We start from the raw sequence: 67874 nt of genomic DNA, 5'->3' as shown, positions 1-67874 counted from the left end.
ATATACCAGACATACACAGTGACAACATTCCTTCTGAAATAGATTTTTGCAGTGTGATGCAAGGGAAAGGAGGGGGAGGAGATCTGTCCTGCTTTCATCTGTTTCTGCCTCCCTTTGGATGGGCTAATTAATTCCCATCAGCCACAGATGAGAGTTTTGATTATATTTATTTGACCATTTTAAAACAATACAACTACACATGTGGATATGGCACTATGCCATTAAAATAATCGAGGATGACATAAAACATTAAACAAATACTTATTTTCATTGTGCCCCTCATGTAAATACATGAAAACAAAATATATAGAAGATTATAACATGAAAACAAAATACATCTCGTCAATAGGGAGGAAACCGTAAAACAAATAAAATAGATTACCAAGTAACGTTCTGGAAACAATTATACTTTATTTAAGCCTGTGCAGTTTGAAAGCATATTGCCCATAAACCATTTTCTTAAGCTTTATCTTAAAACTCCCCATTGTAGGGATGGCTTTTATATGGTTTGGTACACCATTCCATTCCTCTCCACCAGTGTTAAGTAAATAGCTTTTTCCAGCCATGCTCCTATAGCGCAGGAGTCTGATATGAGCAACACTGGCTCTGGTGTGATGGCTATGAGAGTCTAATGAAATTAAAATAACCAGACAGGTAACTGCAGGCAAAGTCATATAAAACATCAACAGTTTGATTTGCACCACCCGGAGATCAACTGGAAGCCAGTTCAGTTCCTTGAAATTATTAGGACCAATGTCCGTCCTAGGGCTGAGCATGAGCATAATTCTCATTAGTTTGATTAGGGCCATTTACATTTGTACTTAACATTTTTTGTTATGCCTCTGAAACATGCGATACAAGCATAGTCATAGTGGCCTGTATCAGAGATATTGCCAGGGTCCTCATAGTCTCTGTATCCAGAAACTTGGCTACCCTTGCTTGAAACGTTTTCCTGGAGTGAACCTTCCCAATGACCTTCAGAGCCATGAGTTCACCTGTCATGTGTTGGTCCAGTTCACATCCAAAGTATGTAGCAGAGCATTTTTCCTTCAGCTCTACACCATTACACTTGACCAAGAAGTTGGAAGAGTTTCTCACTTTGTGTTGAGAACCAAAAGGGATACATTCTGTCTTTCCTAAATGCAGAGACAGTTTGCTGTTGGATAATCACTTACTGACTTTAGTCAGTTTGATGCCTAGGGTCTTTTCAACAATATCCTTTTTCTTATGTAAAACCAAGAGGGCAGAATCATCCCAGAACAGAGGGCATGAACAGGCAGAGTCCATATAATTTATGTAGAGCAAAGAAAACAAAGGCTCCAAAATGCTCCCCTGGGCTATACCACCGTTTATCTCCTTAGCATCAGACAGTGTCCAGCCCACATCCACCCTTTGGACCCTATCAATTAAGTATGACCACCCATAACAGGGAGTCGGTGCAAAACCAATTGCTCTCAGTTTGTACAACAAAATATTATGGTTCACAGTATCAAATGCTTTTTGTAGGTCAAGCATGACAATACCACTGAAGTTGCCCGTGTCAATTACTTGCTTGATAAAATCTGTCATTTATATTAAACAAGTATCAGTAGAATAGGATTGTCTAAAACTGGACTGAAGGTCATATAAAATGTTATGGTCATCAATGTACTTTATGATCTGTTCATGGAGTGCTCTTTCTAAAACCTTTAACAACAAACTCAAGATTGACACTGGTCTGTAGTTCCCTTGTTCAACTTTGCTTCCTTTCTTGTATAAAGGAACAACTCTTGCATGTTTCAACTCTGGTGGTACCTTTCCATGTTGAATGGAAAGATTGATGATGTGTGTTACATAAGGTCCAAAATGATCAGCAGCGTCACTGAGGAATCTAGCTGGGAATCTATCCAGTCCTGTGGTTTTCTGTTTGTCTAGATCTTTAAGCATCTGAAGTTGAAACCTGGGAAAACGCAAACTGTCCTTCGGAGATGCCCTTAGCTGAATAACAGGTTTTTATATGATGGTTTCCAAAGGTGCCAGAGCATTCTGAGAGTTTGTCAACAAGGTTGCTGGCAATAGTGGGGAAAAACTCATTAAATGATCACTCACCTGTGCTCTGTCAAAGGTTACAGTACCCTTGATGTTCAGTCCAATGCTGTTTGACTTTGTTTTGGGCTTGTTGCTACTGCCTAGGTCGTTGAAAGTCTTCCAGAGGTCCCTGGGGTCGTTTTTATTGTCCTGGGCCCTCATTTATCAATGTTGCGTACGAACACGTAAACCATGCGAGCGATCATTTCTTAGCAAAGTGTGGGATTTATCGATTTGTACTTATACTTGAGAATGTGTGTAAATTGAAGCACACCTCGGACCATGCGTACGCACAGCACCTTGTGGTAGAAAAGTCTAACTGCTTATGAAATACCACCCACCAAATGGAAAAAGGATTGACATACTGGACCAAATCATAAACTATGACGATAAAAGATAATACATGAATAGTTTATTAATGTATTTCTTTTATAGACTCTTAAGCTACAAATAGTTTTCTCAGGGTGCTATCGAATTCATAAACATGAAGCCATTTATGCCTAATTGAATAATAAAGTCAATTAAAAAGAGAGTGGAATGTAAAGGTTGGAGTCAATTTTGTTAAACCAGTTAAATAATATAAAAGGCAACACTGAGGCATTGTGACTTGTCAAAAATGGCAAATCTTGCATTGCTGGAGGACCTGGCACAAGCTGCATTAAGCCGGGAGCGTGTTTTCAATGAGCTTGCAGATTTTTTTGCTGAGAGCGACAGTAGATTAGTAGATTTCGTTTTCCAAGGCATATTTTATTGTATCTCTGCAACCAACTCTCTCCAGTATTAGAAAGGGAGACGAATCGCACCAATACCATCCCAGTGCATATCCAAGTCCTCTCCACCCTGGGATTTTTGTCCACTGGAACATTCCAAAGGGAGATTGCGGATCAGTCTGGCATTTCACAACCAACCATGAGCTGAATATTGCCTGCAGTCCTTCATGGCATGATTTAATTGACCCCACAATACATGCAGTTTCCGTACACTAATGTGCAACAGGCCAGAGTGAAAAGGGATTTCCATACCATAGCTGGATTTCCCAATGTCATTGGAGCAATTGACTGCACCCACATCTCAATAAAAACACCATCATTGAACGAATTCAACGTCGTCGACAGAAAAGGTTTCCATTCTGTCAATGTGCAGGTCATCTGTGATTCACATTTGGATTTGTTGAATTTAGTGGCCAAATGGCCAGGTTGGACACATGAATAATTCATTGTGCAGAACAGTTCAGTCGGCCTTAACCTCCAGGAAGGAGCAGTTGAGGATGGACGGCTTATTGGTAAGTGACTTATGTTTTATTTGCAAGATTTTATTTGCCTCGTTAGACCTCTACTGCGAAACAATATCTGAATGTTTTCTTCACAACCGCAGGAGACCGGGGCTACCCATTAAAAACATGGCTAATGACTCCCCTCACAAACCCCTCAAACCAACAAGTGGCCAGGTACAACCAAGACCACGCACGCACAAGAACAACAGCAGGGCGCACCATAGGCCTGCTGAAAGGGCTTTGGCTGTGCTTGTCTGGGACAGGAGGCACACTGCAATACCAGCCTAGCAAGGTTTGCCTCTGAAATGACATTCCTTCAAATGCCATTACGTGAATGTAATAGAATGTACCATTTCCTTTTTAGGTTTGCTACATTGTCAAGGCTTGCAGTGCGCTCCACAACATTGCAATCAAAAACAGCATTCCACTGAATGATCCACCCAGACCCGATGAGCCCATGCCTGACAGGGATTGTTTCCCACCACCCATAGCTCTGGCACTGAGGACAATAGTCAATATCAGTTTTAGGTATCTGTTCTTCCAAATATTGTAATCAAATCGACAAGGAAAACACATTTACATTGCACCAGAACTTATTGTCTCAAATGTTTGACACAATCAAGATCTTTCAATGATTGATTTATCCCTCTCAGGCCATTGCATACATCCTCAAGAGTACGTTTTGTTCTCTTCTTGTTGTTTCAGGACTGATTCAGTCCTGAAGCGCTCACCAAAGAGGACACCGTTCTGGTAGGCCTGGGGATGAGGGGGTCAGGCAAATCACCCACATCTGTCAAGATTTAATGTCTAAATATGGTTGCGAAAATAAATCTTGACTTATTATCATTTGGTGTATCTGGTATTCAGTGTCTGGGAGAGGGTCCTCAGTATCACCATCACAAATGATGCCAGACACTGGGATCTATCCAATTATCCTGCCAATGCGCTGGTTCATAGCAGACAGTGAAGAGTCACTCTACCCTCCTCCTGTTGCACTTAACAGCAAGCAAATCTCATATTTTTTGGGCAGTAGACTGCATACATTAAGATTTAAACAATGCACATTTCTGGGCGTGAGTGTCTTGAAAGAGACTACCTCAGGAAGATCCGTTTGGGGCACATGGTTGTGTTCCCCCTCTTGAGTTCTCCCCTTCACCAAGGAAGGCTGCTGAACCATTGAATGAACCTCTGTCCGCTCTCCCACAAAGGGTTCAACTCTGTCATCTTCATGCAGCACTGAACCTCTGCCTCGGATGGTGGAGCGACCACACCCTCCACCTGTCACCTGCCGGCGTTGGTCGCAGCGAGTCTCTTTAGCCTGTGCCTCACTCCCCGTATTCTCCCTGGCTTCCTGGGATGTCCTGTCCAAACATGGGCTTGCTGGTGTGGCTTGACTATGTTCAGCATCTCATCCAGTCCTGGTGCAGAGTAGAATTGAGGTCTAAGACGAAACAGGCTATCCCATGTGCGCCGGTGTCTAGTTGTGTCTCTAGTTTCCATGGTTACCACAGGTGAAAAGCACATCAAAAGCAGCAAAAATGCAGCTGAAAGTCTTCTGATGGCAAAACCCCTCCATCCATCAGTTGAAGCAACCATTCCAACGCAATGTACAGAAAACTGCACACACGAAAATCACAATTGTCCTTGGCTCCAGAAGATGAAATGATCTAGCTAGTCAAAACAACTAGCTAGTTGATTGCCAGGAGTACTGTAGTTTGGAGAAGTTCTCAAATGTCCAAACCAATTCAATATTTATGGTGATAAAAAAAAGATGTACAGTTGAAGTCGGAAGTTTACATACACCTAGGTTGGATTCATTAAAACTCGTTTTTTAACCACTCCGCACATTTCTTGTTCACAAACTATAGTTTTGGCAAGCCGGTTAGGGCATCTACTTTGTTCATGACACAAGTCATCTTTCCAACAATTGTTTACAGACAGATTATTTCACTGTATCACAATTCCAGTGGGTCAGAAGTTTACATACACTAAGTTGACTGTGCCTTTAAACAGCTTGGAAAATTCCAGAATTTTTTGTCATGGCTTTAGAAGGTTCTGATAGGCTAATTGACATCATTTGAGTCAATTGGAGGTGTACCTGTGGATGTATTTCATGGCCTACCTTCAAACTCTGTGCCTCTTTGCTTGACATCATGGGAAAATCAAAATAAATCAGCCAAGACATCCATAAGTCTGGTTCATCTTTGGGAGCAATTTCCAAATGCCTGATGGTACTATGTTCATCTGTACAAGCAATAGTAGGAGGGACTGGTGCACTTCACAAACTAGATGGCATCATGAGGAAGTAAAATTATGTGGATTTTATTGAAGCAACATCTCAAGACATCAGTCTCGGTCGCAAATGGGTCTTCCAAATGGACAATGACCCCAAGCATACTTCCAAAGTTGTGGCAAAATGGCTTAAGGACAACAAATTCAAGGTATTGTAGTGGCCATCACAAAGCCCTGACCTCAATCCTATAGAAAATGTGTGGGCAGAACTGAAAAAGCATGTGCGAGCAAGGAAGCCTACAAACCTGACTCAGTTACACCAGCTCTGCCAAAATTCACCCAACCAATTGTGGGAAGCTTGTGGAAGGCTACCCGAAACATTTGACCCAAGTTAAACAATTTAAAGGAAATGCTACCAAATACTAATTGAGTGTATGTAAACTTCTGACCCACTGGGAATGTGATGAAAGAAAGAAAAGCTGAAATAAATCATTATCTTTTCTATTATTCTGACATTTCACATTCTTAAGGTTAGGAAAAGAGTTAGGGTCAGGGTTATAGCTAAAAATGAAACAATTTTAAAAAAACTTTTGATGTAATTTGACAAAAGCTGGATCCCTTCTAGTCATGGCCCACCCCGTGTTGGCTGTAAAAACTATGCGTGTCACACAGAGTTGTGTGCTAGCTAGCTGTCTGCATCGTGTCACTGAGGGACTATGGTAACAGCACATAATGATTAATCTGACAATTTATTACATTCTCAGCAATGTCATCAGCAGCCATCTAGGTTTATACAAATGTTTATGATAACCTGACAGTGTGAAAATTGGGCATCATGTGATCACAAAGAGATGAACTGCCCTGTGGTTAACAGTGAGAACAGTCTAGCAGAGATATGATTGGCGGTTCATTCGACAAAAATGGCGGATTTCCTATCCTGGCCTTAACCACCAGGAAAAACATTTTAATGTGTGGTTTTGTTCAAATTGAAGTGTTTTATTTTTTTGTAAATATTTTTTTTGTTCATTGTTTTACCCCTTTTTCTCCCCATTTTCATGGTATCCAATTGGTAGTTAGTCTTGTCCCATCGCTGCAACTCCTGTACAGACCCGGGAGAGACGAAGGTCGAAAGCCGTGCATCCTCCGAAACACAACCCAGCCAAGCAGCACTGCTTCTTGACACAATGCCCAGTTAACCCGGAAGCCAGTCGCACCAACGTCTTGGAGGAAACACCGTACACCTGGCGACAGTGTCATAGTGCATTGTGCCCTGCCTGCCATAAGGGGGTTGGTAGTGCGCAATGGGACAAGAACATCCCTGCCGGCCAAACCCTCCCCTAACCCAAACGACGCTGGGCCCAATGCGTGCCACCCCATCGGTCTCCCAGCTGTGACAGAGACTGGACTTGACCCAGGATCTCTAGTGGCACAGCTAGCACTGCACTGAAGTGCAAAACACTGAAGTGTTTTATTGTTAATAAAACATATGTAAGACAGATAAATTGCCAACCATTTTTACAAATATATATTGAAGAACATGGTCAGTAGCATGAAATTGGGTTGTCCCTTGGGTCATGAGTCAAGGTTAAGTGACATATTTTGAGTAAAACAATATATTTTTGTTCACATTTTAAATGTCATTATGCAAAATAAAGTATTAACTTTGCATAGTTGACAACTTAAAAAACTAAAATATCAACCAAATATGAACAATCTTTTACAGGGAATAACTGTCCTTCCACTCCATGTCACTAGTGTTACCCTTCATAAAAACCAGTGCTATCCGTGATCCTTAGGACGCCTCTACCCGAAACCATAAACGCTTTACATTACAACGAGGTAGTTCAATTTAGTAGAGTACAGTAGAGTATAGTTTAATTCAGTACAATACACTTTACTGTTCTCTACTTTGCACTGTAATGTACATACCTGGCTGAGACCTCATCTAGAGGGCAGTGCAGACCTGTGTAATGTCCTTCGATCCAGTATGTGGCAGAGTCGAAGTGAGTGTTCCTTCCTCTTTATAATTCATATCATCAGAGCAGCACTGTGTGAAGTTTCACTGCATGGAAGGAGAAAGAGAGAGAGAGAGAGAGAGAGAGAGAGAGAGAGTCCTCTTCATTTCCTCAACTTACTGCACATAGGCTGTGTTACTTCCAGATATTCAGTAAGGAGGAGTCCCTTGTCTTCCGGTCTTTGCCTCCACTGAGAGATTGTTCGCTGCTCAGCACCGTGTATTATTTAACACTTGTCTGTGTCTCAAATGGCACCCTATTCCCTATATAGTGCACTACTTTTGACCAGGACCCATAAGACTCTGGTCTAAAGCAGGGCACTATGTAGGGAATAGAGTGCCATTTGGGACGTCCGGGGCAGTTGGCTGCTGTTAGAGCTGGTCTTGGATTAGTGGTAGGGGTGGGCTGTCCTGCAGGAGGGAGGGGTTAATGGTCAGGTCTCTGTTGAGTTTGCATCCCAATATTACACTTTATATACATCACAGAAGATTGAAATATAACAAAACAGTTTGCATAGAAACACAGAACTTTCTTAGAAAATTAAACTACAAGTCTTTATTAATTATGACATTTTGAATAATATTAATAACATTCTAACCATGAGATCAGAGGGCGCTTTTGGTCTGCAGGAAAGGGCTACAGAAGCTAAAGAATTGCTGATCAATCATTCTCCACTCTCTCCTCAACAAAGGAAAGGCTATCAAATTCTAGTCAGCAAACTGTTTTTGTGTTTATGGTCAGATGTGCTGTGCTGTTATTTTGCTGCCAGGACTACACTAAGGTAAATCAATACCTTTCTCATAATAGAGGTATAAATGCAAGAAAACAATAATGATCATAATTCTTTCCCCTTTCACAATTTCATATTACATTAACTACAGGAGGATCGTTCTATTGAGTCTAGAGAATGATAAAGCACATTGCAGTGGGTGGCAGTGAAAGGTTGTTGTTCTACTTGTTGTCCTTGCCCAAGGCCAGAGAAGACATGAGGGGTCAAGAGCTGTGGAGAGTGTCTGGAGTCTGGACCACACTGTGCCTGGTGTAAGGAGGAGGTACTGTAAGCTCTTGTAACAGAGGGTTCAGTCATCTGGCCTACTTGAATTACATTTGCTACTTAAATTATTGGAGTACATTAGTCTTAGAAAATATTAGTTTTCTTCATATAATGTCCAAATAGCATGATACTTTGTTTAACTGTTCTTCCATGATGTGTAGACTTTCATAGAACCAGGTAAGCATACGTGGGAGCATTGTGACACCTCCAGGGCTCTGCTGGAGAGAGGCTGCCTGGTGGAGCACCTCGAGAACCCCAGAGGTTCCACAGGCCTCCTGGAGAACCACAAGTTCACCTCCAGACCCCAGGACCAGAAACACCAGCCCAGGCTGGACCCCAACCACATTACCCAGCAATAGCCCCAGAGAGTCCTGCTGCACCTGTGCCCTGGTAGGGCGTGTGTATATATAAATTGTATATATAAGTCATTGGTCATTATAGTGACATAGAATTAATACTGTATGTCAGCAGAGGGGACATATAACTACAATGGTTAAATGCCATTATTTTGAACCATTCTGACGAGACCATGAGGGGGGCATCGAAACTCCGGAAACCTTGACTCACCAGAGGGGGCCTGGATGCCTTGATGCAGGCCGCCATGTGTGAAATAAAGTGAGGTCGGATACACACCCAGTAGGGGGTAGAGCTGCTGTGTTGGATTGTTATGTTGTTTTGTCTGGGTTAGTGTGTTTGTGTTACCTTAACTCCTTTTGGGATCATTTTTAGACCAATTGGCTGTGCGTATTAATGGGCCTCTCTCTTTGTCCTTCTCTCTTTCTTTCTCTTTCTTTGACTCTCTTTTCTCTCCCAGGAGGATATTGGCTGGAGGAACGTCACCCGTTTGCTGGTGTTCTCCACTGATGCTGGCTTCCACTTTGCTGGAGACAGTGAACCTGGGAGCGATCGTTCTGCCCAACGTTCTGCTCACCTGGAAAACAATGTGTACACCAGAGGTAACCTCCAGGTACAGCTATGCTCTATCCAGAACCCCTCAACAAACACAATAGGATTTGCAAGTATCACAGAGTTCCTTGAGCTAATTCTAAGGCTAAAACTCAGTGGGATAACACAGCCTTGTGGAGTGCATGCAGGAAACCCTGGTTTGTATCCCATTGGTCACACTAGTATGTCTCTAACGGAAGACTAAATAGTGGTATCTTCCTTTATATTCTTACAGTAGCTAGTGTGAGAGGATATTAGGGAGTGCCAGTAAATCCATGCAGTACAGACTGCAGAAGTAGCCGACAGACAGAAGTCAACGGCAGTGATTTAAAGGTCAATATCATTTGTAAAGAGGATACTGACAGGCACTTCCTGATTTGAAACAGCCGGGGTCACCATGGAATAATCCTGACAGAGCCTTTTAGCTCCTAAGTCTGTGTGTTTGTGTCTATGTGTGTGTGTGTGTGTGTGTTTTATCGAGCCTCCCTCCACACTGTGCTACTGAGTGTGTTACAGACCATTTCTGTTTGGATAAGTACCCACCCAGGGTGGGGAATGGACATGTGAAATATGGATCCCCACACTCCTTCTAAATTGGATTTATTTATCCCTTCTCAGAGAAGGAAATTGAATGTTTGTCTGATAGAGAGGGGGTAGAGATAGAAATAGAGATAATGTACTGTCTGTCTTCCTGTTAGGACTATCCCTCTGTGGCTCACCTTGCTGAGAAACTGAGAGAAAAAAATATATCCAGATCATCTTTGCTGTGACCGAGGACGTCACACACCTGTTCGAGGTAGAAACCCATCTTTGTCTCCTCCTCCTCATCCATTCCTCCCTCCCTCCCTCCCTCCAACCACAACATTACACTAAATATCTTTGACAGCACAATACAGTATATATAGTTTAACAGTAACTCTTCTGTATTTTATCAAGATGGATGTAGTGTTGTTTTATTCTTCTGGCAGATCCTGAAGAGCACCTTCTCAAAAAGTGCTGTCGGAACGCTCTCCAACAACTCCCAAAACATCCCGCGTATAATAGGCATATAACGTAAGTGCAGCAAAAAAACTCCCTTCCTACACAGGTCATTATTTCTGTGTGTATGAGGCTGCTGACGAACTGCTGACACCTCCTCAGCTACAGAGGTTAACTGTCACACACACACACATGCACACACACGCACACAGACCCACACATACACACACTCCTCCTCAGCTAAAAAGGTTAACTCTGTTATTGACCCCAGGACCTGACCTCTGAGGTTGTTATGGAGAAGAGATAGCTGCCTGCAGGCTTCCAGATATCATACAGCTCCCACTGTAAGAACAATGATGAAGAGCTGCTGGAGAGAGAGGACCAGGGAAGGTGGTGCTCCAATATATCCATTGGTGATGAGGTGTGTGTGTGTGAGAGAGATACATACAGTTGAAGTTATATACACCTCAGCCAAATACATTTAAACTCAGTTTTTCACAATTCCTGACATTTCATCCTAGAAAAATATTCCCTGTCTTAGGTCAGTTAGGATCACCACTTTATTTTAAGAATGTGAAATGTCAGAATAACAGTAGAGAGAATGATTCATTTCAACTTTTATTTCTTACATCACATTCCCAGTGGGTCAGAAGTTTACATACACTCAATTAGTATTTGGTAGCACTGCCGTTAAAATGTTTAACTTGGGTTTAAGGGTTGCCTTCCACAAGCTTCCCACAAAAATATGGGTGAATTTTGGCCCATTCCTCCTGACAGACCTGGTGTAACTGAGTCAGGTTTGTAGGCCTCCTTGCTCGCACACGCTTTTTCAGTTCTGCCCACAAATCTTCTATAGGATTGAGATCAGGGCTTTGTGATGGCCACTCCAATACCATGACTTTGTTGTCCTTAAGCCATTTTGCCACAACTTTGGAAGTATGCTTGGGGTCATTGTCCATTTGGAAGACCCATTTGCGACCAAGCTTTAACTTCCTGACTGATGTCTTGAGATGTTGCTTCAATATATCCACCATCCACAGAAAAGCATCCCCACAACATGATGCTGCCACCCCCGTTCTTTACGGTTGGGATGGTGTTCTTCGGCTTGCAAGCCTCCCCTTTTTCCTCCAAACATAACAATAGTCATTAAGTTATATTTTTGTTTCATCAGACCAGAGAACATATCTCCAAAAAGTACGATCTTTGTCCCCATGTGCAGTTGCAAACCGTAGTCTGGCTTTTTTTATGGCGGTTTTGGAGAAGTGGCTTCTTCCTTGCTGAGTGGCCTTTCAGGTTATTTCGATATAGGACTCGTTTTACTGTGGAGATAGATACTTTTGTACCTGTTTCCTCCAGCATCTTCACAAGTCTTCACCAAAGTACGTTCATCTCTAGGAGACAGAAAGCGTCTCCTTCCTGAGAGGTATGACGGCTGCGTGGTCCCATGGTGTTTATACTTGCGTACTATTGTTTGTACAGATGAACGTGATACCTTCAGGCGTTTGGAAATTGCTCCCAAGGAGGAACCAGACTTCAAAAAAAAAATTCTGAGGTCTTGGCTGATTTATTTTGATCTTCCCATGATGTCAAGCAGAGGCACTGAGTTTGAAGTTAGGCCTTGAAACAGGTACACCTCCAATTGACTCAAATGATGTCAATTAGCCTATCAGAAGCTTCTAAAGCCATGACATAATTTTCGGGAATTTCCCAAGCTGTTTAAAGGCACAGTCAACTTAGTGTATGTAAACTTCTGACCCACTGGAATTGTGATACAGTGAATTTTAAGTGAAATAATCTGTCTGTACACAATTGTTGGAAAAATTACTTGTGCCAAAACTATAGTTTGTTAACAAGAAATTTGTGGAGTGGTTGAAAAACAAGTTTTAATGACTCCAACATAAGTGTATGTAAACCTCTGACTTCAGATGTATTTCAGGGCTACATAACTACAGTGGGGCAAAAAAGTATTTAGTCAGCCACCAATTGTGCAACTTCTTCCACTTAAAAAGATGAGAGAGGCCTGTAATTTTCATCATGGGTACACTTCTACTATGACAGACAAAATGAGAAGAAAACATTTCTAGAAAATCACATTGTAGGATTTTTAATGAATTTATTTGCAAATTATGGTGGAAAATAAGTATTTGGTCACCTACAAACAAGCCAGATTTCTGGCTCTCACAGACCTGTAACTTCTACTTTAAGAGGCTCCTCTGTCCTCCACTCGTTACCTGTATTCATGGCACCTGTTTGAACTTGTTATCAGTATAAAAGACACCTGCCCACAACCTCAAACAGTCACACTCCAAACTCCACTATGGCCAAGACCAAAGAGCTGTCAAAGGACACCAGAAACAAAATTGTAGAGCTGCACCAGGCTGGGAAGACTGAATCTGCAATAGGTAAGCAGCTTGGTTTGAAGAAATCAACTGTGGGAGCAATTATTAGGAAATGGAAGACATACAAGGCCACTGATAATCTCCCTCGATCTGGGGCTCCACGCAAGATCTCACCCCGTGGGGTCAAAATGATCACAAGAACGGTGAGCAAAAATCCCAGAACCACATGGGGGGAACTAGTGAATGACCTGCAGAGAGCTGGGACCAAAGTAACAAAGCCTACCATCAGTAACTACACTACGCCGCCAGGGACTCAAATCCTGTAGTGCCAGATGTGTCCCCCTGCTTAAGCCAGTACATGTCCAGGCCCGTCTGAAGTTTGCTAGAGATAATTTGGATGATCCAGAAGAAGATTGGGAGAATGTCATATGGTCAGATGAAACCAAAATATAACTTTTTGGTAAAAACTCAACTTGTCCTGTTTGGAGGACAAAGAATGCTGAGTTGCATCCAAAGAACACCATACCTACTGTGAAGCATGGGGGTGGAAACATCATGCTTTGGGGCTGTCTTTTCTGCAAATGGACCAGGACGACTGATCCGTGTAAAGGAAAGAATGAATGGGGCCATGTATCGTGAGATTTTGAGTGAAAACCTCCTTCCATCAGCAAGGGCATTGAAGATGAAACGTGGCTGGGTCTTTCAGCATGACAATGATCCCAAACACACCGCCCGGGCAACGAAGGAGTGGCTTCGTAAGAAGCATTTCAAGGTCCTGGAGTGGCCTAGCCAGTCTCCAGATCTCAACCCCATAGAAAATCTTTGGAGGGAGTTGAAAGTCCGTGTTGCCCAGCAACAGCTCCAAAACATCACTGCTCTAGAGGAGATCTGCATGGAGGAATGGGCCAAAATACCAGCAACAGTGTGTGAAAACCTTGTGAAGACTTACAGAAAACGTTTGACCTCTGTCATTGCCAACAAAGGGTATATAACAAAGTATTGAGATAAACTTTTGTTATTGACCAAATACTTATTTTCCACCATAATTTGCAAATAAATTAATTAAAAATCCTACAATGTGATTTTCTGGATTTTTTTTCTCGTTTTCTCTGTCATAGTTGAAGTATACCTATGATGAAAATTACAGGCCTCTCTCATCTTTTTAAGTGGGAGAACTTGCACAATTGGTGGCTGACTAAATACTTTTTTGCCCCACTGTATATTCAGGCTATATTCACATCTCCCGTCTAGGTAAAGTTTAATGGAACCACTGCCCCTCCATGTCTGTCTGGTACCAGTATGGGACAGTTGTGTGGGGTCATCAAGCCCCAGGGGTCATAAATCCCCAGGGGTATAGTGAGGAGCTGGAGATTTTGCTGAAGCCCATATGTGACTGTCCATGTCAGAGGGACAGGGTTCCACACTGCCCTGCCTGTAGCCATGGTAACAGTGCCCTCGAGTGTGGAGTGTGCAGGTAAGAATCTGTGTCCCAAATGGCATCATATTCTGTATATAGTGCTAGTTGCAAATCCTACCCCATTGAATATGAATGACGATGTCATCTTGTCTCTTACACTTGTAGGGAGGGGTGTGTCGGAACGTTGTGTGAGAAAGTAAAGCCGGGCAAAGGGGATCATGGGAGACACCTGTGTTGCCATGACAATGCCTCAGAAGAGTGCAGTGGGTATGGGGAGTATGTTTGTGGAAAGTGTTTGTGCCATGAAAGCCACAAAAATCCCACATTTCATGCTTACTATGTGCAGTTCTGTGAGTGCAGTGACTTCCCCTGTGACCAGTACCGGGGCTTACCATGTGGAGGTAGGTATGTGCTCTCTCTCACATCTGACATACAGTTGTTTTCTACTGCTTTTACATAGGCAGGTCAACTGTAACGTTGTCTTTGTAATAGTCAGTGTGTGTGTGCACGTTCGTCTCGTCTCTGTGATTCCGTGCTGAGTGCCCACTGTTTGTCCCATAGCAGCCTGTGCAGGGAGGGGCGTCTGCAGCTGTGGTGCCTGTCTTTGCCAGGACGGACGTTACCCAGGGCCCTGCCTGTGACCTCTGCCCCACCTGCCCTAGGGTATGCACCGCACACAGGTACGGAGTGGCAGCCAAGGGAACATTTATATCTAACACTTGTAAGAACAAGTGCATACATTGGAATTTGACTGCAAGGAGAGCTCTACACTCAGACTTGACTCTTTCCTACAAGCACCGACATTGCTGATAGCTACTTTATTGAGGACAATGTTACTTACAATAGCTAGGTTTCCATCCAATTGGCGACAGATGTTCATGTGAGTATTATAAAATCCTCATAAAAACAATATGGGCATTTCCCCACCAGAGATGTGTTTCCATCACATTGACTTGTGTAAATAAAAGGCTTTGCTTGATGACAATTCCCATGTACTGAATAAAAAGTTGGGGTTGGGGTTCCATCACATTTTCAACTCAACTGATGGTTTTCTCACAAAAATTGTTGCGTCACATAGCGAGTGTGCCCACTCTGGTATTGGCACCGTGCACTCTAGCCAACAGCTTGCAGATACAGCACGGGTATAGCCTACACGATGAGATCATTATGGACTAAAGAGCGAGATTATTTTTATTTGCCAAACCGCAGCCAAGCATAGATGATCATGTCACCAGAATAAGCCCATTGACATTTATTGGAAAGGAGCATCAAGCTCATCACCTTGCACTTTCACCACCTGCCAAGGGATGACGCTGGAGAGGTGAAGCAGGTACAGGGAGTCAAACATTTAATATGGAGCGGACCTAGAACGAGACAGGAACAGTGTAACACACCGTTTAACACAGACAAATAACGATCAATGCAGCAGCCGGGGAACAGAGCTAGGGAACTGACAAATATAGGGGAGGGAATAAACAGGTGATGTGAGTGAGTCCAAAATCGCTGATGCGTGTGATGAGGGTAGGCAGGTGTGCGTAATTGATGATGGCAGGAGTGCGTAATGCAGGGCAAGCCTGGGGGGGGGGGGGAGAGCGGGAGCAGGTGTGACACCACCCTGTGAAATTCATCATCATTTATTTCATCTGTAGCCTAATAAACTGCATGCTTTCCACACAACATGGACCACACAACATGTCATCGCGTGACTCCAAGTTGACTTTGTTATGATGGTTATTATATCAATATTTGCGCACAGACATTTCTCGCATAATTCATTTTACCGACACGAAAAGAACCCACCTTGTCTAGCTTATTTTGTTTTGTCGACATTTGGAAAGTTTACCAACAAATGTTCTGTTTCCATCAGGCCTGTTGTGACATTTTTATCCGACATGTACTTTACTAGCATGAAAAGGTTGGATGGAAACCTAGTTTATGGCTTAGCTATTTGGTTGTCTCACCTGGCTATCATAAGATGAATGTACTAACTGTAAGTCGCTCAGTATAAGAGCGTCTCCTAAATGACAAAAATGTTAAATGTTTACATACAAGTATTCATGAAAGAGAGACACATCAAACGTTATACATATAATCACATAGCAATACAGAAAGAGAAAACGTAAGTGAAGTTCCTCAGTCAGGTCAACCATCGTGCTTTTCAACTTTGCATCGATCCTACTTTCCTCCCTCCACAGGGATTGCATCCTGTGTCTGGCCTTTTACCAGGGTCTGTCAGAGGAGATGTGCCCACCTGAACCTTACCCTGGTGGGAAGCAACCTGGTCAGCTACCCCTTGCCTCTGAGCACCACCACCCCTCCAACAGTTTCCACAGATGTAACGAGAGGGACACGGACGGGTGCTTGGTTCTCTTCTTGTATCTGGCCAGACAGAGACAGGGCTTTGCCCACATTCACGCAGCCCTAAAGAGAGGTACTAAAACCTATATTGTCAAAGATAATAATCGTTTGGCACTCATGAATGTTCACTCATTTGATTGTGGTTAATTTCTCCAGCCCAATACCTCAGTTGTTCACCAAAAAATCTGTTTAAATCCCAGATTTAAAGCCACACTCTGTCATAATTCCTGCTGTTCGAAGGTAATTTGAATTAATGACACACCAATTGCTTCTTCAAAGTGGCAAAGTGAGGTTATTGAAATCAAATCAAATTCAAATTTTATTTATTTGTCACATACACATGGTTAGCAGATGTTAATGCGAGTGTAGCGAAATGCTTGTGCTTCTAGTTCCGACAATGCAGTAATAACCAACAAGTAATCTAACTAACAATTCCAAAACTACTGTCTTATACACAGTGTAAGGGGATAAAGAATATGTACATAAGGATATATGAATGAGTGATGGTGTGTCTTTAATGAGGTTGTGTCTTTAATGTTTGATGTTATTTTCTGCCTGTCAGGTGCTGATGTAGTTCAGCTGACTGCAGTGGTGTCTGGGTCCAAACTTTGATTTTATTTATGTTTTCCTCTCCGCATAGCCTTTTCCTAGAACGTTTTGGATTTGAAATAAAGTTCTCTCTGTACTGCTCTGGTAACGACTCACCTCCATCCACGACCATCGAGAGTTCGCCCGCTTCCACAAAGACCTGGGAGGGATGACCTGGCTAATTGCGAGTCCTGCCCTCCCTGCTATACCCTCTGACCGCAGGCCCAGGCTCCGTTCCAAATGGCACCCTATTCCCTATATAGTGCACTACTTTTGGCCAGGCCCCCTAGCACTATATAGAGAATGGGGTGTCATTTGGGACGTAGGCCTATTCTCAGTGTCTGGCTTGCCCTGGTGTGGCTGTAGACACCATGGAAGCTACAGGTCAGACGTATCAGGGAAAGTGTTTCACCAGACTCACAAGAATATACAGTACATGAGCTGTTTTGTCTCTTCACAGTCTGTGAATGAGGATTGTGGAGGGAGAAATCCTTGGGGATCATATGCGTACCGATAGTGTTCCCCTATACCATTACAGGGTGAGAAACCAATCTACAAGAGTGCCATCATATCTCTTGTCAATCCAAAGGAGAAATGATGGATGTGTTTAAACCAACTCAAGAAGTCTACTCACTCTTACACCCTTGAGCCTGTGATGGGAAAGATAATTCAACACCAAGGGACAATAGAAGAACACACATTAGTGCCTCTCATCATTTCCATTAAGGATGCATTCATTCAGCCATGCCACAGGGTGCTCACCTTGTGGACAAATAATACAGATCATTATATATCATCAAAACATGGTGATGAAGAATGTTAATTTGATTAAAAACGTTTGTTACATTAACTTGTTGGAGTAATATACAGTTTATTTCACCTTACGTCAGAATGAGAAAAAGGATGCAGACACTAAGAAAACAAACATGCAGGTGGCAGGCAGATTAGATTTCATATTTATATTTACAACCATTCACTGGGGTAAAGAGGTGGTGTAGTGAGGCCTTTCCACACAAATAGGCTAGATGTTACATCTGACTCCATCATTGAACCAGCATCAGTGATAAGGACCCATTTTCCTCTATAGGTTTTACTGTCTCCTCTCCTCTCCAAAGTGGAAACTAGCCAAGTAAGTCAGACAGCAAGTCGGAATCCCTCATGGCACCCTATTCCCCTTATAGTGCACTGGAACCATAGGGCTCTGGTCAAAAGTAGTGCACAATATAGGGAATAGAGTGCCATTAAGCACATACCCCAAGTCATCTTCAACTGAGAACATGAATCACCAAGATTAATACAAAACACAAAAAAATCATGAATATAATTTGTGATAATGCCAGATGAAATGGAGCAATTATTCTTCCCATCCTATTTGCATTTTGATGCACTTTCAAACTTTGATTTAATTTTTGTTTTCCTCTTTCCGCATAGCTTTTTCCTAGAACGTTTTGGATTTGAAATAAAGTTTTCAGGTACTCAATTTAAATATTGATGATAGTTTATTACACTATTACAGAGCTGGGTGTTTCAAGAGGTAGCGTACCACTGCCTGTCAAGCCTCATCCCGCAGAGTTTCACTCATACTTATTTACTTAACACTTTATTTTCCTGAAAGAAAATAGGGCCTGTACTAGAGTTTCACTTATACGACACCTTAAAAATGATCTGATGTTTAGCCTATTCTTTAAGGCAAAGTCTGATCATCTCTGCTGGGGTTGGAGATGGTACTGTCTTAGGAAAAGCCTCAGTCTGTGTGGCGTGTTTGTGAGCAACCAAGTGTTGAGGTAGCCTGAGCGGGATCAGAGTGTAAAGCTGAGCATGGGTCTGTAACTAAGACAGAGTGGCAGCAACAGAACAGGCTAAAGCTTTCAGCCTGACCTACAGACACCACTGGTCAAAAGTAATGCACTAAATAGGGAATAGAGTGCCATTTGGGAGACACGCCGATGTCTGCAGCAGCAAGACAGCAGACTTAGCCTGAACAGCTGTTGTGCTGCTGATGTTAGCCTGACTGTGACTGGGTTTTTGTCAGGGCGACCCTGGCTGGGTGGTGGTGGTGGTGGAGCACGCTGGCTGAACCTGCTCAGGGGGCTTGTTGGGCTGGGAGGTGGGTCTTAGAGACTGGGTCGTAGCCTGGTTCCCTGGGGCATCGGGAGGATGACGAGGAGGAGGGTACGGAGGCCCGAGATGCCCGCCGCCGGAGGTTCTGGGAGATGGAGCGATGCAGGTTGGTCATGGATGAGGAGCTTGCTGACATGGTGACCACCCAGGGGTGGTGGAGGGCCTGGATGGCGGTGAGGCGAGATGAAGGGTCCACCCCTAGGAGGCACTCAATGAAGTCCTTAGCCAGGTTGGAAACAGAGGGCCAGGGCTATGATGGGAAGAGGAGAGGAGAGAGGTAATCATTCACACTATGTATACAGTAATATGACTTACAGTACAGACTTAGACCTGTTATAAAGACTAGAAATGAACTTTCATAATAACAGCTATCTGTCCTAGTAGGACTTACCTCAACTAATTTACTTTAGACTCCACTGCTCACATACATTGATGTAGTTCTGTCCTTGAGCTGTTCATGTCTTTTACTGTTCTGTATTATGTCATGTTTTATGTTTCGTGTGGACCCCAGGAAGAGTAGCTGCTGCTTTCGCAACAGCTAATGGGGATCCTAATAAAATACTAATACCAGATGGTCTATACTGCAGATTATACTGCATTTCTAAAATAGCAGAGTCCATTCTCACTATTCCCTAGATACCCTTCAAGTGTAACAGCCCCTTGATTCGGTGAATCTAGTTTCTAAATACTTGATTGGACGACGACAGGACGTATTCAAACAAAATTGACACCAACTTCCAGGTATACATCCCAAACTGCACCTTATTCCCTTAATAGTGTACTACATATGGGACACACAGACCAAGATTTGATTAAATAGGTCTCTACGAGTGTGTTCCCTGACCTCTGCTGCCCAACAGTCAGGATGAGAAATACAAAAGCACAGCTAAATGTCACTGGGTAAATGGACCGGTCTTGGCTGAATTACTTTGAAACCTGAATATGACAAAACTGGATTTAGGTCTATGTGGGAATGGGTCCTAGGATAATTATTTTATTTACATTAGCTTCTCAAAACAACCCTGCTTCACACCGCATCTATGGGGTCTTTCAGTTCATTGTTAATTCAAATATCAAATTATCCCCCTTTGTAATGAATAAAATTACACTCATGAGTAGACCGTCATCAACGTGCAGTGTCTTTTCAATAAAGAATATATAATCCGTTTAATAAATCAGAATCCTTTTGGCATTCTGTCATAGAGACAATGATCCTCATAATCAAGTTGTTCTTAACAGTAACCCAAATTGTGCTAAAAAAGCCTGAAGTGCACTGTGACTTAGTGACCTTTGTTTCACCTCTCCACATTCACAGGTGCTGCTGGCAATAATGCAATTGTTTTGGTATTAGTGTAACGGCTGTTGGAAGGAGTGGAGGACCAAGGTGCAGCGTGTACGTGTTCATCTTTATTATTTGAACTGAACACTGATTAACAAAAAAACAACGAAGAGCACGAAAGAAACCATTCTGTCTGGTGCAGACACACAAAACAGAAAATAACTACCCACACCACACAGGTGGGAAAAGGTTACCTAAGTATGGTTCTCAATTAGAGACAATGATTGAGAACCACACCCGGCCAAACACACAGAACGAGAAAACATAGAACCCACAACATAGAATGCCCACCCCAACTCATGCCCTGACCAAACCAAAATAGAGACATAAAAGGATCTCTAAGGTCAGGGCGTGACAATTAGTAAGTAATAGCATGCTTAGCATCGGCGTTGACAACAGTGACAGGTGAAATCAATATGAATAATACATATAGTACCAGTCAAAGGTTTGGACACACCTACTCATTCAAGGGTTCTTCTTTATTTTTACTATTTTCTACATTATAGAATAATAGCGAAGACATCAAAACAATGAAATAACACATTTCATGTAGTAAGCAAAAAAGTGCTAAACAAATCAAAATATATTTTACGTGAGATTCCTCAAAGTAGCCACCCTTTGCCTTGATGACAGCTTAGCACACTCTTGGCATTCTCTCAACCAGCTTCATGAGGTAGTCACCTGGAATGTATTTCATTTAACAGGTGTGCCTTGTTAAAAGTTCATTTGTGGAATTTCTTTCCTTAATGCGTTTGAGCCAATCAGTTGTGTTGTGACAAGGTAGGGGTGGTATACAGAATATACCCCTATTTGGTAAAATACCAAGTACATATTATGGCAAGAACAGTTCAAATCAGCAAAGAGAAACGACATTCCATCATTACTTTAAGACATGAAGGTCAGTCAATACGGAACATTTCAAGAACTTTGAGCATTTCTTTAAGTCAATCGCAAAAAACATCAATCGCAAAAGCCACAGGAAAGGAAGACCCAGAGTTACCTCTGCTGCAGAGGATAAGTTCATTAGAGTTACCAGCCTCAGAAATTGCAGCACAAATAAATGTTTCACAGAGTTCAAGTAACAGACACATCTCAACATCAACTGTTCAGAGGAGACTGCATGAATCAGTCCTTCATGGTTGAATTGCTACAAAGGAGCCACTACTAAAAGGACACCAATAAGAAGAAGAGACTTACTTGGGCCAAGAAAATGAGCAATGGACATTAGACAGGTGGAAATCTGTCCCTTGGTCTGATGAGTCCCTATTTGAGATTTTTGGTTCCAAACGTCATGTCTTTGTGAGACGCGGAGTAGGTGAACAGATGATCTCTGCATGTGTGATTCCCACTGTGAAGCACGGAGGAGGAGCTGTGATGGTGTAGGGGTGCTTTGCTGGTGACACTGTATGTGATTATTTTAGAATTCAATGGACACTTAAGAACAAATTCTTATTTACAATGACGGCCTCGGAACAGTGTGTTAACTGCCTTGTTCAGGGGCAGAACGACAAATGTTTTACCTTGTCAGCTCAGAGATTTGATCTAGCAACCTTTCGGTTACTTGTCCAACGCTCTAACCACTAGACTACCTGCCACCCTATTACATGTTTCTGCAAGAATATCGTCAAATCAGAATACATGGACTTTTATTTAGCTTTTCCAGTATTAGTAGCCATATTATAAGTTCAACATTTGCAAAACACCCAGTGTTCATAACTTCACAACTCTCCATATTCTAATCATTTTTGACCAAAAGGAAAAGTCTTGCAGTCGCACAGCTACATTTTGCATCAAATACTCCCGTAAAGCCCAGTTCATTGACTATCTAGCTAGCTTTGTTTGACCCCGATTGGTGCTTATTTGACAAAGTTACAGTCAATCAAGTGAAGACTGCCCACGTCACCGGCGTGCCATGAAGGTCTCGCTCTCTGACCAAATTTGGTTTTCCTATAGGATGTACTACACCCCTAATGATATAGTGAAGTCTGGTTACTTTCTAGGATCTCTGGGGAATAAATACGAACGTGATTTGACTGGTTGAAACAACGTTTAAGGTTAGATTTTCACAGATTCCTCTCTTTGCAAATTGAACGAGTGGAAATACAAAATCGATCAAGCATGCTATATGGACTTTTTTCTGATATGATAAAGGATTTTATCTAACAAAACTACACTTCATGTTATCTCTGGGACCATTTTGATGATAAATCAGAGCAAGATTTCAGAAAGTAAGTACAGATTTCACATTCAGAGGTGAATTTACCAACCCTATCGTGGTGAAAAAAGTGTTTTAAATTGGACAGTGCAGTTATATTAACAAAACTTTAAGCTTTCAGCCGATATAAGACACTTATATGGACCGGACATTTGTTGTTTCTCTAAAATCTGCGATCGTGACACAAGGCGCTGCATGATTTACAACTGTCCCGTTGATGGGTCGCCTATCCCTAAGAAGTTTAACTGACTTCCCTGGTTAAATAAATAAAAAATGTCTTCTTCACGATTTGCCCAAATGTACCTGGGTGACTTCACACTAAATGTCATGTAGTTTGCTCATACTTCAAGTTATCCGTTGGCACACACACGGCTGCCATCTAGTTTACACCATCAGAATTACAACCAGAGTGATGGCTAGATGTGGGTCCTTTCTGTTGCATTTCAAAGATGGTGGTTTCTTTGTATTTTCTTCTCCCAGATCTATTGTGATATATTCTCCTACATTTCCACAAACTTCAAAGTGTTTCCTTTCAAATGGTACCAAGAATATGCATATACTTGCTTCAGGGCCTGAGCTACAGGCAGTTAGATTTGAGTATGTCATTTTTGGCGAAAATTGAAAAAAAGGGGGCTATCCCTAATTAACCAGCATGGCTACCACATCATTCTGCAGCGATACGCCATCCCATCTGGTTTGCGCTTAGTGGGACAATAATTAGTTTTTCAACAGGACAATAATCCGACACACCTCCAGGCTGTGTAAGAGCTATTTGACCAAGAAGGAGAGTGATGGAGTGCTGCATCAGATGACCTGGCCCCCACAATCACCCGACCTCAACCGAATTGAGATGGGATGAGTTGGACCACAGAGTGAAGGAAAAGCAGCCAACAAGTGCTCAGCATATGTGTGAACTTCCTCAAGACTATTGGAAAAGCATTCCAGGTGAAGTTGGTTGATATAATGTCAAGAGTGTGCAAAGCTGTCATCAAGGTAAAGGGTGGCTACTTTGAAGAATCTCAAACATAAAATATATTTTGATTTGTTCAAAACTTTTTTGGTTACTACATGATTCCATATGTGTTATTTCATAGTTTTGATGTCTTCACTATTATTCTACAATGTAGAAAATAGTAAAAATAAAGAAGAACCCTTGAATGAGTAGGTATGTCGAAACGCTTGACTGGTACTGTATATTGATTATAATACTTTAATACCATAATAGCTCAAGATCAAAATCTACCAAATCTACCTGGCGCCTAAACAACCAAGACTCAAACTCATCAATGTCATTCAACAAAGAAAATAATGTCATAAACTCCAAAAGAATGACTAATTTCCTTCACACTAAGCTCTCTCTATAAATACTTTTGAGGCTTTGATTATTGGTAATAGTGTAATAATTTGTTACCTGATACCTTCAATTAAAATATATCAAACATCTCACTTTAAAATGTTCTTCTGTACAATAAGGGCCACAACAACAACCCAAGGAAAACAGTGGATGAATGAATGTTTCTCTCTTATTCTTAATTCAACCTCGCAAAAGCAGATAAACCTCGCTCTTCGGGGAAGGTCTCACTCCTCTCCATTTTAATCCAGAAATGCATTTATCCTTTTGTGTCTCTCACCCAGTAATGACAATTAATCAACCATGAAATTGACAATTGCAAAACTGTTGCCAGGGAGATGAATTTAAAGAGAAGCAGGTCTCACTCATAGACACAGTGTACTACACTAGAGCGAGCTGAGAGAGATGAAGAGAAAGAGGGAGAAGTCAACTGTCTGTCTGTAACTGAGCAGAAAGTACTGCACACAAAGCACCATAAACATGCTCCTCACAGACTCCCTTCATTGTGTTATTTCACACCTGAGAGAAGCAATTTTTGATTGAGCTCCCACACCACATGCCGGTGTTCATCTGTCCTTCAGAATCATAATTTTCTGACTGATGATTGCTTACATTGCCTTCAGAAAGCATTCATACCCCTTAACTTATTACACATTTAGCTGTGTTACAGCCTGAATTTAAAATGGATTAAATAGATTTCTCTCTCACTCATCTACACACAATACCCCATAATGACTAAATGAAAACAGGTTTTTATACATTTTTGCACATTTATTGAAAATGAAACACAGAAATATCTCATTTACATAAGTATTCACACCCCCGAGTCAATACTTTGTAGAAGCACCTTTGGAAACGATAACAGCCGTGAGTGTTTCTGGTTATGTCTCTAAGAGCTTTCCACGACTGGATAGTGCAACATTTAGCCATTTATTATTTTCAAAATACTTCAAGCTCTGTCATATTCGTTGTTGATAATTGCTAGACAACCATTTTCAGGTAGATTTAAGTCAAAACTTTAACTCGGCCACTCATTCACTGTCTTCTTGGTAAGCAACTCCAGTGTAGATTTGGCCTTGTGTTTTAAGTTATTGTCCTGCTGAAATGCGAAATAATCTCGCAGTGTCTGGTGGAAAGCAGACTGAACCAGGTTTTCCTCTAAGATTTTGCCTGTGCTTAACTCCATTCTGTTTGTTTTTTTTATACTGAAAAACTCCCCAGTCCTTAGCGACTACAAGCATACTGTGGCTTGCGTAAGTATTCATCCACCTTCGCATTTTTCCTATTTTGTTGCCTTACAACCTGGAATTATTAAAATAGTTTTTGGGGGGTTTGTATCATTTTATTTACACAACATGCCTACCACTTTGAAGGTGCTAAATAATTTGTTTGTGAAACAAAAAAATAAACAAGCCAAAAAAACTGAACTTGAGCGTGCATAACTATTCACTCACCCAAAGTCAATACATTGTAGAGCCACCTTTTGCAGCAATTACAGCTGCAAGTCTCTTGCATGTCTCTATAAGCTTGACACATCTAGCCACTGGGATGTTTGCCCATTATTCAAGGCAAAACTGCTCCAGCTCCTTCAAGTTGGATGGGTTCCGCTGCTGTACAGCAATCTTTAAGTCTGGGCTATGACTAGGACATTCTAAGACATGTATATGTTTCCCCTTAAACCCCTCAAGTGTTGCCTAAGCAGTATGCTTAGGGTCATTGTCCTGCTGGAAGGTGAACATCCGTCCCAGTCTCAACTCTCTGGAAGACTGAAACAGGTTTCCCTGAAGAATTTCTCTGTATTTAGTGCCATCCATCATTCCTTCAATTCTGACCAGTTTCCCAGTCCCTGCCAATGAAAAACATTCCCACAACATGATGCTGCCACCACCATGCTTCACTGTGGGGATAGAGTTCTCGGGGTGATGACAGGTTTTGGACTTGTGCCAGACATAGCATTTTCCTTGGCCAAAAAGCTCAATTTTAGTCTCATCTGACCTTGATTATCTTCTTCCATATGTTTGGAGAGTCTTACACATGCCTTTCGGCAAACACCAAATGTGTTTGTTAATTTTTTTCTTTAAGCAATGGCTTTTTTTCTGGCTACTCTTCCATAAAGCCCAGCTCTGTGGAGTGTACGGCTTAAAGTGGACAGATACTCCAATCTCCGCTGTGGAGCTTTGCAGCACCTTCAGGGTTATCTTTGGTCTCTTTGTTGCCTCTCTGATTAATGCCCTCCTTGCCTGGTCCGTGAGTTTTGGTGGGCGGCCCTGTCTTGGCAGGTTTGTTCTGGTGCCATATTCTTTCCATTTTTAAATAATGGATTTAATGGTGCTCCGTGGGATGTTCAAAGTTTCAGATATTTTTTTTATAACCCAACCCTGATCTGTAATTCTCCACAACTTTATCCCTAACCTGTTTGGAGAGCTAATTGGTCTTCATGGTGCCGCTTGCTTGGTGGTGCGCCTTGCTTAGTGGTGTTGCAGACTCTGGGGCCTTTCAGAACAGGTGTATATATACTGAGATCATGTGACAGACCATGTGACACTTAGACTGCACACATTTAGACTTTTTAAAACGAATTATGTGACTTCTGAAGGTAATTGGTTGCACCAGATCTTATTTAGGGGGTGAATACATATGCAAGCACCACTTTTCTTTTCTTTTTTATTGTTTATAATTTTTTGAAACATGTTATTTTTTTCCATTTCATTTCACCAATTTGGACTATTTTGTTTATGTCCATTACATGAAATCCAAATAGAATTCAATTTAAATTACAGGTTGTTATGCAGCAAAATAGGAAAAACGCCAAGGGGATGAATACTTTTGCAAGGCACTGTACCCGTACTGGAGTGCCAAGTCTAGGACCAAAAGGCTCCACAACAGCTTCTACCCCCAAGCCATAAGACTGCTGAACAATTTGCCACCGGGCAATTTACATTGACCTCCCTCCCTTTTGTACACTGCTGCTACTCGCTGTTTGTTTGTTACCTATATATAGCCAATTCGCCCCCACCTACATGTACAGATTACCTCAACTAGGCTGTACCCTCGTACACTGACTCGGTACCAGTGCCCCCTGTATATAGCCTCGTTATTGTTATTCTTATTGTGTTCTTTTTTTATTATGACTTTTTATCTTAGTCTACTTGGTAAATATGTTCTTCTTCTTGAACTGCACTGTTGGTTAAGGGCTTGTAAGTAAGCATTTCACAGTAAAGTCTACACTTGTTGTATTCCGCGCATATAAATAAAGTTTGGTTTGATTTGAAAATATGATGCAGCCACCATGATGCTTGAAAATATGGAGAGTGGTACTCAGTAATGTTGTAGTGTTCTTTCCCCAAACATAACACTTTGTATTCAGGACAAAGAGTTAATTTGCCTTGCCACATTTTTTGCAGTATTACTTTTGTGCCTTGTTGCAAAAAGGATGGATGTTTTGGAATATTTTATATTCTGTACAAGCTTCCTTCTTTTCACTCTGTCAATTAGGTGAGTATTGTGGAATAACTACAATGTTGTTGATCCATCACAGCCATTAAACTCTGTTACTGTTTTAAAGTCACCATTAGCCTCATGGTGAAATTACTGAGTGGTTTCCCTCCTCTCCGGCAACTGACGCCTGCATCTTTGTAGTGACTGGGTGCATTGATACACCATCCAAAGCGTATTTAATAATTTTGCCATTATTATTCAATATCTGCTTCTTTTTTTAACCATCTACCAATAGTTGACCTTCTTTGCAAGACATTGGAAAAACCTCCCTGGTCTTTGTTGTTTAATGTGTGTTATAAATTCACTGCTCTACTGAGGGACCTTACAGATAATTGTGTTCTTATTTTTTAATTCACCTTTATTTAACCAGGTAGGCCAGTTGAGAACAGGTTCTCATTTACAACTGCGACCTGGCCAAGATAAAGCAAAGCAGTGCAACAAAAACAATGACATAGAGTTACACATGGGATAAACAAACGTACAGTCAATAACACAATAGAAAAATCTGTAAACAGTGTGTGCAAATGAAGTAAGGGGGTAAGGCAATAAATAGGCCATAGTAGCGAAGTAATTACAATTGAGCAATTTACACTGGAGTGATTTTTGCAGATGAGAATGTGCAAGTATTAATACTGGTGTGCAAAAGAGCAGAAAAACAAAAACAACTATGGGGATGAGGTAGATAGTTGGTTGGATGGGCTATTTACAGATGGGCTGTGTACAGCTGCAGCGATCGGTAAGCTGCTCTGACAGCTGACACTTAAAGTTAGTGAGGGAGATATAAGTCTCCAGCTTCAGTGATATTTGCAATTTGTTCCAGTCATTGGCTGCAGAGAACTGAAAGGAAAGGCGGCCAAAGTAGGCGTTGGCTTTGGGGATGACCAGTGAAATATACCTGCTGGAGCACGTGCTACGGGTGGGTATTGCTATGGTGACCAGTGAGCTGAGATAAGGCGGAGCTATACCTATCAAAGACTTATAGATGACCTGGAGCCAGTTGGTTTGGCAACGAATACGTAGCGAGGACCAGCCAACGAGAGCATACAGGTCGCAGTGGTGGGTAGTATATGGGGCTTTGGTGACAAAACAGGTGGCACTGTGATAGATTGCATCCAATTTGCTGAGTAGAGTGTTGAAGGAAAATTTGTAAATGACATCGCCGAAGTCAGGGATCGGTAGGTTTGTCAGTTTTACAAGGGTAGGTTTGGCGGCATGAGTAAAGGAGGCTTTGTTGCGAAATAGGAAGCCGATTCTAGATTTAACTTTGGATTGGAGATGCTTAATGTGAGTCTGGAAGGTGAGTTTACAGTCATCACTACTCTGGACTTCTAAGTCAGAAGTCCAGAGGAGTGATGCTAGTTGGGCTGGCGGGGGCGGGTAGCAATCGGTTGAAGAGCATGAATTTACTTTACTAGCATTTAAGAGCAGTTGGAGGCCACAGAAGGAGTGTTGTATGGTGTTGAAGATTGTTTGGAGGGTTGTTAACACAGTGTCCAAAGAAGGGCCAGAAGTATACAGAATGGTGTCGTCGGCGTAGAGGTGGATCAAATAATCACCCGCAGCAAGAGTGACATCATTGATATATACAGAGAAAAGAGTCTGCCCGAGAATTTAACCCTGTGCCACCCCCATAGAGACTGCCAGAACCCTGATTTGACACACGATGCAGTCATTAGAGAAACCAAGGCTGTTGAGTCTGTCGATAATAATGTGGTGATTGACAGAGTCAAAAGCCTTGGCCAGGTCGATGAAGACGGCTGCACAGTACTGTCTTTTATCGATGGCGGTTATGATATCGTTTAGGACCTTGAGTGTGGCTGAGGTGCATCCGTGACCAGCCCGGAAACCAAATTGCATAGCAGAGAAGGTACGGTGGGATTCGAAATGGTCGGTGATCTGTTTGTTCACTTGGCATTCGAAGACTTTAGAAAGGCAGGGCAGGATGGATATAGGTCTGTAACAGTTTGGGTCTAGAGTGTCTCCCCCTTTGAAGAGGGGGATGACCGCGACTGCTTTCCAATCTTTAGGAATCTCAGACGATACGAAAGAGAGGTTGAACAGACTAGTAATAGGGGTTGCAACAATGGCGGCGGATAATTTTAGGTAGAGAGGGTCCAGATTGTCTACAACTTTTACTTTTACTTCACTACATTCCTAAAGAATTTTATGTACTTTTTCCTCCATACATTTTCCCTGACACCCAAAAGTACATTTTGAATGCTTAGCAGGACAGGAAAATGTTCTAATTCACACACTTATCAAGAGAACATCCCTGGTCATCCCTACTGCCTCTAATCTGGTGGACTCACTAAACACATGCTTTGTTTGTCAATGATGTCTGAGTGTTGTTTGCTTAATATAAGGAATTTTAAATTATTTATAGTTTCAAGTATATTTTAGCAATAACATTTACTTTTGATACTTAAGCATAAAAAACAAATACTTTTAGACTTTTACTAAGAGTAGGATTTTCCTGGGTGACCTTCACTTTTGAGTCATTTTCTATTAAGATATCTTTACTTTTACTCAAGTACGACAGTTTTTCACAACTGTTTGATACCAATCCATTTTTTTATTGAACCTTTATTTAACTAGGCAAGTCAGTTAAGAACAAATTGTTATTTACAATGACGGCCTGCCCCGGCCAAACCCTAACCCGACGACGCTGGGCCAATTGTGCACCGCCCTATGGGACTCCCAATCACTGCTGTCCTTATGAACCGTCCTTCCCCCAGCAGCCTCCACTACAATAATAAGAAGGATCTTCATACTTTCCCCAAGTATTCTTCTATATCAATACACTGAAGAAGAGGGAAGAGTTGTGGCAACTCTGTCTGTGGTAGTGCACCGACGACCTGAAATACAAGTATATTTTCTTGTTTTATTTAGTAAAATTTTCACATAAAACAAGTGGCTTTATTAGGTTTGGTAGAAAGGGACAAGAGCCTGAACCATATATCATTGCTGAGGAGAAAGTCAGATTAGGAGAGAAAGGGAAAGGTATTGGGCAGAGGAAGAAGGAGAATAACACTACGTCCCAAATGGCACCCTTTTCCCTGCCTACATCGTTCACTACTAATAGGGCCATGGTCAGAAGTAGTGCACTATATAGGGAATAGAGTGCCATTTGGGGATGCAACCTTAGAAGAGAAAACACTACAGGGCCTGGTTTATTGAGCAACATGCCGTTAGCTGTTAGAGAGACAGGAAGATGTGAGGAGTCAGTGAGTCGCTTCGCTCCGGCTCTTTTAGCGCCAGGATCCATCCTCACCTGACAAACATATAATTACAACAAATAAAGAAAACGCTAGAGGCTAGGATTACAGCTCTAATGTGATTGTGTGGATAATGCACTCTGAATAATGTAAAACTGCACGCAAGCCTCTCAGACAGTCACTGCCAAAGATTTATTAGCTGCTGTTATGGGAAGTGGAACCCAAGCAGGGATTTTCCAGAGCAACAAAGACAACCTTATATAACATTAGTACATACAGTATATACCACTATAATAGCACAGCTAGTAAGGCCAATGGAAGAATGTAGCCAGGTGTTTTAAATCAAACAAATAACTGGCCTGCATGTATATTGTAATACCAAACATAAATGACCATTCAAAGTCTAAATATCAAATCCAGGTGGTAAACAAATTTAAATGTCATGACTCATGTGGAATATAAAGAGGAGATTGTTTTTCTATATGGACTGCTGAGTTCATTCACAGTCTCCTCACTAGGTGGCAGACTGGGCTAACTATTAGAATCATGCATAGCTCTTGCTGCTAAATCTATGCAGATGCTTAGGTCAATATTGTGTGGCTGTTGTAATTTGTTGTTCAAATGCAGAAAAATCACCATGCTAAGGCAAGTTCACAATGAACTCATGCTTGCAGTGAACAGGTTGAGCGATAAGGCTCAAATAGCCCAGAGGCAACTTCCTCCCCACCCCCTATCCCCCATCCCCCATCCCTCCTCCTTCACCTCTACAGTTCAGAGTTTCTACCACACAGCCTGAGGCCAGGGTTGTGACACCTGTGATGCTGTACTGCAGTGGGGGAAGGAGAAGTGGTGTGTGTGTGTGTGTGTATGTGTGTGTGTGCATGCGTGGCATCATGCCCATAGGGGGCATGTGCCCCTCAGATTTGTCCCGTTAAAACATTTTTGTTGTTGTTGTTTATCTGTAATAGTACTAGCCACCTAGCACTTTTATAAAGCTGTCTTCAGCCCTGACAGGTTCCCAATCTCCTAACCTCATAACTAGCCACCAAGAAGCCATTTTAGCCTATCAATCAAGCTAGAGTAGCTAGCTTGTCTAACTATGTTAGGTGGCATGCCTGCTGGCAAGGTTGGTAGACTTTAGAAAAGCAAGCAATTACTAAATGTACTGAACAACACTCACATTCCTTTCAATCCTTTACCCAGATTTAGCAGAGATGCAGAGAAGCATATTTAGTTTGGTTAAATAAAACACCACTCAAAAGGATACAGACAGCTCCTATAGAATATTAGCTCAAAAGTATTCACGAATCAATATAATAAATATAAAAAGGTACCGGCACCCAAAATGAGTACCGACACAGAGTTCATTAAGAAATTATTCAGACCCCTTGACTTTTTCCACATTTTGTTACGTTACAGCCTTATTCTAAAATGGATTAAATAAAAAAAGGTCTCATCAGTCTACACACAATACCCCATAACGACAAAGCGAAAACAGGTTTCTAGAATTTTTTGCAAATGCAAAAAAAACAAAAAACACCTTATTTACATAAGTATTCAGACCCTTTGCTATGAGACTCAAAATGTAGCTCAGGTGCATCCTGTTGCCATTGATCATCCTTGAGATGTTTCTTCAACTTTATTGAAGTCCACCTGTGGTAAATTCAATTGATTGGACATGATTTGGAAAGGCACACACCTGTCTATATAAGGTCCCACAGTTGACAGTGCATGTCAGAGCAAAAACCAAGCTATGAGGTCAAAGGAATTGTCCGTAGAGCTCCGAGACAGGACTGTATCAAGGCACATATCTGGGGAAGGGTAAAAAAACAATTCTGCAGCATTGAAGGTCCCCAAGAACACAGTGGCCTCCATCATTCTTAAATGGAAGAAGTTTGGATGACACCTGGGCTATCATTCCTCCTCCATTTCCTCCCCCACTCTTTCGCTCTCCTTCTCTCTCCCATTCTCTTTCTCGCTCTGTCTCCATTTCTCTCTCTTTCACTATCTCTCTCCATCTCTGGCCGGCTCCTCACAATTGACTGTACTGTAGGGCTCCTTTAACGCTTTGAGTGGAGTATGTAAGCCAAAGCTTTAATGGCCTAACTGTATGCGCCAAATATTCGCCAATGGCCAAATGCTTTTTGGGAACTTGGCCAGAAAAAGTTAATGGCGATCCACTCTGGCAAAAAGGACCATGTCGAAGTTGAATTCAATGAGAAAAAAGGAGAGTTTAAAATAAAGAGAAAGGAGGGCCATAAAAGTAATGTTTGGGAGTGATTTTGTGAAGTGGTAAAAGTGTGCAGTGTGATTATTGTGAGGCGCTACACACATTCGAGAGATACAAGACGGGGACTTCAAATATGGCAAGTCAAGGGAACTATAGCCTACTGTTTAGATGGGTTAAATTGATAAAAGCCTAACTGAAATCTGGACACTGCGTGTAGGTCTATAACCTCTCATATAACCAATATAATACAAACTCCTGCAGAATTAAGCATATCTTGCAGTAAAATGATACACCAAATGTACCTTTTGACTCGGGAACAGGAGTGGAGAAATATATTTTTTTTTCTTTCAGCGTCTTGAGAGAATGAATGCGTAGTTAGGGACTGTCTGTAAAGGTGCTATCTCTATCAGATTCATAAAAGCTGATATTATTTCAACCATAAAAAATATTTGTATTTATTTTTGATTTAACCTTTATTTAACTAGGCAAGTTAGTTAAGAACACATTCTTATTTACAATGATGGCCTACCCAGGGCAAACCCTCCCCTAACCCGGACGATGCTGGGCCAATTGTGCGCCGCCCTATGGGACTCACGACCAGTTGTGATAGAGCCCTTGATCAAACCCGGGTCTGTAGTGACGACTTAGCTGACTGTGCCACTCAGGATCCCATAATATGCATCCAAGCAGTACTGAAATCTTATCAGAAACATGTTGGGTATTTTCCACTGCTTTTAATTTCCTTAAAACTGGCCAAACTGATATCATTTGAACATTTTGCACGAAAAATCTTTCACATTTTTTAAAGTTATTGCATTTTCTCCACGGTCCCTAAATGTCTGTTGAGTGAGAGAAGCAGAGATGAAAGAGAACTTTACTGATGTCAACTATATTGAACAAAAATATAAATGCAATATGCAACAATTTCAAAGATTCTACTTAGTTACAGTTCATATAAGGAAATCAGTCAATTGAAATAAATTCATTAGGCCCATTCATCTATGGATTTTACATGACTGGGAATACAGTTATGCATCTGTTGGTCACAGATACCTTAAAAAAAGTAGGGGCGTGGATCAGAAAACCAGTGAGTCACTGGGGTGACCACCAATTGCTTCATGCAGCGCGACACATCTCTTTTGCATAGAGTTGATCAGGCTGTTGATTGTGTCCTGTGGAATATTGTCCCACTTCTCTTCAAAGGCTGTACGAAGTTGCTGGATATTGGAGGGAACTGGTAAACACTGTCGTACATGTCGATATAGAGCACACCAAACATGCTCAATTGGTGACAGGAATTGTTTACAGATCCTTGCGACATGGTGTCATTATCATGCTGAAACATGAGGTGATGGCGGCGGATGAATGGCATGACAGTGGTCCTCAAGATTTCATCATGGGTATCTGCATCCAAATTGCCATAGATAAAATAAAATTGTGTTTGTTGTCCGTAGCTTATACCTGCCCATACCATAACCCCACCACCACCACCAGGGGGCACTCTGTTCACAATGTTGACATTAGCAAACAGCTCGCCCAAACGAGCCCATACACATGACATGGTCTGCGGTTGTGAGGCCGGTTGGACGTACTGCCAATTCTCTAAAACGACATTGGAGGTGGCTTATGGTAGAGAAATTAACACAAAATTATCTGGAAACAACTCTGACGGACATTCCTGAAGTCCACATGCCAATTGCAAGCTCCTGTAAAAGTGAAACATCTGCGGCATTGTGTTTTGTGACAAAACTGCACATTTTGGAGTGGCCTTTTATTGTGCCCAACACAAGGTGCACCTGTGTAACAGCACATTTTCTATCGGCCTATTTGCGAGTTACGGTCAGGTGGGGGCCTCAAATTTTCACATTATCACAGATGGGTTATTAGCTATTGCAGGCGTGTGTTTGAACAAACTGCTGACCTGCGCATCACTAGTATGCACGTCTGTTTGTGTGTGTGTGTGTGTGTTCATGGATGTACAGTGGCTTGCGAAAGTATTCACCCCCTTGGCATTTTTCCTATTTTGTTGCCTTACAACCTAGAATTAAAATAGATTTTTGGGGGTTTGTATCATTTGATTTACACAACATGCCTACCACTTTGAATATGTTAAATATTTTTGTTGGTGAAACAAGCAAGAAATAAGACAAAAAAAAACAGAAAACTTGAGCGTGCATAACTATTCCCCCACCCCAAAGTCAATACTTTGTAGAACCACCTTTAGCAGCAATTACAGCTGCAAGTCTCTGGGTCATGTCTCTATAAGCATGGCACATCTAGCCACTGGGATTTTTGCCCATTATTCAAGGCAAAACTGCTCCACCTCCTTCAAGTTGGATGGGTTCCGCTGGTGTAGAGCAATCTTTAAGTCGTACCACAGATTCTCAATTGGACTGAGGTCTGGGCATTGACTAGGCCATTCCAAGACATGTACATGTTTCCCCTTACACCACTCAAGTGTTGCCTAAGCAGTATGCTTAGGGTCATTGTCCTGCTGGAAGTGAACATCCGTCCGAGTCTCAAATCTCTGGAAGACTGAAATAGGTTTCCCTCAAGATTTTCCCTGTATTTAGCTCATCCATCATTCCTTCAATTCTGACCAGTTTTCCAGTCCCTGCCGATGAAAAACATCTCCACAGCATGACGCTGCCACCGCCATGCTTCACTGTGGGGATGAGGTTCTCGGGGTGATGAAAGGTGTTGGGTTTTTGCCAGACATAGTATTTTTCTTGATGGCCAAAAAACTACATTTTAGTCTCATCTGACCAGAGTACCTTCTTCCATATGTTTGGGCAGTCTCCCACATGCTTTTTGGCGAACACCAAACAGGTTTCCTTATTTTTTTCTTTAAGCAATGGCTTTTTCTGGCCACTCTTCCGTAAAGCCCAGCTCTTTGGAGTGTACGGCTTAAAGTGGTCCTATGGACAGATACTCCAATCTCCACTGTGGAGCTTTGCAGCTCCTTCAGGGTTATCCTTGGTCTCTTTGCCCTCCTTGCCTGGTCCATGAGTTTGTGGGCAGCCCTCTCTTGGCAGGTTTGTTGTGGGGCCACATTCTTTCCATTTTTTAATAATGGATTTAATGGTGCTCCGTGGGATGTTCAAAGTTTCAGATATTTTTTATAACCCAACCCTGATCTGTACTTCTCCACAACTTTGTACCTGACCTGTTTGGAGAGCTCCTTGGTCTTCATGGTGCCGCTCGCTTGGTGGTGCCCCTTGCTTAGTGGTGTTGCAGACTCTGGGGCCTTTCAGAACAGGTGTATATATTCTGAGATCAGATCATGTGACAGATCATGTGACACTTAAATAAAGTCCACCTGTGTGCAATCTAACTAATTATGTGACTTCTGAAGGTAATTGGTTGCACCAGATCTTATTTAGGGGCTTCATAGCAAAGGGGGTGGATACAAATGCACGCACCCCTTTTCCATTTCAAATGTTGTATTTTTTTTAAACAAGTAATTTTTTTCATTTCATTTCACCAATTTGGACTATTTTGTGTGTGTTCACATTACATGAAATTCAAATACAAATCTATTTAAATTGCAGGTTGTAATGCAACAAAATAGGAAAAACGCCAAGGGGGATGAATACTTTTGCAAGGCACTGTAAGTGTGTGTAGGTGGTATGAGAGACAGACAGTCTGGTTGCACACACCTGTGAACATGTGATGTATAAGGATGGGCTTCTGTAACTCTAATTTGGTGTTTTATTCGAAAGTGGTGGAAAACTCTGTCAGGCCCCGCTCTAGAATCTCCCATAATTGTTCAATTGGGTTGTGATCTGGTGACTGAGTCAGCTATGGCATATGGCACCATCGCATGAGCCTGAAGCCACAAACTCATGTTTCTAAAAATGAATTCAAAGGCACTGTAGATGTAGCTTAATAAGGCATTTTTTCTTTCATTTGTATTTAATTCTAATTAAGTTACAGCTCAAATGTGCAATTTATAGACTATAATGATTTAATAAAACGAAATGTTGTTTAAATGCTGAGTGGTTAATGTCCCTGCCAGCCTTGACATAATTTAAATAATATAGCCTAAATAATTCATTTTCATCCTTCTTAGGCTACCTGTCTGACTCCTGACCTATTTAGAGTGTTTATATCTTGTTTAATACAACACATAGCCTATTTAAAATGATGAGCGCTTCTTAAAGTTTCCTGTTGTTTATTAAAATACTTTTCATTCAAATCATATGGTTTGGTTTCGATGCTTCATATCCAAATGGTAGGTCCAGGTAGTCACAAAAATCAATGGCAGTTTTTTTCCTTTTGAGCAAGGAGCGTTTTTTAGCGGGAACGGTTGGAAAGGACGTGGAGCGCGGGAGCAGTACGCAAGCACCACTCCATGAGAGATGAGCGGCATTTCCGACCGCTTAACTCCGCTCACATACTCTGTGCCCTGTGGATGGGGGCACTGTCATCCTATGTGGATGGGGGCATAGGCATGGGAGCCAAAATAATGGCCAAAATAACGGCCTGCCCAGCATTCTTATACATGACCCTAAGCATGATGGGATGGTAATTGCTTAATTAACTCAGGAACCACACTTCTGTGGAAGCACCTGCTTTCAAAATACTTTTTTTCCCTCATTTAATCAAGTGTTTCCTTTACTTTGGCAGTTACGTTTACATTCAACACCTAGTCGCACACGCTTACTTCTTACATTTATGCACACATCAAATCAGTTTACAGACCACGTAGCTAGGCCTAAGACCCCTAGACATAAATAGTGCAACAAAATCAGTAGACTAGTTATTCATTTCGTAACCGTTACAGACAAGGTTATTATACAGCCGAAACACAAATATATTTTCTCAGTTTTACATAAGAAATATTTCTAGAAAGCTATAAATATGTGAAATATGTTTTTTTTGTAAATCCCACCCAGGGTTTCAGCCATGTCCATTATTCCTTTGGTGGTCTGTCTGGTCAGTGTAGCCGCAGTAAACATTGGAATAATAGAGCAGACTGAAATGTCAAGTCGCTGCATACAACAGAATGGGGCCATGCTTTAAAGCCCACTGAATAATCCCAGGCTGGGGTGTAATCAGCGTGAAAGAACGGACCCAAACCTCCCCACAAACACACCACCACAGAGACTGAGCTTGTGTGTATGTGTGTGTGTGTGTGTGTGTGTGTGTGTGTGTGTGTGTGTGTGTGTGTGTGTGTGTGTGTGTGTGTGTGTGTGTGTGTGTGTGTGTGTGTGAGAGAGAGAGCGCTCTAACAAAACTGTTAAAATATCCAGTTCAGTTACAGAAAGGAGCAGAGAGGACATGAACGACAAGGCCCTATTTACCCTCTAAGCGTTTTCAAAGAGCTAAATCAAACATACGTGTCCATTCAAGTGTGTTACCATGCTGATCTGCTGAAGGGGATCAATGGAGAAAAACTTCACATGATGGTTCTGAGATGTTCAGTGAGACATTCAGTTCAGTGATTCAGACTATTAGAAATTATCTGGTGAAATAATGATGAGGATATGATGTGTGTAACTGTATGGTTATGTTTCCTTGTTGAGAGAAATTGTGCGAGAGTGTGTGACAGTGTGTGTGTGTGTGTCTTCTGCATGACTGAAAGACCGTGTTTGAAAGTGTGGATGTAGAAGGACTTCACTCAGATCATTGTCCTGCTGTGCACGATGGGACTACATAGCCAAACCAGCAAAAAGACAGATGGATCATTCAAAGTAAAAAAAAAAAAACATTTAAAGAAGGAAATCTAGGATTTGGATCTCACGGATGGTCAGTCCTTGCACCGATAACTCAGTCTATGAATTGAGAGTGGTTACATTGCTCCAGCCCCATCCCTCTGCTGTTTACAAAAAAGCAGTGGGGTGACAGCTTCGTTGTCGTTTGAATCCCAGATTGCCCCTTTAAGAAACGCATGATGGAACGCAACAACAACTCACCTCTCCGTGGAAGCTGTACCTTCCCCTGAGGATGGCTCTGTAGAGTCTGGGCCGGCTGTCGTCCTCAAAGGGCATGGAGCCACTGAGTAGGATGTAGGCTATGACCCCTAGGGCCCACATGTCCACCTGGCAGGAGTAGGGCAACCTCAAGACCACCTCTGGGGCCATGTACTCTGGTGTCCCACAAGTGGTCGTCATGGACCAGTCTCTTCTACCGCCACCTCCTCCATCCCCTCTTCCATCTCTTCCACTTCCTTTTCCATCCCTTCTATCACAGCTTTCCTTACCATCCCTATTTGCTACCTTACCACCTGGAACTCCACCCAGACTTCCACCCCTTCCACTGCCTCTTCCAACTCCACTATCTCCACTTCCACTGCCCACTCCATCCTTACCCCCTCCAGGGTCCCTGTTCCCAAAGCTGGCCAGTCCAAAGTCAGTCACCAGCAGGCGTGAGTCAGCTCCAGGGTGGTAGTACAACAGATTCTCAGGTTTCAGGTCCCTGTGTGTGATGCCCAGAGAATGAAGATACCCCACCCCGGCTAAAGTCATCTGCAGGGCTCTGGTGGCATCACGCTCAGTGAAGTGGCCCTTAGCGATGACACGGTCGAACAGCTCCCCGCCCGTGGCCAGTTCCAGAACCATGTAGACCCTCTGGGGAGACTGGAACACCTCCACCAGCTGTACCACATTGAGGTGGCTAACCCTGCGTAGCACCCCCAGCTCCGAGTCACACACCTCTCGCCCTTCCCTGGCCTCCACCTGCAACAGGTGTTGAATTTCATTTTAGAAAATGACACACAATCCTGAATAGTTTGACAACTGATATTACTGCCCTTTTAATTTATTGGTGTAATTGCCCTTACTAATGTTGCACACTTCCTTCTCCTTGTGTTTCTCCCCTCATGAACATTCGCTGTCCCCCTACCTCTTCCCTAGGTCTACTGGAAGAAATAAGTTTACAGACCTCCATCATCTTGATGGCGAAGGGTTGGCGGGTGGCTCTGTGCTCGACGCGTACCACCCGGCTGAAGCTCCCCCTACCGATCAGGGCCTTGATATCATACCTGGACAGAGAGGGCAGGAGGGAGAAGAGAAAAGGGTGAGTGGGAAGTAGAATAGTGTTCTGTTCTACTGTATTCAACTCCAGTGAGGTGAGGTCTTCTATGGGAGATAAATATGAAATATCATAGAATATGGAGTCATCATCATCACCATCATCATCAACAACATTAGCAAATTAATTAGTCTAAGTACCTACAATGAATCGGCACTGATGTATATTGCTACTACTGATCTTCAAACGTTAACGATTTTTATGCAGTTACCTTGCTGTGACTCTGGGGTCAAACTTCGCCTTGTACTTGGCCACTTTGTTGTGCCTCTGCCCATCCTGGCCCGTCGGCAGTAGAACGCGTGACGGCGCCTGTGTACCCGTAACTCCACTGCTCTGAACAACACTCCAAAAGTCTTTCTGCGTCCCTTTACACTTCTGTAGCTCATCGTCTAACTCTTTTCTTTTGTGACTGTAGCCCACTACAGACTTCACGAAGCTCACGTAACCGTTTTTAACCGAGCTCTCTGGCAGCACCTTGGTGCTTCCGCAGCCCATTACTAAAGCGCAACTAACGAAGGCATGAAGAGAAAAGGGACAGTTGCTGCTTGCGTAATTGCGTGCGCTAAGAAAAACGTACACAATCTTAACAGACTCGATCAGCAGCAACGCCAACTTGAACCTATACTACAATACACATACTTGAACCTATACTACAATACACATACACGGCTAAATTGGTGAAGAGACGTCTGGAGGAGTGAGTGAGCAGGTGCAGGCAACACTTAGAATGTGTGAATGAATGGATTCACTGAAAAGGATTTTCTCGACATTCTGTCATGCAGGTGCATAAGGTGCGGATGCTCTTCCACATCAGTCAGTTGCCAAAGATAACACGTCAGTATGAGTTGTTTTGAAGCTTTTGACATTCTTTCACTGAGCTCGTTAAAGTATAATCATCTCCGAACTGGGCTATCCTCTAGAACTAGGCTATTTCTGGTAGTATTGCCACCCACCCTGGCCCGTGATGCTGGTTGATGACAGAGTAACCTACCATAGGCCTATTATAGCTTTCATCTTCTATAATTGTCATTGTGTGGTGTCTGCAGTAGCGGTGTGTGGGCAATATGACTGCGGAAGCAAAGCCAGAAATAAATGCCATATTACAACCTATGTGTAATTGCGTTGTTTTCTCCATAACCTGTTAGTTCATATGCATTGTGACCCTGATATATATATTTTTATTTATTTTACCTTTATTTAACCAGGTAGGCAAGTTGAGAACAAGTTCTCATTTACAATTGCGACCTGGCCAAGATAAAGCAAAGCAGTTCGACAGATAAAACGACACAGAGTTACACATGGAGTAAAAACAAACATACAGTCAATAATGCAGTATAAACAAGTCTATATACAATGTGAGCAAATGAGGTGAGAAGGGAGGTAAAGGCAAAAAAGGCCATGATGGCAAAGTAAATACAATATAGCAAGTAAAATACTGGAATGGTAGTTTTGCAATGGAAGAATGTGCAAAGTAGAAATAAAAAATAATGTGGTGCAAAGGAGCAAAATAAATAAATAAATAAAAATTAAATACAGTTGGGAAAGAGGTAGTTGTTTGGGCTAAATTATAGGTGGTCTATGTACAGGTGCAGTAATCTGTGAGCTGCTCTGACAGTTGGTGCTTAAAGCTAGTGAGGGAGATAAGTGTTTCCAGTTTCAGAGATTTTTGTAGTTCGTTCCAGTCATTGGCAGCAGAGAACTGGAAGGAGAGGCGGCCAAAGAAAGAATTGGTTTTGGGGGTGACTAGAGAGATATACCTGCTGGAGCGTGTGCTACAGGTGGGAGATGCTATGGTGACCAGCGAGCTGAGATAAGGGGGGACTTTACCTAGCAGGGTCTTGTAGATGACATGGAGCCAGTGGGTTTGGCGACGAGTATGAAGCGAGGGCCAGCCAACGAGAGCGTACAGGTCGCAATGGTGGGTAGTATATGGGGCTTTGGTGATAAAACGGATTGCACTGTGATAGACTGCATCCAATTTGTTGAGTAGGGTATTGGAGGCTATTTTGTAAATGACATCGCCAAAGTCGAGGATTGGTAGGATGGTCAGTTTTACAAGGGTATGTTTGGCAGCATGAGTGAAGGATGCTTTGTTGCGAAATAGGAAGCCAATTCTAGATTTAACTTTGGATTGGAGATGTTTGATATGGGTCTGGAAGGAGAGTTTACAGTCTAACCAGACACCTAAGTATTTGTAGTTGTCCACGTATTCTAAGTCAGAGCCGTCCAGAGTAGTGATGTTGGACAGGCGGGTAGGTGCAGGTAGCGATCGGTTGAAGAGCATGCATTTAGTTTGACTTGTATTTAAGAGCAATTGGAGGCCACGGAAGGAGAGTTGTATGGCATTGAAGCTTGCCTGGAGGGTTGTTAACACAGTGTCCAAAGAAGGGCCGGAAGTATACAGAATGGTGTCGTCTGCGTAGAGGTGGATCAGGGACTCACCAGCAGCAAGAGCGACCTCATTGATGTATACAGAGAAGAGAGTCGGTCCAAGAATTGAACCCTGTGGCACCCCCATAGAGACTGCCAGAGGTCCGGACAGCAGACCCTCCGATTTGACACACTGAACTCTATCAGAGAAGTAGTTGGTGAACCAGGCGAGGCAATCATTTGAGAAACCAAGAGTGTCGAGTCTGCCGATGAGGATATGGTGATTGACAGAGTCGAAAGCCTTGGCCAGATCAATGAATACGGCTGCACAGTAATGTTTCTTATCGATGGCGGTTAAGATATCGTTTAGGACCTTGATATACCTAAGGCTGAGACAATAAGAAGGCACAGTGGCAGAATAAATTCAACCACACCTTTGTTTCATCACAAAACCGGAGAGCAACCTCTGTCCGTGAAGTCCACAAAGCATATTGCATGTAACAAACAGTTACATGGCCTACAGTATGGTCTAGCAAGTTAATGTTTCTGACATTTTCAGACTGCTAAACAACTATTGATTTAGAACCACAGAGAGCAACTGCAATTTAGTCCAATCAACATAAGCTAAATATGATGTGGCTGTCAATGTTTCTGATTTGTGTGAGTGTGTGTGCGTGCGTTCACGCAAGTAGTAAAATCATGTTGATTCACCCTAGAAATGCCAATCCTCCTCTCTTTCATGTTGACAAATTCTATATGACTGTCATACAGTACATGCTTTTATTTTTTGTTGTCCTAGGCTACCTGGCTAAAATGCTTTCTAGCTAGTCTAGCTTCCTTTCATGGGAAATGTTAGCCAGTTAACCTTCTACATCTAGCTACATATTGAACTTCCATCCTCTCATTCCAGGGGCACAATGTATTTTATGGTTGGATCAGAATCGGCCATTATAATCATTGGCCAGTAAGGAGAATTGAGTAAAACCACAACTCCAAATCCCTATCCCCATCCATGGCTAATTTAGGAAAGGGACAATTTTAATTAGCTAGCTAGCCACCACAGAACAACAACACAACCAGATGCAGCAATTCAAGTTGTTACTGTCAATTACCTATTTCTCTGTGATAGGAGTGAAGCCAAATCCAAACGGACTTCCCTTGACACCTTTTTTTGGTGCACAAGCACCATTCACAGTTGCGCTCACTCAGTTTAGCTCAACACTGATTGGCTAGAATACCATTTTTTAAATCAAGGGAGTCCAAATGCTCGCTGGCTTCCCTTCCATTCAACGCTACGGGCGGCAACAACGTCATACTCTTTATGACCAGACAGCTTCAAATAAATGGCCTACACAGAGACAGAGGGCGCTGTTTTGCTCACTCGGATGCTTTCTCTGGTGAGATTCAGTACATTCAGCCTCTTGCGAATTGAAGGAAAATGAAAACACAGAGAGATGAAAGATACATTATTGAATATGTATTTTTTCAATTTTCTTGGTAAATGTTTTGGGGAAGCCTGGCTTCCCTTGGCATCCATAAACACACGCCACTCTCTGTCTGTCTGGCACGTCCATAGCACATAGACCAGGGACCATCAACTAGATTCAGCTGCGGGATTCTTTTTTTCTTGAGCGGATGGTCTGGGGACCGGAACATATTTACAAGAAATGTATAGACTGCAAATAAACTGCAAGAAGCCCAAACAGATGACTAAAACAATATCACTTCAAACCTTGCTTACATTTGTAAACAATCACATATATCTCTCTATTATGCATGGTAATACATTGGGACAGATTTTGAAAATTAAAATCATTTGGAGCTGATTTTCTGGCCTTTTTACAGTCTTATGTCAAACAATAAAAAAAAAATTGCTCAGAAAAATTGGGGGTCCAAATAAAATGGCCGCGGGCTGCCAGTTGGGGAACCCTTACATAGACCGATATGACTGCAACGTCATCACCATTTCTGTTTCCAAATTCAGACACCAGGTTGTGATGTTATTCCTTGTGCGAGCTTTCCTTCCTCCAACCTGCTATTTCAGACCCATTCAGTCAGTGTATATTCTGAATGATAACAACAACGGAGTAATAATTCAGTAGTAGTGATTATTGAGTTGCAATTGATGCATTCCCCCATTCTAGTGTCACTAGTGTCAAGATTTATGACAGGTTCTTTAACTAGTATACCCGTTAAACTGCCTTCAGGTGCACAGCTGATGATCAACCCCAATTATGCCATTCTCTTTACTCTCTTTTTCAGATAAAATGTTTCACAACCTGAAGACGGATATGGCAACAACTGCAAATCTGCAACGACTGCTGCTCTACATGGCACTGGAACCTTTGAGGAGGTGACAAAAATAGAGGTTTGTTTCAGTGTTTCTTTTGTGTCACACACACACACAGACACAGAGTGTAGTCTCAAGCCAACAGAGGATATACATCAGATCAGCAGCGAGGCGGTAAATCGTCCTTCAGAAGGCCTCTTCAGGGAGTCAGCAGTTCAGTCTTATCGAACCACTATCTGATTACTAAAAGGCTGTCCCCAGTTACAGATGAACCACAACGTGTGTGTGGTGTTGTTAATGCAGTTGGCTGTGTGTGTGTGTTGGTAATGCTGTTCACTGCCTGCCGCATGTCTGCTTCCTGCCTGCCGCATGCCGTTGAGTCCTTGGGAGAGTAAAGTCATTATAGAATAGATGGGATGGGAAACACACACACGTATACACACACGCGTACACTCGCACACATTATGGACTGGTGGGATGGGAATCATTAGTGGAGAGGAGTAGTGGTAAGAGGACTTTTGTTCTGCATTCAGTTCAGCAAGTCCCTTCATTGCTTCTATTATGGTTGGATGATGTAGAATTGAATAGTAATTTGTTTGTCCATCTTGTAAAGGAAATTGTTTTTTTGCTCAGCTCTCAGTAGCAATCACTCTCAGAATGCACAGTAATAGACACAACACACCTTCTGGAAAGTGCACAGAGATAATTTTGTGACAATAGGGAATTGATTTGTGAACGTATTCAAAATCATGACGTTTGTGATTTTTGCTTTGAAAATGAAATGCGTTCAGTTTGACATTGATTGAAAAGTATGTAAGCTTGATGTATAACTACACCCCCAGAAGAGGACGCTACAGTACATTGATTGAAGCTTGAGGCAATGCAAGCTATTGAGATACAGTGCCTTCGGAAAGTATTCAGACCCCTTGACTTTTTCCACATTTTGTTACGTTACAGCCTTATTCTAAAATGAATTAAATACTTTTTCCCCCTCAGCAATCTATACATAATACCCCATAATGACAAAGCGAAAACAGGTTTTTAGAATTCTTTGTACATTTAAAAAAACAAAAAAAACATAAATATATTATTTACATAAGTATTCAGACTCTTTGCTGAGACTCGACATTGAGCTCAGGTGCGTCCTTTGTCCATTGATCATGCGTGAGATGTTCTACAACTTGATTAGAGTCCACCTGTGGTAAATTCAATTGATTGGACATGATTTGGAAAGGCACACCTGTCTATGTAAGGTCCCACAGTTGACAGTGCATGTCAGAGCAAAAACCAAGCCATGAGGTCTTAAACCCGATCATACATCTCTGGAGAGACCTGAAAATAGCTGTGCAGCAACACTCCCCATTTAACCTGACAGAGCTTGAGAGGATCTGCAGAGAAGAATGGGAGAAACTCCCCAAATACAGGTGTGCCAAGCTTGTAGCGTCATACCTGTAACGATGTTCGTCTGAGGAAGAAGGGGCAGACCAAAGCGCAACGTGGTACGTGTTCATAATTCCTTTAATTAACTGAACACTAAATACAAAAGAACAAGAGAATAAATGAAAACCGATGCAGTCCCGTATGGTGCAAACACTGAAACGGAAAACAACTACCCACAAAACCCATGTGGGCAAGAGCTACCAAACCAAAATAGAGAATAAAAAGCCTCTATGGCCAGGGCGTGACAGTACCCTCCCCCCCCAAAGGTGCGGACCACGGCCGCAAAACCTGACTCTAAAGGGGAGGGTCCGGGTGGGCCTTCTTTACGGCGGCGGCTCGGGTGCGGGATGTGGATGCTGCTCCACCTCAGTCTTGGCCCACTTAGGTGGGGCCTCTGGAGCGGGGACCCTCACAGCGGGCCCCGGGCTGAAGACACTCGTAGAGGGCGCCACTGGACTGAAGGGCGCCTCTGGACTGGGGGGCGCCTCTGGACTGAGGGGCTGCGATTCTGGCGGCTCCGGAGTGAAGGGCGACTCTGGTGGCTCCGGACAGACGGGCGGCTCTGGCAGCTCCGGACAGGAGAGCGGCTCTGGCAGCTCCGGACAGGAGGGCGGCTCTGGCAGCTCCGGACAGGAGGGAGACTTGGTCCTGGGAGCAGGCACAGGACTCACCAGGCTGGGGAGACATACAGGCGGCCTCTTCCTTGGCCGAGGCAATGGATACACAGGGCTGTGGAGGCGCACTGGCGGTCTCGACCGCATAGCTGGTCCTTGGGTCCGTTGGTGGTGGGTAGTTCTGTAGCGATGTTTGTCTGAGGAAGAAGGAGTAGACCAAAGCGCAACGTGGTACGTGTTCATAATTCCTTTAATTAACTGAACACTAAATACAAAAGAACAAGAGAATAAATGAAAACCGAAACAGTCCCGTATGGTGCAAACACTGACACGGAAAACAACTACCCACAAAACCCATGTGGGCAAGAGCTACCTAAGTATGGTTCTCAATCAGAGACAACGACAGACAGCTGTCCCTGATTGAGAAACATACCCGGCCAAAAATAAAGAAATACAAAAACATAGAAAAAAGAACATAGAATGCCCACCCTAGTCACACCCTGGCCTAACCAAAATAGAGAATAAAAAGCCTCTCTATGGCCAGGGCGTGACAATACCCAAGAAGACTCGAGGCTGTAATCACTGCCAAAGGTGCTTCAACAAAGTACTGAGTAAAGGGTCTGAATACTTATGTAAATGTTATATTTCAAAAAAACTGTTGTTGTGGGGTATTGTGTGTAGGTTGGTGAGGGAAAAAAACGATTGAATACATTTTAGAATAAGGCTTTTACGTAACAAAATGTGGAAAAAAGTCAAGGGGTCTGAATACTTTCAGAATGCACTGTACATGGCAATATTTTAGTTTAAAATGCTGTTGAGGCTGTTAGAGTAGTACCACTTTCAACTGACTGAAATAAATCATACAAACTTCCCAAGTGTGAATTTCATAAAAGAAAACAAAAGGTATAGAATAAAGTCAAAAGAAGCCCTGGTTTGTGATAAGAAGTTAATGGTATTTCATATCAGTATGTACAGTGTCCACAATGCACTCCATGCGACTGCAGAACCCACATTCAGAGCCCGCTGTTGTGCCCTTGTGACACACACACACACACACACACACACACACACACACACACACACACACACACACACACACACACACACACACATTTTCAGTCTTTTTCTACTCCCTAAACACAGCAGCCTCCTGTTCACATTAGATAAGAGGTATTTTCCGAGAGGTCCACAGTTGGGCAGATAAAATAAAATTGTGTTTATCAATCTCTTAGATTTGTTCTATCATCCGTGGCGAGTCAAGCCCCTCATAACCCCCTTCATCAATAACTAACCATTTGCAGTTTAGCTGTATTATCTCGCTGATTAATTAAACCTGTCCTTGATTAATCACTGGAACACCACTCTGTAATTGATGTTTTGCAGCAAAGAAGTTAGCGGCGAGAGAGCAGGGAAGTATACACAGAGCATGTTTGCCTATTATGAGCCGTTCAGAGAAAAGAAGGAAGAGAGGAAGAGATCAATGTTTTGGATAACACTTATTTTTCACACTAGTGAAACTTGATCAAAAACCTTTAATGCAATTCTGGGGAATGGTGTAATGGTGTAATGGTACACTTCCATCGCCATTCCAGAAGCTATGCAGGGAACAATAAAGAAGGTGCTGTGGAGAAACACAATGGATGCGTCCCAAATGACACCCTATTCCCTTCATAGTGCACTACATTTCACCAAAGCAAATAGGGCTCTGGTCAAAAGTATTGCGCTATATAGGGAATATGGTGCCATTTGGGATGAACACAATAGCAGAGAAACAAAACTAATTGCATTGACTAGTGAGGCGAGCGCTGGGTTTGTCAGAGGCAGAGTGGAGGAGGAGGATGCTGTGTTTGCATCCCAAATGGCACCCTATTCCCTATATAGCGCAATACTTTTGACCAGAGCCCTATTGTATATAGTGTACTATGTGTCCTGGTCAAAACTAGTGCACTATAAAGGAAATAGGGTGCCATTTGGGATGCATATTGTGTCTTCTAAAGGCAGGATCCTACGGGACGGCTGACGGATACTCCAATTTTCTTTAGACTAGTGCCCCCACATGCGCACACACACACACACGCACGCACCCATGCACACACACACACACTGCCCGCTGCTACTACTGTCCCAGCCAAAGTGGAGTAGAAAGGACAGCAGATAAATTGGTTGTGATGTCTTGATTGAACAAATCATGGACACTGTGCAAGTTGGCAAAATTGGATTCTGGTGACGGATTGGGTCATTGGTTCGCCATGTTCAGGTTAGGCTATGTCCAGTCCATCTGTCAGTCTATAGACTCGCATAATGAACATGGTTTCTTAATTGCTTTTACATCAGGCTAGAGTTAATAGCAAGTGATGGTGTAAGGTCATTCATTAGATTAGATAATTACTCAGATTATGAATTTGAAATATATGTGAAGAGATCATTACTCTGTTCCTGTTAAAACAATGTCGGATAATGGTTGACTCTGAAAGGCCTCCCCAAAATGAATCACCTCAGAAAACATTTGCCCCTCAAAAGATCCATCTATGTGAATAATTTGATGTTCCCCTTTCTTATTCTGCCATTAAACTGCTCTGTTTAGAACCTGACTTTTAGTGTGTGGGCTCAGATGGAAATATCAGACTAAACTCTACCATTACAACAGTGCAAAACATGCACAGCTGCTGAAAAACATAGTTGGTCACATTTCCTTGCTATTCTCTCTGCAAATAAGTTATATTCTTATATGTTACCTGCACAATTATAGTGCTCACACTGAAAACACAAGATATCTAGTTGTTTAAAAAAGACAAGAATTTGTCCACATTTATTCCCATAGCCCAACAACATATACTGTAGAGCCATGCTCCACATAATCTAAACATTATCAAGATGTTGCCAAGTAAATCAAGGAAGGAGGCTGCCATTAATCTTCCAATTTTATGCCACAAAATAGTCTGCTGAGTATTTTCAATTTGAATACGGTAAGTGATAGAGTGCCTGGTGATTGAACTCCTGCTAATCTAATGTCTGTATCACACATCCATCAAGCCAGCGACAAACTTATTTAAACTCACGGATCTGGACATTCCGGATCTGGACATTCCACTTCTTAAAAATACCATGTTTAATTTGAAATTGGAGCCTGTTGAATTACTCATTAAGTTGCTGTGCCCTGAATCATCTCTAAATGACAGATAAAATGATCATGGAGGCCATATTCATGAAAAGAGAACTTGATGTCAGGTGTTTTTTAAATGTAGCACTTTAATCACAACAAGTGAACAACCTGACAAGATGGTGCCGGAGAACAAGGCTGACATTGTACGTATTCCTAACCAATTGTGCTTTTCTGTTTGTTTCTTTGTAATTATTTTTTAAACTTATTTTATACATAATGTTGCTGCTACCGTCTCTTATGACCGAAAATAACTTCTGGACATCAGAACTGCGATTACTCACCACGGACTGGCAGAATCCTTTTTTTTCCATTAACGAGTCCGACGTGAATGATATACTGATTCCCCGAGAACAGGCCCAGATCCCCGTCATATGCGTGCCGAGGTAAGCGGAGGGCGAGCTGCTTTCTGAGAATTCATAGGCGATCGAATAAATCCCCACTTCCTTCCATTCTGCTAGCAAACGTGCAATATTTGGAAAATAAAATCGATGACCTACGCGGAAGATTAACCTACCAACGGGACATTCAAAACTGTAATATCTTATCTAAAGAAGTCTCAAGCTTTTGCTCGCCTGAGGTAGAGTATCTCATGATAAGCTGTAGTGTTACGAATAACTATGAGTGGTGGGTGGAATCAGGCGCAGAGAGCAGGGTTCTGTCATTTATCAAATTTATTTCACCGGTGCAACCAAAACGATCACGCCAACACACAGGGCGTATATAAGTTGCCAGTCCAAAACAACAGGACAAAATAGACCGGAGAATAAAGATACGAAAACAAACCACACCATCAAACACAGAGTAACAATTAACAAGCCCGCACAAATACCCAGCGGGACTAGGGCCCTTAAATACCCTACAAACAAACCCTAATACAAAACAGGTGTACCCAATTAACCAATAACCAACACAAACGGAAAAGGAATCGATGGCAGCTAATAGGCCGGTGACGACGACCGCCGAGCCCCGCCCGAACAGGAAGAGGTACCCTCTTCAGCGAGGTTCGTGACAGTACCCCCCCCCCCCCCCCCCCCTGACGCGTGGCTCCCGCAGCGCGCCGACCCCGGCCTCGAGGACGACCTGGAGGACGAGGCGCGGGGCGATCCGGGTGGAGGCGGTGGAAATCCCTCAAGAGGGAAGGATCTAAAATGTCCCTCCCCGGTACCCAGCACCTCTCCTCCGGACCGTACCCCTCCCAGTCCACGAGGTACTGCAGGCCCCTCACCCGGCGTCTCGAGTCCAGAATAGCTCGTACTGTGTACGCCGGGGACCCCTCGATGTCCAGAGGGGGTGGAGAGACCTCCGGTACCTCACTGTCTTGTAGGGGACCAGCTACCACCGGCCTGAGGAGAGACACATGAAACGAGGGGTTAATGCGATAATAAGAGGGAAGTTGCAATCTATAACAAACCTTGTTTATCCTCCTCAGGACTTTAAATGGCCCCACACACTGCGGCCCCAGCTTCCGGCAGGGCAGGCGGAGGGGCAGGTTTCGGGTCGAGAGCCAGACCCTGTCCCCTGGTGCGAACACCGGGGCTTCACTGCGGTGGCGGTCAGTGTCTCTCTTCTGCCGTTCACTGGCCTGCCTGAGAGAATCCTGGACTGCCCGCTAGGTCTCTCTAGAGCGCTGTACCCACTCCTCCACCGCAGGAGCCTCGGTCTGACTCTGATGCCACGGAGCCAGGACCGGCTGGTAGCCCAGTACGCATTCGAATAGCGACATATTCGTGGACGAATGCCGAAGAGAGTTCTGGGCCAATTCTGCCCACGGGACGTACCTCGCCCATTCTCCTGGCCGGTCCTGGCAATACGACCTCAGAAACCTACCCACTTCCTGGTTTACTCTCTCCACCTGCCCATTACTTTCGGGGTGATAACCAGAGGTAAGGCTGACTGAGATCCCCAGACGCTCCATAAACGCCTTCCAAACCCGGGACGTGAACTGGGGACCCCGATCGGAGACTATATCCTCTGGAACCCCATAGTGCCGGCAGACGTGGGTAAATAGAGCCTCTGCAGTCTGTAGGGCCGTAGGAAGACCAGGCAATGGGAGGAGACGGCAGGACTTAGAGAACCGATCCACAACGACCAGAACGGTAGTGTTCCCCTGAGATGGGGGAAGATCAGTAAGGAAATCTACCGAGAGATGGGACCATGGCCGTTGTGGAACCGGGAGGGGCTGTAACTTCCCTCTAGGAAGGTGCCTAGGAGCCTTACTCTGGGCGCATACCGAACAGGAGAAAACATAGAGCCTCACATCCCTAGCTAAAGTGGGCCACCAGTATTTCCCCCTAAGACCCCGCACTGTCCTATCAATCCCCGGATGACCCGCAGACGGTAGTGTGTGAGCCCACCGAATCAATTTATCACGGACACCAAGCGGTACGTAACTTCGACCAGTCGGACACTGTATAGGCGCAGGTTCAACCCTCAACGCCCGCTCGATGTCTGCGTCCACCTCCCATACCACTGGGGCCATCAGCCGAGAGGCTGGAAGGATGGGAGTGGGTTCGATGGACCGGTCCTCGGTGTCATAGAGACGGGACAGCGCGTCGGCCTTAGTGTTGAGGGAACCTGGTCTGTAAGAGATCGTAAATCTAAAACGTGTAAAGAACATGGCCCACCTAGCCTGACACGGATTCAGTCTCCTCGCTTCTCGAATATACTCCAGATTAGGGTGGTCAGTCCAGATGAGAAAAGGGTGTTTAGCCCCCTCTAGCCAGTGTCTCCACACCTTCAGGGCCTTTACCATAGCTAGTAACTCCCGATCCCCCACATCATAGTTCCGCTCCGCCGAACCCAGCTTCTTAGAAAAGAAAGCGCAGGGACGGAGCTTCGGTGGCGTGCCCGAGCGCTGAGACAGCACGGCTCCAACCCCAGCCTCGGACGCATCCACCTCCACTATGAATGCTAACGAAGGGTCCGGATGCGCCAACACGGGAGCTCCAGTGAACAGTACCTTCAACTGGTTGAAGGCTCCATCAGCCTCTGTTGACCACCGCAGACGCACCGGTCTCCCCTTCAGCAGTGAGGTAATGGACGCCGCTACTTGGCCAAAACCCCGGATAAACCTCCGGTAGTAATTGGCAAACCCTAAAAACCGCTGCACCTCCTTTACCATGGTCGGAGTCGGCCAATTACGCACGGCGTTAACGCGGTCACACTCCATCATCATCCCCGAGCTGGAAATGCGATAACCCAGGAAGGAAACGGCTGGTTTGGAGAACACACATTTCTCAGCCTTGACGTATAGGTCATGCTCCAGAACCTTGCGCACCAAGGAAACATGCGCGGCGCGTGTGGTAGAATAAATCAAGATGTCATCAATATAGACTACCACACCCTGCCCGTGCAAGTCCCTAAGAATCTCATCTACAAAGGATTGGAAGACGGCTGGAGCATTCTTCAACCCATACGGCATGACGAGGTACTCATAGTGGCCTGATGTGGTACTAAACGCTGTTTTCCACTTGTCTCCTCCCCGAATACGCACCAGATTATACGCGCTCCTGAGGTCCAGTTTTGTGAAGAAACACGCTCCGTGGAATGATTCCACCGCCGTAGCGATGAGAGGTAGCGGATAACTAAAACCCACTGTGATCGAATTGAGACCTCAATAATCAATGCACGGACGCAGACCTCCCTCCTTTTTCCTCACAAAAAAGAAACTCGAGGAGACGGGTGACATGGAGGGCCGAATGTACCCCTGTCTCAGAGCTTCCGTGACATATGTCTCCATAGCCAACGTCTCCTCCTGTGACAGTGGGTACACATGACTCCGGGGAAGTGCAGCGTTCTCCTGGAGGTTTATCACGCAATCCCACCGTCGATGAGGTGGTAATTTGGTCGCTTTCTTCTTACTAAAAGCGATAGCCAAATCAGCATATTCTGGGGGAATGCGCACGGTGGAAACCTGGTCTGGACTCTCCACCGTCGTGGCACTGATGGAAACTCCTATACACCTCTCTGAACACTCGTCTGACCACCCCTTAAGAGCCCCCTGTTTCCAGGAAATAACGGGATTGTGAATAGCCAGCCAGTGAACCCCCAACACCACCGGGAACCCAGGTGAATCAATAAGGTAGAAACTGATCCTCTCCCTATGATTCCCCTGCGTTACCATGTCCAGCGGAATCGTGGCCTCCCTGACCAGCCCTGACCCTAACGGTTGGCTATCTAAGGAGTGCACGGGGACAGGTGGGTCTATCTGCACTAACGGAATACCCAATTTACGGGCGAGTCCACGATCCATAAAACTCCCAGCTGCGCCTGAATCGACTAGCGCCTTACGCTGAAGAGAGGGGAAAAACGCAGGGAAAAAAATTAACAAAAACATGTGACCAACAGGGAGCTCTGAGTGAGTTTGGTGCTTACTCACCTGGGGTGGCCGAGGAGTGTTCCGCCGACCATCTCGACTCCCAGAGGAACTCCTCCAACACCGGTCCGAAGTGTGTCCTCTCCGTCCACAATAGGAGCAGGAGGAGCCCCCTCTGGTCCCCCTAGATGCAGCTCCTCCCAACTCCATCGGAGTGGGAGTGGGAGAGCTGGAAGGTGGAATTAACAGGACCCCTTCTGAACGCCCGCGGGCAGCTAGCAGGTTGTCCAATCGAATAGACATGTCTATAAGTTCATCCAGGGAGAGAGTTGTGTCTCTGCAAGCTAGCTCCCGGCGGACGTCCTCCCGGAGACTACACCGGTAATGGTCTATCAGGGCCCTGTCATTCCACCCAGCACCAGCAGCTAGGGTCCTAAACTCCAACGCGAAGTCCTGCGCGCTCCTCATCTCCTGTCTGAGGTGGAACAGTCGCTCACCCGCCGCTTTACCCTCTGGTGGATGATCGAACGCAGCTCGGAAACGGTGAACTCTAGGTAGTTGTCCCGAGCCGAGTCTGGATTGTTCCAGACCGCGTTAGCCCAGTCCAGGGCCTTGCCCGTTAAACAGGAGACGAGGAGGGTCACACTCTCCTCACCCGAGGGAGCCGGACGCACGGTAGCCAGGTAGAGCTCTAGCTGGAGCAAAAATCCCTGGCACCCAGCCCCTGCTCCATCGTACTCCCTCGGGGGGGAGAGACGCAGTGCGCCGGACCCAGAGGACGACATAGGTGGAGTAGGTGGTGTAGGTGGTGTCGGCAGTGGGAGAGCTGAGATAGACGTCAGTAGACCACTCCTCTCCCATCGTTCCATCCTCTCCATCATCTGATCCATCGCCGTACCAATCCGATGGAGGACAGCTGTGTGGTGATGGACGCGCTCCTCCATAGTGGGGAGAGGGGTGGTCGCTGCTCCTGCTGATTCCATTTCTTGGGTGTGGGCTTCTGTTCCGAATAACTATGAGTGGTGGGTGGAATCAGGCGCAGAGAGCAGGGTTCTGTCGTTTATCAAATTTATTTCACCGGTGCAACCAAAACGATCACGCCAACACACAGGGCGTATATAAGTTGCCAGTCCAAAACAACAGGACAAAATAGACCGGAGAATAAAGATACGAAAACAAACCACACCATCAAACACAGAGTAACAATTAACAAGCCCGCACAAATACCCAGCGGGCCTAGTGCCCTTAAACAAAGTACCCTACAAACAAACCCTAATACAAAACAGGTGTACCCAATTAACCAATAACCAACACAAACGGAAAAGGAATCGATGGCAGCTAATAGGCCGGTGACGACGACCGCCGAGCCCCGCCCGAACAGGAAGAGGCACCCTCTTCAGCGAGGTTCGTGACATGTAGACCACACTATTTACCTAGAGTTTTCATCTGTATTTTTTGTAGCTGTCTACATACCACCACAGACTGATGCTGGCACTAAGACCGCACTGAATGAGCTGTATCCCGCCATAAGCAAACAGGAAAATGCTCACTCCAAGGTGGCGCTCCTAGTAGCCGGGGACTTTAATGCAACACTTCCTCCGAAGTCGGTCCCTCTCCTTGTTCGGGCAGTGTTCGGCGGTCGACGTCACCGGCTTTCTAGCCACCGCCGATCCATTTTTCATTTTCCATTTGTTCTGTCTTTGTCTTATCACACCTGGCTTCAACCAATTGCTTGTTTATTATTTATCCCTCTGTTCCCCATGTTGTGTTTGTGAGTGATTGTTTACTGTAATTCGGTCCGTCTTTGTGGGCTCGTGATTGTTACTTTGTAAATTTGTCTTTTTGAGTAAAGTAAGTTGATTACTCATATCTGCTGTCTGCGCCTGACTCTCTACACCAGCTACACACAGGTGCTTTTACATGAAGGAGTTCCCACATATGCTGAGCACTTGTTGGCTGCTTTTCCTTCACTCTGCAGTCCAACTCATTCAAACCATCTCAATTGGCTTGAGGTTGGGTGATTGTGGAGGCCAGGTCATCTGATGCAGCACTCCATCACTCTCCTTCTTGGTCAAATAGCCCTTACACAGCCTGGAGGTGTGTTTTGGGTCACTGTCCTGATGAAAACAATTATGATAGTCCCACTAAGCGCAAACCAGATGGGATGGCGTATCACTGCAGAATGTCCCTTGAATTCTAAATAGACCACTGACAGTGTCACCAGCAAAGCACCCCCACACCATCACACCTCCTCCTCCATCATTCACGGTGGGAACGACATATGCAGAGATCATCCATTCACCTACTCACAAAGACACAGTGGCTGGAACCAAAAATCTCAAATTTGGACTCATCAGACCAAATGACAGATTTCCACTGGTCTAATGTCCATTGCTCGTGTTTCTTGGCCCAAGCAAGTCTCTTCTTATTATTGGTGTCCTTTAGTAGTGGTTTCTTTGCAGCAATTCGACAATGAAGGCCTGATTCACGCAGTCTCCTCTGAACAGTTGATGTTGAGATGGGTCTGTTACTTGAACTCTGTGAAGCATTTATTCGGGCTGCAATCCGAGGTGCAGTTAACTGTAATGACCTTATCCTCTGCAGTAGAGCTAACTCTGGGTCTTCCTTCCCTGTGGCGGTCCTCATGAGAGCCAGTTTCGCCATAATTATGGATTTGTGTCCGGTCTTGACCAACCAAATGTGGGCTTATTTAGTGGTGAAGCTCATTAAAATAATAGCCAGTATTTAGAATAATTCCCAAATATGCAAAGGAGGATATTGCATATTTCTACCTTTGTGTACCTATTTAGGACACATCCCCCTGAAGAGAATGACGTTCACATCCATAATTATATACTTTTTCTGCAGTACAGATGAAGGGATCCATGGTGAACGTCTTTGTTTGAAGTTTGGACATCAAAGTACAGCACAGTAGAGCTCAGTGGAGTACAGTAGAGTACAGTACAGTACATTATAGTCAAGTATAGTAAAGTTGAGTACAGTAGAGTATAGTTCATTACAGTACATTATAGTGTACGCAACTCTAGCGTACTCTACTGTGCGCTGTACTGAACTCTATTCCACTGTACTTTACTGAACTATACTTTTCTGTACTGAACTATATTCCACTGTACTTTACTTTTCTGTACTGAACTCTATTCCACTGTACTTTACTTTACTGAACTATACTTTTCCGTACTGTACTCCACTGTGCTCTACTGTATTGTAATGTGCTATACTGCACTGTGGTGTTCAAATTTGTGAAACATAGACGTCTGACTGGTTCAGATTTGGTCCGAACCAATCATGGATGTCTATGTTTTGGCCAAGTGAAGGCCGGTCCAGATGTCTGTGGATGTAGAAATCAAGGCCAGTCCGGATCGGACCAAAAAATGATGTCTTTGGGCGTCTGGTCTCGGTCGCTGCTCAGTGGGTGAGGATGCTTGTTAGCTTGTTACAGTAAATGGAAGAAGAGGGGGCTCATGGGTAAGTGTCAGTAAGACAAGGTGACATTAATTGGAGAGAGAGAGAGAGAGGGACATGGAAGGGTTGTCCAGACTTTTCACACTCTTGCTTTGACCAACAGCTGAACATCATCTGCCAGTGGAAGGGAGTTTAGTAGCAGGTGACCCAACTGTGGTTTGCAGCTACTAGGATTTCCCATCGTAGCCAATTCAATTGCAGAAATTCCGTGACAGATTCTCTGAAATTCTGTTATCGACTTGGTAACAACATTTCAAGTTTTAAACAATATATAATTCATAAGCAAAATTTATATCAGTAAAAACACTACAACTAATTGATGTGTCTACCTTTACTTGTTACTTCTGTAAACTTCTCCCTCATAAAGGAGAGAAATTTGAAAGTATCTTGAAGATACGTTGGTTTTTAGTAACGGAATTTCAAGGCACAAGGCAATATTTTCTTACATTTACAGAAAGCATAATAAATTATTCTAAACTAAATATGTTTTGATATTAGATGGCAGGGGTCTACTTCAACATGATTGTGTTTTGATGTATTTCTAATACCTTTAAGACTTTTTTAAGAAGAAATGATTTATTATTCCACATTGTTTTGGATAGAAAATGGGAGAAAAATTTAATATATGCCTCAATTAAAATAAATAAATTAGGCTCTTGGCTTTCATTTGACATGTTCCTATGATCTTCACTTATTAGTGCTCATGGGTTCTTTTACATGGAAATTACCATAGCAAGATCGTCAGTTTCTCCTGATGCTCAAGGCAATACAATATTGGAGAGTCATGCTTCCAGGAAGGGATTAGGATCCCGGACACACGCACACACAAATGCGGGACACACGAACACACAAACGCGGGACACACGAACACACAAACGCGGGACACACACATCATATCGCTGGTTCCCTTCTCCTGCTGCCTCCACCTGTTCCCAGGGGAGGCGATCCCTTCCAGCCAGGAACAAGAGAATAAATACAACCGAAACAGTCCTGTAAGGTGCAAACACTAAACAGAAAATAACTACCTACAAAAACCCTGTGGGAAAAAGCTACCTAAGTATGGTTCCCAATCAGAGACAACGATGGTCAGATGTCTCTGATTGAGAACCATACCTGGCCAAAACAAAGAAATACAAAATCATAGAAAAAGGAACATAGAATGCCCACCCAAATCACACCCTGACGAAACCAAAATAGAGACATAAAAAGCTCTAAGGTCAGGGCGTGACAATAGGGTACCAGTTGGGATGCAGTCAGGGTCAAGGATGATCAGTCCAGGGGGAATATGATGATACGATGGCACTGAGACATGACTATGGACACTGCGGTGGTGGATGGCTCTGTCTCTGTTAGTCTAGTGTTCATGGAAGCATTAGAATACCATCACCCTATAGCCTGGAGTTGCTCAGCTTCTCTCTACTATTCATTCTCTCTACTATCTCACTGTGTTATTCAGTCTGACTAAAATACCGTTACTGAGTTTTACTGTGCATGTATCCACACTGTCAAGCAGAAAGCCAGCCACACATCTTGTTAGACACTTCCGTTCAATAATGACTAATTTATAGATAATTAATTGGCAGTTGTTTAATCATTCCATGATTGAGTTTGTCAAGTTAATGAAATTATTACTATAGTATTTTTTTCTGACATCACAGCTGACATTGATATTCGTGGTACACGACAGGAGAGTGACATGACAGAGAGATTTAAAAAATGTCTTCCAGACTTGTCTGAGTCTATAGAAACACACGCGCACGCACACACACACACCCTCCCACACGCACACAATGATATCCCCTTTCCACTGCACCAACAGATGCCAAGACCTTTCTAAAGCCACAGCAAAAGTCATTTGATCTGTGGTTCCATGTGTCAAAGTGTGAATGCTAACCTTTCACAATGACAGGACCATAGGGGGAATCATGGCATAGATAGAGGATCATCTCTTGCCGTGGCCTCGGGTTAGAGTCAGAGACAATGGCTGTGTCCCAAATTGCGCCCTATGGCACCCAGAGGCCTATGGTCCCTGGTCAAAAGTAGTGCTCTATATAGGGAATAGGGTGCCATTTGGGGCGTGCCCAACAGGGCAAGCCAACTCATCCCTGCAGGCTACAACAGAGAATATTGTGGGAGTTTATCTCTTTAGGTCAACATCAATCTACCCTGTGGGTGTGAATAAATGGATGGATGCTGCAGTGCTGAACTATCAAGGGTTACGACTATCAACAGGGACCATATGAAGACAGTATTGTATTGTATGTGCAAAACATGCTTTTGGCCACAAGAGATCCCAGTAAGCAAAATTACTATGAAAAGGTGTCTGAAAGATTTTAGGTTCTGAATGAAAGGTGAAAAGGCATATTTTGACCAGAAACAAAGAACTTTCTTCTGAAACTCATCAGTCTATTCTTTTTTTGAGAAATGAAGGCTATTCCATGCGAGAAATTGCCAAGCAACTGAAGATCTTGTACAGTATGGATACTGTAGATAGCTAACACTCACATACAGTTGAAGTTGGAAGATTACATACACTTAGGTTGGAGTAATTGAAACTTGTTTTTCAACCACTCCACAAATTTATTGTTAACAAACTATAGTTTTGTGCATGACACAAGTAATTTTTCCAACAATTGTTTACAGACAGATTATTTCACTTGTAAATCACTGTATCACAATTCCAGTGGGCCAGAAGTTTACATACACTAAGTTGACTGTGCCTTTAAACAGCTAGGAAAATTCCAGAAAATGATGTCATGGCTTTAGAAGCTTCTGATAGGCTAATTGACATAATTTGAGTCAATTGGAGGTGTACCGGTGGATGTATTTCATAGCCTACCTTCAAACTCAGTGCCTCTTTGCTTGACATCATGGGAAAATCAAAAGAAATCAGCCAAGGTCTACAAGAAAGATTTGTAGACCTTCACAAGTCTGGTTCATCCTTGGGAGCAATTTCCAAATACTGAAGGTTCCCCGTTCATCTGTACAAACAATAGTATGCAAGTAATACCACCATGGGACCACACAGCTGTCATGCCACTCAGGAAGGAGACGCGTTCTGTCTCCTAGAGATGAACGTACTTTGGTGCGAGAAGTGCAAATCAATCCCAGAACAACAAAGGACCTTGTGAAGATGCTGGAGGAAACAGGCACAAAACTATTTATATCCACGGTAAAACGAGTCCTATATTGACATAACCTGAAAGGCCGCTCAGCAAGGAAGAAGCCTCTGCGCATGGGGACAAAGATCCTACTTTTTGGAGAAATGTTCTCTGGTCTAATGAAACTGTTTGGCCATAATGACCATCGTTATGTTTGGAGGAAAAAGGGGAGGCTTGCAAGCTGAAGAACAACATCCCAACCATGAAGCACGAGGGTGACAGCATCATGTTGTGGGAGTGTTTTGATGCAGAATGCACTGATGCACTTCATAAAGTAAATTGCATCATGAGGAATTAAAATATGTGGATATATTGAAGCAACATCTCAAGACATCAGTCAGGAAGTTAAAGCTTGGTCGCAAATAGTCTTCCAAATGGACAATGACCCCAATAATTCTTCCAAAGTTGTGGCAAAATGGCTTAAGGACAACAAAGTCAAGATATTGGAGTGGCCATCACAAAGCTCTGACCTCAATCCTATATAAAATTTGTGGGTAGAACTGAAAAAGTGTGCGCAAGCAAGGAGGCCTACAAACCTGACTCAGTTACACCAGCTCTGTCAGGAGGAATGGGCCAACTTATTGTGGGAAGCTTGTGGAAGGCTACACGAAAGGTTTGACCCAAGTTAAACAATTTAAAGGCAATGCTACCAAATACTAAATGAGTGTATGTAAACTTCTGACCCACTGGGAATGTGATGAAAGAAATCAAATATGAAATAAATCATTCTCTCTACTATTATTCTGACATTTCACATTCTATAAATAAAGTGGTGATCCTAACTGACCTAAAACAGGGAATTTTGGATTAAATGTCAGGAATTGTGGAAAACTGAGTTTAAATGTATTTGGCTAAGGTGTATGTAAACTTTCAACTGTGTTCCTCATCCAACTGATCAATTGTACTTGTAATTTCCAATTAAGATACTGTTCCCAATTCTTTCACAATCAGTGGTGTGTATGAAAAACAAGATTAAGAAGAAGGAATGTGAGTGACTCACCTAACAGATCATCTCAACCGGACCGTAACATTAATTTAATAAGAAATGGGACAAACAGGAATCTTTGATATAGTAGGAGTGTAGAAGATTTGATGCCATGATAAAAGTTGTTGTGATTGATTAAATTTGATGTAGAGCAATTAACAGAAATTAAGAATTTGCATTTTAATAACATTATTATCATCAGTTAAATGAATGCATTAGTCTTGATTAGTTTCGTATCAGAATGACAAGTGCGGCTCAATAGAGTGTGATTACACTAATAGAAGTGGAAGAGAAGAGAGCTTCAGCGCTGTGACAGATAGCAGGAAGAGATACTGTATGTAGGAGAGAGAGGGGGCAGAGATGGAGAGGGAGAAGAGAGAGAGGGAAAGAGAGAGAGAATGTGGCTGGGGTCTCTAGTCTACATAGGAGGAGTTAGACAGAGTCAGACACTGCAGGAACAGACTGAGAGGTTAGCCTACATGGGAAATGCCACGATGTCGCATCCTCAAACTGTTTCCTATACACATGCAGTACCATTCAAAAGTTTGGACCCACATTTCAAGGGTTTTTCTCTATTTTTACTATTTTCTACATTATAGAATAATAGTGAAGACATCAAAACTATGCAATAACACATATGGAGTCATGTAGTAACCAAAAAAGGGTGAAACCAATAGAAACACATTTTATATTTGAGAATCTTCAAAGTGGCCACCCTTTGCCTTGATGACAACTTTGCACACTCTTGACATTCTCTCAACCAGCTTCATGTGGTAGTCACCTGGAATGCATTTCAATTAACAGGTGTGCCTTGTTAAAACTTCATTTGTGGAATTTCTTTCCTTCTTAATGTGTTTGAAACAATCAGTTGTGTTGTGACCAAGGTAGGGTTGGTGTACAGAAGATAGCCCTATTTGGTAAAAGACCAAATCCATATTATGTCAAGAACAGCTCAAATAAGCAAAGAGAAACGACAGTCCATCATTACTTTAAGACATGGTCAGTAAATCCAGAAAATAACAAGAACTTTGAGCGTTTTGTCAAGTGCAGTCGCAAAAAAACATCAAGCGCTATGATAAAACTGCCTCTCATGAGGACCACCACAGGAAAGGAAGAGCCAGAGTTACCTCTACTGCAGAGGATACATTCATTAGAGTTAACTGCACCTCAGATTGCAGCCCAAATAAATACTTCACAGAGTTCAAGTAACAGACACATCTCAACATCAACTGTTCAGTGGATACTGCGTGAATCAGGCCTTCATGGTCGAATTGCTGCAAAGAAACCACTGCTAATGGACACCAATAAGAAGAAGGGATTTGCTTGGGCCAAGAAGCACAACAATGGACATTAGACCTTTGGTCTGATGAGTCCAAATTTGAGATTTTTGTTTCCAACCACTGTGTCTTTATATGACACAGAGTAGGTGAACGGATGTTCTCTGCATGTGTGTTTCCCTCCGTGGCGCATGGAGGAGGAGGTGTGATGTGTGGAGGTGCTTTGCTGGTGACACTTTCAGTGATTTATTTAGAATTCAAGGCACACATAATCAGCATGGCTACCACAGCATTTTGCAGGGATACGCCATCCCATCTGGTTTGCGCTTAGTGGGACTATCATTTGTTTTTCAACAGTACAATGACCCAAAACACACCTCCAGGCTGTGTAAGGGCTATTTGACCAAGTGGAAAGTGATGGAGTGTGGCATCAGATGACCTGGCCTCCGCAATCCCCCAACCTCAACCCAATTGAGATGCTTTGGGATGAGTCGGACCGCGGAGTGAAGGAAAAGCAGCCAACAAGTGCTCAGCATATGTGGGAACTCCTTCAAGACTGTTGTGCTGTGACGTGTCTATCATTAATCTGATGACTGTTATTTATTTTATCAACTAACTAACGAGTTACTATCTCTTGACTTAAATTCTAAAGATATATTGATATCTCTTACATCAATAACAGTCAATTATCAATTATTACCTCATCAGTCTCATTCTGAACATCGCATAATCCTTCGATCCACAAAAACCCTAGCCCTTCTGAATTTCCAGTACTACACAAATTGATTTAATATTTTTTTTACTAACTAACTAAATAATAACACAGAATACACATGCAGACTTACATGAGATAAAAGTCCCTAGTGGACTGACAAGATATGACGGCTTGTTACACATATGGGGAGGGAGGGGTAGATATAGAGAGGGAGAGACAAAGAGAGACAACAAGTGGATAGATTTGGAAGCTACGCTCATGAAAATATGAATACTTAGCACCCTAACCACTGCTTATTCGGATTAGAAATGCAATAAATATATTTACGCGTAGCTGTCCTTGATGACTCCTATGGTGAAGTTGCAGATGTATCTAAGGCTCTGGTTTATCCACCAGAGGTCACAATGTCCTTTGTAGAGCTTCTCTGGTGGTGGAGTGTTTATTAGACAGATACTTCAGATGTACCAATGGTTGTCTGTGGGGATTCTAGCATTATGCGATGTTCAAAATGAGACTGATGAGGTAATAATTAATAATTGACTGTTATTGATGTAATAGATATCTATATATCTTTAGAGTTTAACACTTGTGTAGTCTTAACATTCTGTATACTCCCCTTGTCCTAAGGGTAAAAAATGACCTACCTTCACTAAACCCCTAAAATAAAGCAGCTGAATAGAATTTTAAACCCCAAATCTATTTTGCATGAAGAAACAACCTGTTGTTCATCACAAACTTTGTGAACATCTGGGTTTTCCCTCTTCACAATGCAGAAAGACTGCATTTAATCAGTGGACACCACTCGTTTTTATTACAACACACCTGTCATAATTGTTTTTCTTTACTAAAGTAGAGGTTTATTTATACTATTATTGCTAAAGGTACTGCATAGGTGTAAACACATTTTTTTTGCAAGAGATAGCACTTGTATAGCCTAAGAAAGTAGCAGAAATGTGAATAAAACAGTTTTGAATGCATTTTATTGAAGGGAAACAATAAACATCTTGAACTTTTTTGGCAACATAGTGATATATTCTTATATACTGTACAATGAGGAATTTAACTACAAAATACTAGTATTCTCCCATTGAATTTTTTGTTGCCCCCACCCACAAGGTGTATAAACAACAACAATAAATAAGAATAAAATAAAATAATAGATACAAAACAAAAACATGAAGAACATAAATCAATCAACACTAATTAGCACATGTAGGACTGTATGCAAGTGTGTGTACATGGGCTTTGCAGATGTATTTCTCACATGTGCAGCACATAGTATTTGTTTTACAGTCCTTCTTTGGGGGGCAGATTTGGCATCTCCTCTTTCCTGCCCTAGCTGCAGCCTCAGGTGGATCAGAACAAGATTCACCCTCCTCTTGTTCCGCTGATCAGGCATCCAGGTAGGGTTGATCTTGTTCCATATCACGAAGGCATTGTATGAGGACACTTCAATTATGTTTTCGAAGATGACCAGGGGCCAACGGGCAGTCATAGTCCTGTAGCTGTAAGTTCCAATCACCTTGTCCAGGTTGTCCACGCCTCCTTTGTTGTGGTTATAGTTCAGGATGATGACTGGCTTCCTGTCCTCACGATCACTGATCTCAGTCGTTTTGTGCAGTGTGCTCAGGAGGACCACATTATTTTTCCTCTTTGGGAGGTAAGAAACTAGAGTGGTGGTGGGGGTGAAGGCAAACTTTGATGAGAAGGCTTCTCACTTGTTGCGAGGAGTGCAGAGAGCTCAGGCTTGTTATTTCTAACTGTGCCAACCATGGTGATCTTCCTCTTCAGGAGCTGCTGGCCGAGTTCATAAGAGGTGAAGAAATTGTCATATGTGACATTGTCCCCCCAGTCCATCTGTCACATCAAGCACAACCCGTGTCCCCTGGTTCTTCTCCGGGCCTCCACTGGTCAGCTTCCTTGTGTAGACTTGCAGCTTCCAAGCGTAGCTGGATTGTGCGTCACAGGCCACCCATATCTTGATGCCATACTTTGCTGGCTTGCTGGGCATATCCTGCCGGAAAGGACAGTGACCTTTTGACAAAATAGATTACTATCAGTAATTAGTGTCACAGAAAACAATCACATAAATCAATAATATTACAGCAATACATAATAAAATGAATAGTGAAAATCACTTACATTACAGATTTGAAAATAAAAAATGTACCAGTTGCTCATCCACTGTTACTTCAGGCCCAGGCTTGTAGAGGTAAGACTCCACCCACTTCTCCCAGACCTCTCTCTGGCAGCCGTCTCTCACACATCTTGCAGGTCTTGACTCACGGTTATCAAATTGTGGCATTCTTGAAAACTTGTGAAACACTTTCGGTGGCATCGTGTCACGGAAAATCGCCCTTCCACTCTCTGCATCCCAGAGACTATATGTAGCCTCGCCTCGGGACCTATACACACCAGCTAAGATTAGCAGCCCTATGTAGGCACGCAGGTCAATCTCATCCATAATTTTCCAGTTGTCTCCATATTTACGGAAACCCTCCATATTTGTCATCTGCAGGATGATTTTTTCGATGGAGTGTGTGATGAATATGTAGAATGTTGATGCAATGTCCTGGGCATGAGCAACTGCATGTCTTGTGGGCCCTGGGGTCATCCTTATGACATCGTGTGATGCCATCCTGCCCTGGTTGTCATATGGTGACAAGGACCATGATGTTTTGCTGTTCAATGACAAAAATGTCTCTCATTCAGCTTGGGGGATTTCTTCTTCATCTGAAGATGATGCATCATGCTCTGGTTTGTATTCTTCCCCATCTTCTTCTTCAGATACCTCCTTCACTTCTAAATCATTGTTCTCTTGTTCCTCCTGGACATCTGAAAAAAATCAGATTAGAGCCGTAGCAAGATTTGGTTTGGGTGTGTGTGTGTTTCCATTTGAACAAGATACTAGAGGTTGCCTCCGGTGTTGTTTCTCTGACGGAGTCAGTGTGTCGGGTAAATTACTGAATGCTATGAGCCAGGACATATGGGCCAGACGATTTAGGTATTCTGAGAAATAGACTTGCTGAGCCAAAACGTAGTACTATTTCTGTCGAGTAGACTCGGTCATTATTAATTTCTTGAGCGAGGACATATGGGCCGGCTGATTATAGAAATTTGAGTAGATCTATTAGCTTGACCGAAGTGAATAATTATCTCTCCATCTCTCGCATTTCAGTAGCGTACGTACATCACGGTTTATTTCTTTGTTACCGCGGTGTTGTGTCTTTGGCATCATTAAAAGTGAAGACTGTTATTTTATCAAATCAATTCTCAAATTATTATTACGGAATTATACTAATCATGTAAATGTAATTAACTAGGAAGTCAGGGCACCAAGGAAAGTCTTCAGATTACAAAGTTATAATTTTTAATATCTGATCAACTCGTCTTCTTATTAATGAATTATTATTTACCTCATGTCAGTCTCATTCTAAATCTGCACGAACCCAGCCTTTACTATGAATCATCCATACACCAATTGGCTTAATAATTTATTCACTAACTAACTAACTAACTAAATAATCACAGAAATGCATAAACAAACAATAGATCTTTTTTAACAAAATGATAGGGAAGATTCCCTAGTGGGCTAAGCCGATATGACAGCTTGATGGGCAAAGGGAAGTGGGCGTGGACTGAGAGAGAGCGGGAAAGACAAAAGGGAACACTACACACAGTTGATAATTGTATTACTTGAAATGCTAATCCTTTGCACTTGAACGCGCACTCATTTGGGAATAATTGCAATCAATATATATTTACGCCCATGTGTCATCGTGATCTCTGTT

The 67874-nt window shown here is 43.0% G+C and overlaps 1 protein-coding gene across 1 annotated transcript; it reads right to left on the bottom strand.

Moving 5' to 3' along the window:
- Nucleotides 1-18117: 18117 nt before the first annotated feature.
- Nucleotides 18118-41126, bottom strand: LOC109909312 (serine/threonine-protein kinase H1). Its single transcript, XM_031796074.1, has 4 exons — nucleotides 40482-41126; nucleotides 40121-40220; nucleotides 39154-39915; nucleotides 18118-19637 (listed from the first exon to the last, which is right to left on the bottom strand). The coding sequence occupies exons 1-4, from the start codon at nucleotides 40763-40765 to the stop codon at nucleotides 19350-19352; spliced, it is 1434 nt and encodes a 477-aa protein (XP_031651934.1). The 5' UTR covers nucleotides 40766-41126; the 3' UTR covers nucleotides 18118-19349.
- Nucleotides 41127-67874: the final 26748 nt, after the last annotated feature.

This window comes from Oncorhynchus kisutch, linkage group LG18 (assembly GCF_002021735.2).
Source record: "Oncorhynchus kisutch isolate 150728-3 linkage group LG18, Okis_V2, whole genome shotgun sequence".
Classification (NCBI taxonomy): domain Eukaryota; kingdom Metazoa; phylum Chordata; class Actinopteri; order Salmoniformes; family Salmonidae; genus Oncorhynchus; species Oncorhynchus kisutch.
The sequence above is the reverse complement of the archived record's forward strand: the minus strand, read 5'-3'. Positions and strand labels throughout refer to the sequence as shown.

Bases quoted from the DNA above. Each gene is read 5' to 3' on its own strand.
- LOC109909312 (XM_031796074.1), bottom strand. From the start codon at position 40,765: ATGGGCTGCGGAAGCACCAAGGTGCTGCCAGAGAGCTCGGTTAAAAAC. The intron at 40,221-40,481 runs GTAACTGCATAA...CTCTCTGTCCAG, and splicing joins GACCCCAGAGTCACAGCAAG to GTATGATATCAAGGCCCTGA. The intron at 39,916-40,120 runs GTCTGTAAACTT...CACCTGTTGCAG, and splicing joins TCGCCATCAAGATGATGGAG to GTGGAGGCCAGGGAAGGGCG.